This window comes from Muscardinus avellanarius (assembly GCF_963383645.1).
Source record: "Muscardinus avellanarius genome assembly, chromosome: 6".
Classification (NCBI taxonomy): domain Eukaryota; kingdom Metazoa; phylum Chordata; class Mammalia; order Rodentia; family Gliridae; genus Muscardinus; species Muscardinus avellanarius.
Genome location: NC_137791.1, coordinates 35,284,550 through 35,356,638, shown reverse-complemented (window position 1 = coordinate 35,356,638; position 72,089 = coordinate 35,284,550).

Below are 72,089 nucleotides of genomic sequence, written 5' to 3'. Positions count from 1 at the left end.
TTTCCTTTCTCAGTAAGATATGGTGGCGGACTAGGAGAGGGAGGGGGAGGAGCGGAAGGTTCAGGATGTTTCTTTTTTCTGTTATAAGACATTTAGAACCTGCGCCAAGATTCTAACAAGGCTTCTTCCTCCTTATCTCTTTCTGGTGGAACAGGTCATGTCTCTTGTTCCTCGGAGGAATCGGAGGAGTTGCTTTCAGAGGACTTCTCGTCCCTGTGAGAATCTGCCTGTTGACCTTGCTCTGAAATCTCTTCTTTTGCTTCCTCTAAAGCATTAGAGCCTTCAGCCAGAACTTGACTATACCTCCCTGTTTTATCTGTCAGGCATGCTTTAATTAAACTCCAGATAGCCAATGTCCCAGGTGGGAGAGCCCCTTCGGCATCGGCATTAAGAAGATCCTGACCAAGACGTTTCCACTGAGAAGTGTTAACATATCCTTCTTCTAAAAACCATGGAGCTACCGCTTTAACTGTGCTAAGAAAATTTTCTATAGTGGCTGCTTTCACTTTCACTCCTCCCTTAGACAGAATGTTACAAAGAGCCTCTTTGACCTTCATGGTAGCAACCTTAGACCCCATGATAAGTTTTACTTTGTCACAAACTCCTACAGCCCTATCGTCGTAATCTCCTGCGAACCTATCATCGCAATCTCCTGCGAACCTATCGTCGCAAATTCCTGCGAACCTTCACAGCTATCCCTCGCTTATCCGCGAGCCTTATCTTATTTGTCACTTACCTGAGAACTTTTTGCTACGTTGTTTTTTCCCGGGTTTCGGCACCACTTATCGTCCCCTAAGACTCCGACCCGCAGGGGCTTAGAGAACGACACAGACACCTCTTCAGCTGAAATATGAATTCTTTTTTAATGGATCCTTAATATGTCTCAATAATATGTCTCTTCTTCCTTCTCAATGCGTACAGCAAGCACAGTATATATCAGCATCATAATCCCTCCCTTTATTCCCTACCAACCCCAAGCTTTCCACAGCTAGGGCATGCACACTTCTGACTCTCTCATAGGCAGGCTGGTGATAGCATGAGGCTTTGCATCACTGATCATTCTGCAGGCACGTAGCATGGCACACTGCGCATGCTCAAGGAGACGTCCATTTTGTGAGTCTCATGACTTGGCTGCAAGCCTAGGCACCATCTTGAATCCACACTGGCAACAAGCCTGGGTGCCATCTCGGTCCAGCCGAGTGGGCCCCGACATTTGTGACTGACTAATCTCATGAAGCATAATGTTTTCCAGTTCTATCAAATTCCCTGTATATGACATAATTCTGTTCTTCTTTATTGCTGATTAAAATTTTATTTTTTACATATCCCATTGTTTTGTAATCCATTCATCTGTTGAACATCTTGGCTGTTTCTATAGTTTTTCAATTGTTTTAATTCTCTATTTGATTAATTTCTGCTCTGATTTAAATTATGTCCTGCTTCTACTGACTTGGAATCATATTGTTCCTGTTTTTCTAGGTCTTTAAGGTGTGTTACTGGGATGTTTATTTTGTGGCTTTCTGTTTTTGTTTTCTTGTGGGCACTCAGTGCTATAAATTTTTGTCATAACACTTCCTTAAAGTGTTACATTGATTTTGGTTGTGTCTATTTTTGTTTAAATTTTGAAAAAATATTTTTCCTTATTTCTTTTTGGCCTAGTCCTCATTAAAAACATATCATCCAGTCATCATGTATTTATTTAATTCCTTTTGATTTTTCTGTTGTTGATTCTACTTTTATTTTATTGTGATCTGAAAAAATTATGTTACATCTTTTGAATTTAGTGGTGCTTTTATGTGATCCAGAAAGTGGTCTATTTTGGAGAGGGTTTCACAGGCAGCTGAAAACAATGTGTATTCAGCTGTGGCTGTTTAAATTTTCTGTATTTATCTATTGGGTCCATTTTTTTATAGTGTTCTTTAGGTCTGAAAAATTTTTAAACACATCTTTTGAATGGAAGATCAATCTAATAACAAGAATGGTGTATTGAAGTCTCCCAATATTATTGCATTTGGTCCTATTTGAGAACTGATGTACCAAAGATTCTTTTTTTTTACAAACATGTGTATACTCACATTTTGCATATTTATATCTTCTTGTTGTATTATTTATTTTATTAATAAGTGCCTCACTATGTCTTTTCTGATATGTTTTAGCATGAAATCTGTTTTGTCTGATATGAGCATTGCTACCTATGCTTGTTTTTGTCTCCATTTGCATGGTATATCTTTTTTATTTTTTCACCCTTAGCATATAGATACCTTTATCTGTAGAGTAAGTCTTTTGCAAAGTAGTATATAGTTGGATTACATTTTTAATTCACTTTTTCCCCATCTCTGTTATTTAATTGGAGAAAGACCTTTGACATTTAGTGTTGCTTATTAAAATATATTTTTTTGTCATTTTGTGTTTTATTCCCTGTTTGATGTAGTGTTATTTCTCCTTTGCTTAAATGCTCATCTGGTGAAGTTTGACTCATATTTGGTTCTAGAATTTGCTTTTTTCTTCTTTGTGATTTATTTCTTTTAATACTCTCTCTAGTGATGCCTTGGCAGTTATAATTTTTATGTTACTACTTGCCTTGGATTTTTTAAATTTCTCCATCAACTTTAAATGATATATTTATAAAATACAGTAGTACTGGTTGGATTTTTTTTTACAGTCTCTGGAGTACTTCATATCAGACCCTCTTGGCTTTCCTAACTTGGGTTGAAAAGTCTGGAGTTATTTGTATTGTTCTGTTAATGAATGTCACCCATTCTTTTGTTCTTGATGTTTTTATGATTTTCACTATATATTTTGATTATTATGTAGCATTTGGAGGTCATTATTTGATCTTGTATTGATAGTGTTCTGAATGTCTCTTGTCCAAATAATTTTCTTTTTTTTTTTTTTTTGGTGGTACTGGGGTTCCTGGAAGCCCTTCTACTTCTGGGCTACACTCCCAGACCTATTTTTACATTTTTATTTGGAAACAGGGTCTCCTAAACCAGCGCGCGCGGCTGGCTTCGAACCTGCGAGATCCTCCTGTCTCAGCCTCCCAAGAGCGGGGATTACAAGCGTGCGCCACCACGCCAGGCTTCAAATAATTTTCTATATTAGGAAATTTCCATGAAATAATTTATTCTAAGAGGTTTTTGATTTTCTTGTTTTCTGCTACTAAACCTTTTTCAATGACTGTTATTCATAAGTTAGAATGTGTTTTATTGTTTCATATTTCTTGGATATTTAACTTCTGTTATTGTACTGTCTTCTGTATTGTGTTTACTGTGATTTTTGCTTTTGAATAAACTGTCTTGCAAGAGTGATAGCTTGTTTTCCATGTGGTTTAACCTGCCAGATTTGGTTTCTATTATGGTCTTCAATTTATTTATTGATTCCATTTCATTCAAAATCTCTTGCTAGATTTTTTCTTCAAACCTCAATTTTCTTCATATGTGTACACTTCTCTGATGCTTTACATCATATTGAAGAGCAAAATACAGAATTCTCCTTTTTCATTTTCTGCAAATCAGTTTTGGTAATCTCTCTTGTTGACTTATGGTGTTGCAAGATCTTCAGTTTCCTTGTGTTTAAAATGAAAGAATATCTGAAGGCAAGAATTAGAGACAGGTTTCTTAATTTAATTCTAAATGTTCTGGTTGACAATCTTCCTGGATATGAACATTGAACAAAAGGCTCAAATGATACTTATACCTTCAGTCTCCCACTTTGGAGAGGGGAAGGTAAGGGTAAGATTTATTATACCTTGCATAAGTAAGATACAAAAACAAATGGTTAGATACAATTCACCTGACCTCTATAGCCCTCTTCAGTGGCCCTGATAAGACTCTTTCTTATTTACATTAGACAATACTACTTCCCATGATATATGTTGCCTAAAAGAAAGCTTCTTAACTTTGGAGCCTAAAGTTTTTCTGCTTTCTCTAGCAACTATGGAAAGGGATTGGGAAACTCTTACCTTTTCCTTCTTAAGTCTAAACTTCTAACACTATTTCTAAGGCTCTGACTGGGTTTTCTATTTCAGTGGGTATTTATTCTTATCAGTTTTTCTTGTCCTCATTTTAATTGTTTTTAGTTTTGTGAGGATTTTTTGTCTCAGCATCTTCTTGTTTGTGTGTGAGAGTCATATGTTTATTAGTTTCCCCTTTATAGTAAAGGTAATAATAGGTTTATATATTTGCCTTTACCAATCTGACACATATAATCAAACTTTTGAGTCTGTCTCCCAAAGTCTTTTTAACTAGATATAGTTCTTAGTGTAGGCAAACCAGAGACTGATGGCTGTAGATAGTTTTGCTCTACAGGACCAAACTCAGCAAGGCCAGAGACTATGATGATTTGTTCATAGCCTGTAGCCTACTGGTTTGGACTTAGTGCACCTTAGATATCACCACTGCTCTGCTGATTGTGAATTTGTAATACTGCAGAGCTGTGACTTCAAGCCTCTGGCCAGTGGCCTTAGGCACAGCAAAGCTAGAGATTACAATGTTCCAAGCTTGTGAACCATTTTGCTGAGCCTTGATGGACCCTGGAATATCACTCCGGATCTGCTTGTTATGATCACGTGAAGTACTGTTAGTAGCTTACATGCATGCCAGGCACAAATTCAGCTGTCAGAGAGAATGTTGAATTCCACGTTTGTAGTATTTGATCCAGTAAAACCCTGATGGGCTCCAGTTCTCATGATGAAGCCTGACCAAGATGGTGCTGCTGCTGTTTTATGCCCAAGGCTCAATGTCTGGCAGGTATTTAGAGACTATCTTCTAATTCATGTTTCTGATGTATCTTATAGTGGCCCACACATCTGCAGGGGTGATTTGCAAAGTCTCAGACCCTTTGAATCTATTTCCTTGCCAAACAAGTTCCTATGGCTAATTAGGTCAGTCTCCCACTGTGACAGCTTGTTAACTTACAATCTTTATGGTGCTACTCTGGGAAACCATCAGAAGAAATAAATTTAGCCACAGCTGCGGGATATGAATAGGACATCTGAAAAGATGGATTTCTGTCAAGTATGGGGCAAAATGCTGACTGCTTCTGATGATGAACTGTAATCACTGGCCTCATAAATATAAACAGTTTCTGTATTGGTAGTCCCCTGAGAATTGTGATGCTAAAAGCCAATAACTTCAACATGGCACCACTATTAGTACTCTGGTTGTGATAGATAAGATGCACAGAGATCTTTATAGTCCTCTGCTTTCTTTTCTTGTTCGGAGTCTACTGTGGTTCAACTTTTTATTATTTTGTTGAGTTTTTCACTTATTTTCTTTACTTGTCAAAAAACAGTCTCTAGATAATTTAGTTCCAAGTCTCAGAGGACCTAAAACTTGTTCTTTTTTTTCTATTTTTCCACCTTTTGAACAACCTGTATGCATTTTTAGTAGTGAGGTTTAACTGACTTTATTTAATTTTTTAAAAAATATTTTCCAATTACTTTATTTTAACTAATATTTATAACAAAAATGTACATATTAATGAATAATGTCATATTAGAGGCAGACATGTATTATACATCCATCTTTGAATTTGGCTATTGATTTATATATTCATCCTATTACTTTAAATTAAAATTATTTCAATACTTTGTGTTAAAGCTATAATCCTAAAACCAAGACAGTTTTAATCAAATAATTATTCATAGATTACAAAATAACCGTTTGTCAAATAGCTTGCCAAGTAAGAGTAATCATATATTAATAAAATTTGGAAAAAAAGAGTAAAGGTGCATAATAAAAAAGAAAAAATTAGGAGAATAAAATTGGATCTTTTATATCAAAGGAATAGCTTGAGTTGAGCTCCATTTTGTAATACTGCCATTGTGTAAATTTACATGTGCATGCATTTCTGTAAAGAAACTTTCCCAGAAATTATGAGTGCCAGCCCCTCCCCAGGCATTCCCTTCAGCCAATTATATTTAAAGATGATAAAGCTATGTTTTCTCCAACAGGAGCACAACACAGAAGCTCCCATTGAAAATAAAAACAACCAGCAATGTTTTCTCCAAAAAAATAGAGAAAAAAAACAGTAACGAACATTAAAAAGACTGTGTTCTTAACCAGTTTTGCCAACACCATTTGTTGAAGAGACTATCTTATTTCCAGTGTATGTTTTTGGCCCCTTTGTCAAAAAACAATTGGCTGAAAGTGTGTGGATTTGTTTCTGGGTCTTCTATTCTACTCCATTGGTCTATGTATCTGTGTTTTTGCCAGTACCATGCTGTTTTTATTACAATGGCTTTGTAGTATAGCTTAAAGTCAGGTATTGTGATTCCTCCACCATGGTTTTTGTTGCTGAGAACTACCTTGGTTATTCTGGGCTTTTTGTTATTCCAGATAAATTTAAGGACTGATTTTTCTATGTCTGTGAAAAATAATCTTGGTAGTTTAATGGGCATTGGGTTAAATCTGTAGATCACTTTTGGAAGGATGGCTAATTTAATGATATTTATTCTGCCAATCCATGAACATGGAAGATCCTTCCATCTTCTAAGATCTTTTTTAATTTCTTTTTTCAGTGTTTTATAATTTTCTTTGTAGAAATCATTTACCTCCTTGGTCAAATTTATTCCTAACTATTTTATTTTTTGTGGGAGATCCTGAGTGGAAGCATTTTCTGAATTTCTTTTTCAGTGGATTTATGGTTGGTGTACAGGAAAGTTTCTGATTTTTTAAGTTTTATTTTGTATCCAGATACTTTGATGAATTTGTTGATCAGTTTTATAAGCCTTTTTGTTGAGTTTGTTGTATTTTCTAAATATAGTATCATGTCATCTGCAAATAGTGAAAGTTTGAGTTCTTCTTTTCCTATTTGTACTACTTTGATTTCCTTTTCTTGCCTTATTGCTCTGGCTAGAGTCTCCAAAACTATATTGAAGAGAAGTGGTGATAATGGACATCCTTGTCTCGTTCCTGTTTTTAGGGGGAATTCTTGAAGTTTTTCCCCATTTAATATGTTGGCGGTGGGCTTATTGTAGATTGCCTTAATAATGTTGAGATATGTTCCTTCTATTCCAATTCTCTGCAGTGTTTTTTTTATTATAAATGGATGTTGAATTTTATCAAATGCTTTTTCAGCATCTATTGAAATGATCATGTGATTTTTGTGTTTGATTCTGTTTATATGATGAATTACATGAATTGATTTTTATATATTGAACCAGCCTTGCATCCCTGGGATGAGCCCTACCTGGTCATGGTGTATGATTTTCTTTATGTGGTTTTGAATGTGTGTTGCTAGTATTTTGTTTAATAATGTTGCATCCAAGTTCATCAGAGATAGAGGCCTGTAGTTTTTCTTCCTTGAACTGTCTTTATTCAGTTTGGGTATTAGTGTGATGTTGGCTTCATAGAATGTATTTGGGAGAGTCCTGGTTTTTTCTATTTCACAAAATAGTTTGAGGAGTATTGGGGTTAGCTCTTCTATAAAGGTTTTATAGAATTCACTTGGGAAACCATCTGGTCATGGGCTTTTTTTGATGGTAAGCTCTTTATTGCTGTTTCAATCTCTTTGATTGTTATTGGTTCGTTTAAGTGTTTGATATCTTTTTGACTCAGTTTAGAAAGGTTGTATTTATCTAGAAAGTTGTCGATTTCCTTCAGATTTTCCATTTTGTTGGAGTATAGTTTTTCAAAGTATTTTCTGATAATCCTCTGGATTTCTACACTGTCAGTAGTAATTTCTCCTTTTTCATCCCTTATCTTCATAATTTGGGTTGATTCTCTCTCTTTTTTTTAGTTAGGTTGGCTAGTGGTTTATCTAGCTTGTTAATTTTTTCAAGAAACCAGCTTTTGATTTTGTTGATTTTCTGTATTTTTTTTATTCTGTATTTTGTTAATTTCTGCTCTAATTTTAATAATTTCCTGTCTTCTGCTGGCTTTGGGGTTCAATTGTTTCTACTTTTCAAGGGATTTGAGATGTGTCATTAGGTTATTTATTTGAAGATTTTCTGTTTTCCTTAATTTTTTATTTATTTATTTATTTATTTATTTTTTTGTGGGTCTGGGGGTGGAACCCAGGGGCATTCGACTTCCGAGCTACACCCCTGCCCTATTTTTTATTCTTTATTTTGAAACTGGATCTCACTGAGTTGCAGAGGGCCTCACTAAGTAGCTGAGGCTGTCCGTGAACCATGATCCTCCAGGTCTCAGCCTCCCGAATGCTGGGATTACAAGCATGCGCCACCACGCCCGGCTAATTTTCTGTTTTTCTTATGTGAGCACTCAGTGCTATAAATGTTCCTCTTAATACTGCCTTCAAAGTGTCCCAGAGGTTTTGTTATGTTTTTTCTTTATTATCATTTGTTTCTAAAAATTTCTTGGTTCCACCTCTTACATCTTCTATGATCCATTCTTTATTCAGAAGTGGGGTGTTCAGTCTCCACATGTTTATGCTATTTCTTTGGGTCTTCTTATAGTTGATTTCTAGTTTCATTCCATTATGGTCCAAAATGACACAGGGAAGTATGTAACATTTTTTAAATTTGCTAGTAATCATTTTGTGTCCTAGGATGTGATCTATTTTGGAGAAGGTTCTGTGAGCAGCTGAGAAAAATGTGAACTCCACTGTAGTTGGGTGAAATATTCTATATGTGTGCAACATGTCCATTTGGTTAATGGTGTTCTTTAGTTTTGAGGCATCTTTACTGACCCTTTGTCTGGAAGATCGGTCTAGTGTTGTGAGAGGTGTCTTGAAGTCTCCCAGTATTATTGTGTTGGGATTTATGTGTGACTTCATGTCACAAAGAGTTTGATTTATGAAAGTAGCTACAGCTATGTTTGGGGCATAGATGTTGATTATTGTTATTTCCTCTTGCTGTATTAGACCTTTTACCAGTAAAATATGACCTTCTTTGTCTCTTCTAATAAGTTTGGGTTTGAAGTCTAACTTGTCTGATATCATAGTTGCTACTCCTGCTTGTTTTTGAGTTCCATTAGCATGGATTGCCTTGCTCCAGGCCTTTACCTTGAGTTTGTTCCTATCTTTACTTGTAAGGTGTATTTCTTGTAAGCAGCAGATGCATGGATTCTGGTTTTTAATCCATTTTGCCATTTTATGTCTTTTTATTGGGGAGTTGAGGCCATTTACTGTTGGGGCTTGGCGAGATGATGAGTACTGATGACTCGAACACAAACCCACGAGTCGGGAGTCAAGTCAAGCAAGATCTCATTTATCTCTCTCCAAGCAATCATATATATGCCACCAATCCATGAGGGGAATTCCCATGAGAAATAGCCTAGCCTATCCGGAACAAAGATCACTAGCACATAGTTTACAGCCAATCCCAGGCCAGTACATGAGCCATTCATGTGTGCAGAAAGCTCTTTTTAAGGTAGAAAGGGAAAAACCGCTCAGTCTCCCCACCCATAATGAATGGGAAAACCACGCCTTTGTAGCTTCCTCAAGGCGCCATCTTTAGCCCATTTTCTGCTGAATCACTTTACTTAAAGTTTTGCCTTAGGCTGCAGGCCTCTCGGGCCAAGGGAGGCTGCATCTCCTTAGGCGCTATATGGACACACCCCATCATATCCCCCTTTTTCTTTTATTTTATTGGGACTGGGCCTGTCTTAGGTTGTCCCCATCGAGTACCAGGGATTACCCGTTATTGGATAGTACAGATAGATGCTGTACTTCCTGTCTTAGGTTTCCATGGCCCAAGGAATCTTACCCGTCATTGGCTACCAGCCCTTCAACATGCTGTGATTTTTCCCATCTGGAGAAATTGTAAGGCGGGAGAGGGGTGGTCATATTCAGAGCGCCAATCCTCAGATTTATTTTCTTTGCTGGCAAGCCTTTGGTAATGCACTTCTATTTGGTTGATTTTAACAGAAACTGGACTAATCTATTAAAATCACAGGGGTCTATGATGCACAAAACTATGATAAACAGCAAGGTGCCCAACAAAGAAAGAAAATAGGGCAAAAGTTCATGAAAGCCGGTCCAGAACGGATTCTCCTGAAGATCTCCTCGCCACCTTGCCAGATCATGTTGGAGCTGCTTAATCTTATCTTGGTCCTGCAAAAATAAGCAGATGCCTCCCTTTTTGGCTGTTAATAAATCCTATACCCATCTTTTTTGTGATACCACATAGGCTAGGGAATCTAATTTGGCTTGTAAGTCTCAGACAATTTCTGAAACAGACTTAACACCATCAATTATTTGAAGGGAATCTCCTATGTAACTCAAAGGCCATCCCAAGGCCAGCCACACCCATGGCAGTTCTGGCAGTAATCTCCAGGCCGATTAAGAGTGGAATGGCTTGTACTGCTCTCCTTTATCGCCCTCCCCAATCAAAATGGGGGGATAAGCATAGATTTCTCCCCAAGGATAATATTTATATTGGAGAGCGGGGATGCAAGGGTGCAAAGGCCTGCATTTAATATTTCCCTTGCCTTACCTGCTTCTCCAAAGCCTGTCATACTATACCGTATGTGCAGGGACAGGATGACGAACATTAGGGTTTTCATGACTGTCTTCTTTTAAAATAAAAAACAAAGGACTAATTTCAGGGATTTCCTCTTCCCTGGAATCATAATTACCAGTTATTGTAGGCAGGTGTTTGATATCTCTTGCTGGGACCCAAAGTGGTCTTTTATCATCATAGGGGAAGACACACCCAAAGCCCCTTCCTGCAGTTATGAGGGGATCTGGACCCCTCCACATCCCCATCAGGGGATCTCTCCATTTTACTTTGATGGAGAAAAAGGGAATCTCTGTGGTCCAATGCCTATGAAAAGGGGACAGTTTGGAGTCTTTTGAAAAATTTAGGGTTAATAATGCATTTCTTAATTGGTTATGTGAGGGTAGTAACTCCCCCTTTTGTTTTTGTAATTGAACCTTTAGGGTATGATTATATTTTTTTTATTAAAGCTTGTCCTTGTGGGTTATATGGAATGCCAGTAATGTGAATAATTTTCCATAATTGTAGGAAGGAGATGGAATGTTGACTAATAAAACAAGGGCCATTATCAGTTTTGATTTGTTTAGGAATATCAAGAATAGCAAAACAATGAAGAAAATAACTTATAGCATATTTTGTCTTTTCACCCGAATGAGCTGAGGCCCAATCAGCCCTGGAATATTTATCTATAAAAACAAAAATATACTTAAGTTTTCCAAATGGTTGAAAATGAATTACATCCACTTGCCATAATCCATTGGGGCGTAGGCCTCTCAGAATAACTCTGGACGATTGAAGGGGAGGTATTTGAAAGAAGGGTTGACATGACTTATAAGTAAGAACAATACTTTTTAAATCCTTAGTAGGGATTTGAGGATATTTGTGTTTTAATCCTCTCCCCATGGCCTCTTCTACAGATAGGGCTTGAATTTTTGTGCAGGCAATTAATTGCCTGTCCCTTTTGAATGCCCATCCCTTTTGAACGGCACTCGCCCATCTCTTTAGGACCTATTGTCCCATGTCTGACTGCTGTTGTTCCAGCATGCCAGAGGCTATTTACCTTGGAGACCTGCTGCAGCCCAGCGCGAAATTTACACCCTTTTCCCCTGATTTTCAAGGGCCAGTGAGAGCTCACTGGACGCCGCCAGAACCTCGACATTTTCCAAAGCACAGGCCCCTCTCTTGGGACGAACCCATTCCCTGGCACCCTGCCCTTTATAAAGAAAAGAGAACTCTCCCTGGGGCTCCCGCCAGTTTCTCCGGGGTCGGTTGCATTATAGCATTGGACGCCTCGTGGAGACCATCTCGGCCACTCCAGACTTGGGGATCTGAACCCGACTCCCTTTTGATCGGCTCTAGTATCAATTAAACATTTGAATTTTTATCTCCAATTGTGATCACCATTTTGGGTCTTAACCCAGTCACCAGAGGTACTGTCCAATGGATCTCAGTGGAACCATTCACCTTTTTTAACAGGGCTAGGGGAAGCTCCCTTGGGAGGTTAAAGGCTCCCCCTTTTAAGTTAAATTTGGACTGGCAGTCCCGGGCCCAATGAAATACCTTAAGGCATTTGGGGCAGGGTGTCCAGGGAGTTTCCCCTTTTTTTCTCCTCCCATAGGAGGCATGGCCTGGGATGCACATTTTTGGCAGAAATGGCCCTCCTTTCCGCATCTGAAACATGTGGGGGGGCAACCCTTGACTGTTGCATTGTCTGTATCAGAGTCTGTAGGCCCTCCTGTTGCCCTTCCTTTACTGCAGCTGTCATGGCTTGAAGTTGGTGGCTCATAGAGCCAATATCCCGAAAGGCCACAATCCATCTCTCTAAAGTATGCCCCTTTAATCCCGCGCAGGACAGTTTATGGTCGGCTGTCATCCTGTCCCACACTAGAATTTTGACAAAATTGTCTCCCAGTGAATCAGCTGGAAACCTCCTCCCAAGACTGTTATACACTCTCTCTATAAATGTAGGTAGATCCTCACCGGGCTTTTGAGTGATTGCCGCAATAGGGGCCTCAGTGGGCCCATCGTCTAATTTTCTCCATGCTGCCAGTGCACCCACCCTAACCTGATCCTGGTATGGGGGGGCAGGGCAAGGCTGCCTGTTGTAGGCCAGTGGTATGTGGCTCGGCCATTCCCATAAGCATGCCATAGGTTAAGTGGATGGCGGGATTGGCATCTAATTTAATATAAGCATCTATTAAAGTAGGTAACAAATTTACTATATATAAACTATCTGACAATAAATTTATAGACTCAAAAAATCCTTGTAGGGCTAGGGCTATGGAAAAAGGTTCTTTGAATTGGGAGGATCCTTTTACAGCCTGGAAGATGGTATCTGGGGGCTGAAGATCCATTCCTTTTACAAAAGTGGGATAAAGAATCACAGAGGCCCCTTCGTGCCCTCAGAGCAGGGCTGAGCTCAGAAGCAACAGCCAACAGGCGGAGCCCAGGGTCCGCAGCCACCAAGTGAGGGTGGCGGCAGGGCACGCAGCCCTGTTCTGAGCTGGGGCTGGGGCTGGCAGGGATGTACAGCCATGAGGCAGCCTGGGAGGCGCAGCCTGCTGGGCCAGCCCTTCCACTAGGGTTCCTCCGGCTACCACTTTGCCCGCAAATGGCGGTGGAGGGGAGGGTACGAATAATGAATTGGCCAGGGAAAGGGGCTGTGGGGAGTCCTTGGTGTCTCCAAAAGGATTGAGAGGTTTTTTAGGTGCTTCAGGACCAGAGGGGTGTGTATGCTTGGCGGCCACATTTTTTTTTCTGGCTTGGGGATACGGTCAGCAAGTTTATCCTGGGGTCACGGGGGGAAACAACTTTTAAGCATGGAGATGGTGGGGAGAACCACAAGGGGGAGGATCTCCCCTTGCTCTGTCTGGGCTCACCTAACCAGCCCCTCAACTTGATCCCAGGTATCCCAATCATAAAGATTACTATCAGGGAGCCATGGGGCAGTTTTTAGAAGGTACCCCCAGGCCTGGGTGGCTTGGTTATCAGCGAGATTAAGTCATCGGCTCTTGAGAAAGAGTCGAAGGGATTCTAGGGCAGGGTCAGGTTTAGAGCCAGCGATTTCTTTCATTAGGGGGTGAAGAGGGGTCCTCACATGGGGCACCAGACTGTCGGGATCCAGCCTGAAAGCTGGCGGGGCTTGGAAAGATGATGAGTACTGATGACTCGAACACAAACCCATGAGTCGGGAGTCAAGTCAAGCAAGATCTCATTTATCTCTCTCCAAGCAATCATATATATGCCACCAATCCATGAGGGGAATTCCCATGAGAAATAGCCTAGCCTATCTGGAACAAAGATCACTAGCACGTAGTTTACAGCCAATCCCAGGCCAGTACATGAGCCATTCATGTGTGCAGAAAGCTCCTTTTAAGGTAGAAAGGGAAAAACCGCTCAGTATCCCCACCCATAATGAATGGGAAAACCACACCTTTGTAGCTTCCTCCAGGCGCCATCTTTAGCCCATTTTCTACTGAATCACTATACTTAAAGTTTTGCCTTAGGCTGCAGGCCTCTCGGGCCAAGGGAGGCTGCATCTCCTTAGGCGCTATATGGACACACCCCATCAGTTTACATTCAGTGTGATTATAGAGAGATAATTTTTAATTCCTAATATGTTAAGATTTTATTTCTGTTTGAGATACTGTTTATTCTTCTTTGCTTAGTTGTCTGCTAGATGGGAAATCTTGTTTCTTTGGTCTAGCATGTATTACCTATTTCTTCTTTGCAGTTAATCTCCTTGAGTATTTTCTCTAATGCAGGTTTTGAAGACATATATTCCTTCAGTTTCTGTTTTTCACGGAAGCTTCTTATTTCCCCATCTAATTTGATAGATAGTTTTGCTGGGTAGGAAATTTTAGGCTGCAAGTTGTTTTCTTTCAGAGTTTGGAATATGTTACTCCATGCCCTTCTGGCTTTCATGATTTGGTTTGGGAAGTCTGGAGTGATTCTAATTGGTTTGCCTCTGAATGTCACTTGGCATTTTGTTTTTGTTGCCTTTAAGATTCTCTCCTTGGCTTCCACATTAGTCATTTTGACACTTATGTGGCTTGGGGATCCTCTTCGCTGATCCTGTCTAAAGGGAGTTCTATAAGTTTCCTGGACCTGTGTATCGACCTCTTGCTCTATGTTTGGAAAATTTTCTGCTATTATTTACTTGAAGAGATTATTGATCCCTTTGGTTTCACCTTCTTTTCCCTCCTCTATTCCAATTATTCTTAGGTTAGCTCTTTTAAAATGGGCCGATATTTCTTCAGTGTCAGATTCCTGCTGTCGGATTTTTTTCTTCTAAATTAGAAACTATGTGTTCATTTTTGGAGTTTTCCTCTTCTAGAAGTGAGATTCTATTCTCCATGTGGTCTACTCTGTTCTTTATACTTTGAACTTGAAGGGGTCTGGGGGTCTTTGGGACCATTGAATGGGGATCGGTGCAGGAAAAATCCAAGGCAGTCGTTGGAGATAAGCAATCAAGCAAGCAAGCAAAAGCTTTATTAAGACAGCCCAGCTCCCTTTTATATTAGGCAGCTGGGAGGAGGGAGCTTCTGCTCACAGCGGAGGATCACACTACGGAAGGGGCGTTTACTGATTGGGTAGCTCATACCACAGTGAGTGTGTTATCAGGGGACTGGTTGTTGGGCATTCCATGCCCTCTTTTGCTAGCTATGAGGTAATCAGCACAATCTGGAAGAGAAGCCTGAGAGGCGCCATCTTTGGCATGACTGGGTTGCTTATCCTAACAGAACTGAGGCCTTTATTTCAACAATTGCATCCTTTATCTCTTTTTGACTCTCTCTGAATTCTTTTCAAAAGTCCTCTATTATTTCTACAGTTATTTTCCTGACTTGATCTTCTAGAGATCTCTGAATTTCTGTGTTATCAGGTTCTGATGTTGTGGGGTTGTGGGCATCATTGCTCCATTGTTATTCCTCTTTCCCATAGTTTACAAAGTTTGTGCCTTCTCTGAGTTCTTCTTTAATTAGGGTGCTCTGGATTTTGAGTCTGTGGTATCTCAGTCATCACTACTCCTTTACTGAGTTGTATCATAAAGTCTCAGACCAAGAGAGTCAATGGAGGCTGCTTGTGACCATGGGGGTGGGTGCCAGGCTCGGTGTTCTCCCGCAGGGAGTTGGGACTATGGTGTGATACCTCTGCCACCACCACTCCTCAACTGGGTTGGATTGCAAAAATCTCAGACCCAGGAAGACTATCTGTTCAAGTTCCTGGGAATGCAGTAGTGGGATTTTTCCTCTAGGGGCCACAATTTGACTCACGTTTTGTTGAGTGCACTGATGGACCTGTAGTGGACTTGGTGAATTCGCTGCTTCTGCTGCTGCTGTCAATATGGCACCGCTGTCACGACCTTGGCCGTGAGGCTGGAGTATTTCTTCTCTGGTTTTGAGCTCCGCTCTGAGTCCCTGCCGGGTGTGCTCAGCTCGCTGTCCTCCCCTCCTCTGTGGAGCCTGGTGGGATGTTGAGTACATTGGTCTGAAGCTGTTTGGTGAACTCGCTGTTGCTGCTGGCATTAAGGTGCTGCTTCTGCATCCTCAGCCATGAGGCTGGTGTATCTCCTGTTGGATTCTGAGCTGTGTTCTGAGCTGAGAGGAGTCCCACTCCTCTCTGGAGCCTGGTGGCTTGTTGAGTGCATTGGTCTGGAGTGTCTGGTGAACTCGCTGCTGCCGCCGCGTCCTCAACCATGAGGCTGGAGTACCTCCTGTCAGGTTCGGAGCTCCGTTTTGAGTCCCCCTCCTCTCTGCAGCCTGGTGGGTTGATGCTGGAGCCAACCAGTGAAATCGCCGCTGCCACTGTCAGTAAGGCGCTGCTGCTGCATCCTCGGTCCTGAAGCCATCTTACCTCCTGTCAGATTCTGAGCTCCATTCTGAGCCCCCCCTCCCCCTCTGGAGCCTGGTGCTGTAGGAAAGATGGCATCCACGTGACTCTGTGCTGTGTCTCTGGCCACAGCACTGCTTCTAGTTTCTTTCTGGTGTCCCATTTTTCGAGCCCTCTTTTTTTCTGTCCCTTGTATTGACAGTTTTTGTTTCTCTGTTGATGGTGTTTTCTGGCTATGAAAGGTGCTGATTTTGTGGTAATAGAGATCAATTGTTAGTGGGACTCGTAAGGCATGTTTTTTCTAGTCTGTTGAGAGAAAAAAAAACTGAACTCACTCTGTTAATATTTTTATGATATATGCCCATATCTCCAGTATACAAATATAAATGTATTTTCCCATAAGATTTTATTTTGGCAATTTTCTTTCAAGTACTTCACAGTTTCTACTTACAGATAATCTAGATAAAATTTGTATTTCATCTTCTGTCAAACAAAATTCAGAAGAATCATCTTAATAGGATCTAAGAGAACAAATGTTCAGTGTATCTCCAGCACTCTTCTAGGAGGAGACAAGCACAAATTATTGAAGTCACTGTGGACTCCTTTCTCAAATCAGAACCATGGAAGGTGCTAAATAATTAGGTTGGATCCCATAAGTGCTTTTAGTTGGAATGATTATTATTCTCAGAATAAAAATCTTAAATATATAGTCCTATAAGTAAAGTTGAACAATTAAACAGAGGCTGACTAAAAAGCATGAAGTAGTCATATCTAATTTCTATGAAATCAGAAAGAGAAATATTTCATAATGCATAAAACTTAAAGCACCTCTCAAATTCAAATACTTTGCAAGGTTCAGGAACTCTTCTAACCTCATGTTTTACAGTAAGCCAATTTCAGTCACTGATAGTTCAATAAATAACAATAAAAATCTCCCTCTGTAAAAATATTACAAAAATATTTCTCTTTAATTTTTGAATACATAAATGTTATATTATATTGCTGTTTTTAAAAATCTTAGGGCAACACTAAAAAGAATGTGAAAAAATAAGTTCACATAACAACATCTTTGATATTTGCTTTTACAAGATACATTTTAAAAAACATTTAGAGTCAGTTGTCTATTTCTGCTCTGAATTTAGCTTTGAAAGTCGCTTTAGGGCAAGAATCTTCAAAACTATTTACTTAACATAGACTAATGCTATTTATAGTTACCATTTGGTTATTTGTGGTCAGCCAAAAAAAATGTTTTTAATAACACCTTCTTTTAAAAACAATCCTGACCTCCCTCACTAAAAGATTTTTAGAGTGCTGAAGGTAACATATATATATATATATATATATATATATATATATATATATATATATATTTAGCTGCATGAATATATATATATAGATACATTGATCTATATGTACTATATGTATATATATATATATTGAATATATATTGAATATATATGTGTATATATATATTCAACTTCATGTTTTACAAATCAAAACCAGAAACTATATTGAATAGTAACCTTTGAGCCTAGAGCTAGAAATGGAGATTTCTGCCTTCCAGTAAATGACATTGATATTTTTTCAAAGTGATTTGCCTCTTGGAGAAATTTGAAGTAACAGTTGGGTTTGTAATAAAACAAGCAAACAAAATACTACATGTATTTATACTCTTGTTTCAAGTCCTTAGTAGTATTGCCTTTCTATGCTGTTATCAGTTATCTACTTTCTCAAGACACATTATCTTAGAATAAAATTTTTGTATGCAGATAGTGGAATTGTGTAATTTTTGGTTTTAAATATTTTCTCTTATCAAGTCTTCTGCTCCTTTTAATCTTAGCATCAGGTTGCTGTATAGATTTAAGTTTATGGTGATTCAAGTAACATGAATTGTCAGTAAATTTGAGTTGTAGACCAAAAGCAGAGGAGCAATTCTTTTCAATACTTTCCTTTCCTCTGATTTGAATTGTATCCCCTCCAAAATTTACACTGAAAGGTATTCTTTGAGAAAATACTACTAAAAAGTAGAAGTTTTAGGAGATGATAATGTCATAAAAACGCCACCATCATGAACAGAATAAGACCCTTATACAAAAGGTTTTATGCAGTATTAGATTCTGTTTCTCTCCCACTCTCATGTTCTTCTAGATGCAATGATTATATGTGTGCATATCACAATGAATTATTTTATGATATGAGACCATCATGCACCAATTAAATTATAAGTTAAAAAGATGCAATTACAAAGGCCATTTCAGAAAACAGGGCCCTTACCAGACACATAACTTTCCAGAACCTTGATATGGACATCCCTTCATCACATCTATGGATACAAGTTCTTACTGTTTCTAAATTAACAAAGACTCTCCCCTTTGCAAAACAGGTTTTCTTATTTCTAGTGTTGAGATGCTAGAGTACTAACTCTTTTTAAATTACTACCCCTACTTTTCGAGTTTTGGTAAGCTCATGATCTGAGGTTCACAGTGCAAAAATAAATCATTTATCCATTGATTAGCAATTAAACAGTAACTATTCTTAATTTCTCACTTATCTCCTGAAAGAATTGAGGAAATTGAGGATTTAGAGTTTCCTATTTGTGAATTTCTAATATTGGTATCAAATAGTGTTTCAATTATATATTTTCACTGAAAAATAATCTTAAAAACAATACCAAACTAGCAAAAAGTACAAAGCAATTTATCCCACAAAATTGATAAATGTCAATAGTTTGTGTAAGGAATATATATATATATATATATATATATATATATATATATATATATATTTATATATATATATATATACACACACACATATATGGTGTGTGTGTGTGTGTGTGAGAGAGAGAGAGAGAGAGAGAGAGAGAGAGAGAGAGAATATCTTAATTTCATCTTTTTCATAAGTCACATAGTCACATTCTCAGATAAATATAGTAGCATTTTTAGGGTGTAATTTGCTTCCTAGAGAAATACTCTTTTAAAAATCTGTTATTAATGTCAGTATAAAAAAAAAAAACATTTGTTTTCCAAAAGGCTGCACAAAAGCATAGAAAGTGACATTTTTCATGTATTTTTCTAAATATGACATTACTTCTTTTGTCATGCAATTACTTTGTCATTAATTATTCCTCTTAAGAAAGATGTTTGATATAGTATGACTTAAATAACCCACACACATCACACACATATAACTCAGCTTCAATATTCAAGCCCAACTAAAATGAGTTGTTTTAAGATGAAGAATAATTTAAAAGAAAGAAAATACCTGAGCCATTTTGGGATTTTCCATGTGTATGTGTTTACATAACAAAGAATGTTTTGCAACAATCACAGTTTTGTAAACTTCAGATTCTTTTGCAAGAATCTACACTGCTAAATATTTGCATATCCTTAAAATTCTAAAATATATTAAGGTTTCATTATCATTAACTGTCTGATTATTTTTTAGTCTACAACTAAAATGATTAAAGTAAAAAAATCTAGTCTGTAATATAAAATTTTGCCAGATATTAATCTACACAGTAAAAAAAATCATGATTTCTCTTTATGAATCACTGTAGTTAATAAATACTAAGGTCTTTATAATTTTAACAGCATTTGATATATGTAAGTTTTACCAACTAAGAGATGTTCGGAGATGTGATAAGCTTATCTATATGTAAATATTTGAAAAAAGTAATATTATAATCATTATGCTTATATGTTTTATTTTATTTATTTATTACAAAACACTTACTAAAATAATTATTTTGCTTTATACTGTCAAACTATATCATAGTTTCAGAGATTTTTTTTTATTTTTATGTGGATCATATTAAAAATGACATACATTCAGACAGTGCTTGGTGCCCCCCCCCCACACTTTCCCTTTTTCCTTCCCAACAATGAGTGTACAGGTGACCATGCTACATTCATACTTTTACACATATTTTAATGTAGCTCCTCCATTAATCAACCTCAGCCTTATTCCTCTCCTAACCTTCCATTCTCACTTTGTTGAGGTTTTCCCTCCATTATATAGAGTCCTGGTATCCCCAATACTCCCTAGTTTGGGCATATTAGAGAAAACATATGTCTCTACTCTTTCTGTGCTTGGCTAATCTCACTTAACCCAGAGGTGTCTACCTCTCCTGAATACTGGCTACCTATGATGCCTTCTTTGTCTCTCCTAGACTATGTTGTTGTTAGGTATCCCTGTACATGTGTAGCAGGAGCAGTCTGCTTTCTGATCTCTTCTGGTATATCCCTCCAAAAATCACTTTTCTTGCAGTAGTGGTCACTGCATTGCAGTCTTGCCTCTAATTCTGCCATTTTCCACTCTCTCTCTCCTGTATTTCAGATAGGAAGTCATGACTGAAAATATTTCTGTGTGTTGTTCCAATCAGCTATTAAATAAAAATTTGTTGTTCAGTGTTTCTCAGCAAGACGCATCTCCTATTTGGCTGCTGCTAACTATCACCACTATGGCCATGATCACTGCTGTAGCTGCAACTGCAGCTGCCACCATCTTCCTCTCTCTTCAATATTTTTTAATAAAATAAAACAGTATGTGTCTATGCAGGAGTTTCAAGCCCAAGTACTTAGTAGCAATGTGTTTTATTTCCCCACCAAGAGCAGAGGCCCACAGTTTCACCACGGAGAGGGAGTTCTGCTGGTCCATTTAAATAACACATGATTCTCTAAAAAGATTTGTGCTTCTTTGTGTAGACAGGTAGAAAAAAAGAGTTAAAATAAACTGTATTTAAATTTTATGCCAAGTGATAATGTCATTCAGAAAGAATACAAGAAAAAAAGAGGGCTTTGTAAGTAAAATAAATTAGATGAGGTAAATTTGTACTTTTTAAATTCATTGATGCATTGAAACCATGTATCACTATGATTCACAGGATAGTAGAGGCATATTTGCACATATTGCTCATTTAGCCCTTCCTCATTTCCCACCCTATTTGTTCTCCTCTCCCTCCTTTTTGTGTTCAGCTTAGTGACTCAATTTGATATGTTTGTGAATGTGCATCTTTCTCATTAGGGTGCTTTCTTCTTCCCACCAGTCATCTTCCTCCAGTAGGTAACCTTCTTTAATCACTCAAGATTTCTCTCTCTTTGTCTAGAGTCTCATCTATGTTCTAATTTTTTCTTATCTTTCAAATAATAGGAAGAACTTTTTTAATTTTTACTTTTTGTGACTCCCTCTCACTTAGCATAATTTTCACTATTTCTCTACAAATGACATAATATTGTCCTTATTTGTGGAGAAGTAAAATTGCATTATGTACATGGCCCATAGTTTTTTTAATCTATTTATCTGTTTATAAACATCTTGACAATTGTGAATTGTGCAGCTATAAACAAGGATATGCATGCATTAATACAGTAGTTTGGTTTCCATTCTTTTGGGTAGATACCCAGAGCGGTATAGCTGGATCATATGGTAGGTTCATGTCCATTCTTCTTAGAATTCTCTGTACAGTTTTTCAAAATAGAATCACTAATTTGCATTTCTACCAACAACATTTCTGAGTTCCCAATTATCCATAATGTCACCACCATTTATTTTTGTTTGTGTTTTTAATTATTGCCATTCTAATTGGTGTTAGGTGAATCTTGGTAGTTTTGATTTGCATCCTTCTGATTGCTAATAATGTTGAAATTTATTATACATTTATTGACCATTTGAATTTCTTCTCTTATAAAGTATCTACTCAGTTCACTTGCCCATTTTTTGGTAAGGTTATTTATTTTCTTAGCATTGAGTTTCTTGAGTTCCCTGTATATTTTAAATATTAGTTCTCTATTGGAAGAGTAGTTGGTAAAATTTATTTCCCATTCTGTCAGCTCTCTGTTAAGGTTCTTGATAGTTTTCTTTGTGTAACAGAAGCTCTTCAGTTTAATGAAATACCATGTATTGATACTCTGTTTAATTTATTGTGCCTTTGGGATCTTGTTGAAAAAACTTTTACCTGTGTTTATGTGTTGAAGTATTGGACCTGTATCCTTTTCAAGCAGAAGCAAAATCTTTGGTCTAATCTTTAGGTCTTTGATCCATCTTGGACTGACTTTTTTAGAGTAAAAAAGTGAAATTTGTTCTCATTCTTTTCATATGGTTAACCAGTTTTGCCAACATTGTTTATTGAAGAGGTTATCTTTTTTCAATGTGTGCTTTTGTCCCCTTTGTCAAAAATCATATGGCTGTGTGAGAATTTTTCTGAGTCTTCTATTCTACCTTAGATGAGGTAATTTGAGACAGCCTTCAGAAACTAAAATATATATTACAATAATTAATTGTGTACATAAATCCTGTAAAGAAGAGAGGAACCCTGGATGTATATAATTATTGGAAGGTCATCATCAAACATTGAAGTTCAAATTGTTATGAAATATTTTAGAATGCATATATAAGGGGAAAAAAGATTAAAAAAAAACAAAAGAAAATAAATAAATAATATAAAAAAACAAAAGAAAAATGAACCCATTTGCATGGCAGATGGTATTTCTGACAAGGCAACGTCTTGATTAAGGAAATTAACAAAAAAGTTTATATTATGGGTGTTCTTTGCTCATGATTCTATGAACATGTTTCCAAATGGGAAAAGTGGATAGTCATTTGATTAAACAGACTTTACCTGAACCTTTATTTCATTTGTCCAGAGTGGTAGCTAGTAATTATTAAGATTATGAAACATTTTCTTCAAAGGCAGTTACTATGAAGAATTGAAAAAAAATTTTTCTTTAGCACTAATTCTATTGATGATGATAAAGTCAAGGGAATACAATATAGGAAAAGCTTACAGGAACCTACTGTAGAAGCTATAGAGATTTTAAGTTACCTTAAAATTCAAATTGATGAAAAAATGAAAGGCAAATTTCAAAAAAAAATGCATTTTTACTGAAATGAAAAAATCAGTCTCAAAATTTATTTCTAGCCGGGCATGGTGGTACACGCTTGTAATCCCCCTGCTTGGGAGGTGGAGACAGGAGGATCACATAAGTTCAAAGCCAGCCTTGCTGGCTTAAGAGACCCTGTTTCCAAATTAAAAATATATAAATAAAAATAGGTCTGGGAGTGTAACCCAGAGGTAGAGGGCTTCCAGGACCCTAGTACCACACACACACACACACACACACACACACACACACACACAAATCTATCTCTAACAAACTTTTCTAATTGTTGTCAATTGAATTGTTAAGGTATGTTTTATAAATTAAGAACTTTTGCTTAATAGAAGGGAGGTTTCTCTATTTTAATATTAGAATAAAATACAAAATATTAAAAATAAAATAGGTTTTCTGGTGTTCACATATTTAAACCATGATTATAGAAAATTAAGTTTTATTTATACAGTCTAAAAGAATGAAGTCATTAAGTGTGTAGCATATAAATCAGAATTTTTAACACATAACTAGTGTAACAACAGATATGTTGTGTTTAATGTACCTCTGAATTGAATACAAACATCCTCATGGTTTTCTCTAATATACAAAGATTTTAATTTGCTATGCTTCAAAGGATTGAAGAAATGCAAATACCACATTGTATAAACTTTGGCTTTCTAAAATTAATTGGCACACAATCTTAAATTTCTGTGAACATATGAAACTTCTTCCTAGGACAGCAGTGAGTCCCTCTTTCTGCAATGTTCATTTTCTAAATATATGAAAGGCTCACTCTCTTAATCTATGTATTAATGATGTATCACCTTTACTCAGAATTTTCTATGAACATATTGTTTATATTGAAAATATGCCTATGAACATTTTCTACATCATTCTCTGCTTTGATTTTTTAAATTCTTATCACTCTTCTAAATGTGATTAATTTTTTCTTTTTATATATTTATTATTTATATTTGTGTTAGAATAAAGCATCACTAGCACAGGGATCTTTTGGGGCTATTTTGATTAGATTTAAATTTCCAGTAATTAAAATAGTGGTTGGCATATAATAAGCACTCAACAGAGGCATAATTCTTAAATAAAATTAATTAAAAGCAATAAAGGAATCATGCTGTGAATATAGTAGATATAATAAATATCAGAAATCTTCCATTACTCCAAGACCAATAAATTACACACAGAATAAATAAAATCCATACTAAAAGAAGCAAAGTAGTCTCAGATAGAGATCTGTTGAGAAGGAAGTAATTAAAAGAACATGAAGAAAAGTGTGAGTACACCTAATATAATACTAATACTAGTAGAATATTGCAGGATAAAATACTATAATTATACAAAGTAATACTTGTATTTTATAAAAGAATAATATAATTAAAATAAGTATAACTAATAAAATAAACTAACAGTAAAGAATTATAGAGAAAAATATAAAAGTTAGCTTTATATTATAGCATAATAACATATTAAAATAATAACTAATGTACTAAGGGTAACCAGGTGTACTTGTACACACCTATAATCAGAGCACTTGAAAAACTGAGTCAGAAGAACTGCAGTCTTGAAACTAACCTCATTAACTTAGAGAGGCCTTCAGCAAATTAGTAAAATATTTCAAATTTTAAAAATAATAATATAATGGGGCTGGGCTCAATTCTAAGCATGACAAAAAATAATAATTAAAATAACATCTCAAATGAGTACAAAGAGTGATAAATGAATCAATATCTTATAATTTGTGGAAAGAAGACAAAATTACTCACTGTAGAATTTCATAACTTGAATATTTATATTGTAATTTAAAGAACCATCTAAAGTAAATATACACATTCAAAGTAGAAAAGTTAAAATAGTGAGGAAAGTAAAATCATTAATTTCTCCATAGAGGAAAGAAAAGAAAGGAGAAAAAAAGAGAATATGTATAAACCAAGTGAAGCAAATACAAATCAAAATTGGTTAATAAGTATATAAATCTTCTGGTAATTATACTACATGTAAATAGACTAAGTGCTCCAGTAGAAATCAAATATTAACAAACTGAATTTTAAAATATTTAATATTATATTATCTGAAGAGATGTGTAAGGACTTAGGAAAATTCAAAGAAAAGGACAGAAAAAAATAAACTCAGCAAATTCCAATGAAGAAACCTGATCTATTCACTACTATGGGAAATCAAGGGGTTTTAAGACAAAACTAGTACCTCAATATTGCCTTGGACACTTTATTATTGTCACCAAAGGATGCCTTCACACCATACTCTACAACATTTAGACTGCATGTCACTGTTTTTAGTTTCATACATGTTCTTTCTTCTCCATTTTTCTTTTTTTATTCTCTCTCTCTCTCTCTCTCTCTCTCTCTCTCTCTCTCTCTCTCTCTCTTCTTTTATCTAATTTTTCTTACAATAGACTAAAGAGCTTATTTATGGTTTCTCTTTGATTAGTGTATTGCACCTTCTCGCTAACAAACAAATACCTCTCATAACTACAAGACTGAATTGTTCTAAAGATTAAGAAAAAATCCATATATCTTTCCATCTACCATTTTTTAAGATGTGAAAGTTTTTAAACCAGGCATGGTGGTGCATACTTGTAATCTCAGTATTCAGGAGGTGGAGACCAGAGTAGTTGCGGACAACCTCAACTACTTAGCAAGTTCCTTTACGACTCAGTAAGACCTTGTTTCAAAAATAAAAAGACTAAAAAATAGGGCTGTGGGTGTAACTCAGAGGTACAGTCTCCCTGGGTTCCATCCCTGGCACAATAATAATAATAATAATAATAATAATAATAATAATAATAATAATACTTTAAAATATTGATATGGCAAATAAAATGAAAAACTATTTTAACTATGGCAATAGAAACTAGAATTTATGCTTTTTTCTATTAAGAATTTTATCTTTCATTTTACAGGCTTATAATTTGTTTTTTATTTTTAAAATTTATTATTAGTGCATTGTAATCATACATCTTAATGACATACAAGATGATAAAGACATACATTCACATATCACCCAATCAGTCCTTACCCAATTCTCAACCCAATCCCTCCCCCTTCTTCCTTCTCCTGCTTAGCTTAGTGATTGACTTTGATATTTTTGTTAAAGTACATCGTGTGCATTAAAGGAGTTCCCCCTTTTCCCCTCCAATCCCCTCATTTAGGTTACCTTATTTTCTCATCTATAGAAACTCCTTCTTCATCTACAGTTTTTATCATGACCAATTTTCCTCTAGCCTTGCATATTAGGGAGAACATTTGATTTCTTATTTTTTGTGACTAATCTCACTTAGCCTAATGTCCTTCATTTCCATCTATTTCCATGTAAATGACATAATTGTGTTTTTCTTTATGGCTGAGTAAAATTCCATTTTGTACCTATCCCATAGCTTTGTAATCCATTCATCTATTGATGGACATATTGGCTGGTTCCATAGTTTGGCAATAGTGAGTTTTGCAGTTATGAACATAGATATGCATGCATTAGTTTGGGAGTTTGGTTTCCTTTTTTTATGAAAGTTAGAAATAGTTTTATAAAAGTTACTGCATCTATGTTTGGGGCATACATATTGATTATCTTTATTTTTTCTTGCTGCATTGTTCCTTTTTCAGTAAAAAAAAAAAAATGACCTGATTTTTTCTCTTCTAATAAGCTTGGGGTTGAAGTCTAACTTGTCTGATATCATAGTTGCTACTCCTGTTTGTCTTTAAATTCTGTTGGCATAGATTACTTTGCTTCAGCCCTTTACCTTAAGTTTGATACTATCTTTGCTTTAAGTTGTGTTTCTTGCAGACAGCAGATATATGGATTCTGTTTTGTAATCCACTTTGCCACTTATCTCTTTTTGTTGGGGATATGAGGCTATTTACATTCAGTGTGATATTTTAGAGATGATTTTAAATTTCTAACTTACTGATATTTAACTTCTGTTTGAGGTAATATTTGTTCTTTTTTGCTTAGATGTTTGCTAAATGAAAATTATTGTTTCTCTGGTTCTGGCATCCATTTCTTATTTATTCTTTGTAGTTAATCTCTTTGAGCATTTTCTCTAGTACTGGTATGAAAGACATACATTCTTTCAGCTTCTGTTTGCCATTATTTCCCCATCTAATTTGAGAGATAGTTTTGCTGTATCGAAAATTTTTGGCTGCAATTTGTTTTCTTTCAGAGTTTGGATTATGCTACTTGTGGCTTTCGTGACGTGGTCTGGGAAGTCTGGAGTGATTCTAATCAGTTTGCCTCTGAATGTCACTTGGTCTTTTGTTTTTGTTGCATGTGAGATCTTTCTCTTTGGCTTCGACATTGGTCAGTTTGACTCTTATGTGGCACGGGGAACCTTTTCTCTAATCTTGTCTAAAGGGTTTTCTATAAGTTTTCTGTGCCTGTGTATTGACCTCTTGATCTATGTTTGGATTTTTTTCTGATATTATTCTTTGAAAGGATTGTTGATCTCTTTGTTTTCACTTTCTTTTACCTCCTTTATGGCAATTATTCTTAGATTAGCCCTTTTAAGATTGGCCCATATTTCTTCAATGTACAATTTCTGTTGTTAAATTGTTTTTTTCTAAGTTATAAACTATGTGTGCATTTTTGGACATTCATCTTTTAGGAGTGAAATTCTATTCTCCATATGTTCTAATAGATTTTTTATTATAGTTTGAATTGATGCCTTAACTTCAATTATTGCATCCATTATTTCTTTTAAATTCTCTAAATTATTTTCAGAAGTTTTGAATTATTTCTTTTTTATTTCTGAATTGACCGTCTCTAGATCTCTGCAATTCTTTGTTGTTGGGTTCTGTTTGTGGTGTTGTAGGAGTTCATTGCTTCCTTGTTATTTCTCCTTGTAATTATTTCAGAAGTTTTCTTTTGATAGATTTTCTCAGTCTCTAGGTGTCACCTGGTATATTCAAGGAAAAGATGTATTGTATTCAACTGTAAAAGTTGAGTGAGGAGTGAAGTGAATTTGTTAATGAAAGAATAGGATAAAGCCTCAAATAAGATCAGATAGAATGAGAGTATGAGTTTGGTAAGTTGGTATATACTAAAGATTAGAGATAGTGAATATGTAGTAGTATTCTAGTAACCAGTGTAGAGGTTCTGGTATAGTGATAGGAAGTGGATTTAATACTAGACCAGGAAGAAAGAAGAAGAGAGAAAAAATAAAAAGATAAAAAAGTGATAGAAGAGAGTAGGTACATACAAAGAAAAAAGACTGGGAAAGGCTTTTAAGAGAGTATTAAAAATACAGGCATACACACTCATATACAAAAATATAACAAAAAACACACAAAACTACCCCAACAACAAATTAATGCAACTCTACAAAAAATTACTATTCAGCAGAGAGTGTCTCTGCAGTCTCTGTGTAGATAGCAAGTGCCACCAGTACATTTTCTGCTGTAAGCCTTGTTCTCTGAGTCTTTCTCAGTCTATGCAGATGGTCCATATCAATGAAGTTGGATCTAGTGTTAAGCACAGGTCACTCTCCATTTTTTTCCACCAATTTGGAGTCTCAGTCTTCCCCTGCCTTTATAGTTATTGGATGCCTCTGACACCAAACCCAATGTAAGAGTCTCTGTTCTCCACAGATAGGGCTGGTCTGATCTTATTTCTCCCCATTCACCATGATTGGGTAGTCTGTGGTAATCCCAGAGATTCTACTACTTGGGTTTAGTGTTAAGTGTAAGTCTCCTCCAACACTTTCTACTGATCAGAGCCTGAGTCTGTTTGAGCTTTCGCTATGTCCAACAGCAAATTTCATCTGCACCTTCTCCAGGTTGAACCAAAAAGTCTCAGATTCAAGGAGTTTATCACAGTTGCACAAATCCCTGGCGCACCGTGCTGGGCATTCTCCGATGGAAACTGCCAATTCGCATAAGGTGTTATTAAGCACCGCTCTGGTTTTTGAAGAGTATAGTAATATCAGCCACCAGTGCTGCAAGTTGTAGATACCCTTCCTTTGCTGAGTTGAAATGCAAAGTCTCAGACCCAAGGAGTTTGACACAGTTGGGTGAGTCCCTGGGGGAACCATGCTGGGCACTCTTCTGCAGGAACAGTGGCTGCACTTATGGTTTTGGTATGTGCCAGTCTGGATCTCTGAAGGGCATGGTGGGCTCCACTGTCACTGCTGCAAGCTATAGCTGATGCTTGCACAGAAGGAACTGATGATTTACAATTCTAATAATTTGCAGCTACCTACTTCAGGTCCTTGTTTGTTTTCCTGATCATCCCTGGAATCAGTTGCAGTGAGGCAAGATGGTGCTACTACAGTGCCCTCAGCCAAGAGGCAGATTTTTTTTTTCTGGTGTTGAGCTCTTCTTTGGATCCCTGGAGGGCATGGTGAGTTTGGTTGCCACTGCTGGAAGTTTAGCCAATATTTGCACAGGAAGAACTGATAACTTACAACCCTGATGATCTTCAGCTGCTCACCTCAGTTTCTTGGGTGTTTTCTTTTTTGTTTCTGCAGTCAGGTGCTTTAAGGAAGATCTACATGCCTTATACTAAATAAAGTTTCTGATTTATTGTTATATATTTAAGAAAAATTTCTAAAATATTATTATTATTATTTTTCTGTCTAGTAAAAGAATATTTTTTTAAATTTTTTATTGGTACACTGTATTCATACATCATAGTGGGATACAAACTTTTGTAGACATACATGCACACATCGCCCAGTCAGCCCCCGCCCGATCCCCACCCCATTCCCTCCCGATCCCTCCTTCCCATGCTTGATTAGTGGTTGACATCTAGTATTATAGCAATGTATCCAAAATTAAAAAGGATAATCTCACATAACTGTTTCATTTGTCTGATACCAAGCTTTTGATAACTTAAAGATAACATTTCAATATTTCTTTTTGCTTTCTTTCTTACCAGAGAATATTTTTTCTTTTTTTTTTTTAGGTGAAACTATCATATATTTATATATTTATTTTTCAGAAAAAATCTATCCTAATATGGAATATGGACTATAGATACCCAAAACGATCTCCAAAAAGAACAAAGCTATAAGATATATATTTTATGATTTCAAACAATATAAAGCTACAATAATTAAAACAGTGTAGTACTGTTATAAAGGCAGATATATAAGCCATTTGAGTTAAATAAAAGCCTAGAGCTAAATTCTTCCGTTATTTTTGACAAGGTTTCCACGAACATTTGGTGGGGGAAATAATAATCTTTTAACTAAATATTGTTGAAAAATAATATTTTCATGAAAAAGAATATAATTGGACCCTTACCTAATCTCATATACAAATATTAACTCAAAATAGATAAAAGACCTAAATATAAATCTTACAGACAACTAAGATTAGTTATCTGTGGAGATTCATTATTTAGGTAAGTCTTTTACCTATCTCTAAATTGTATTGTTTGCTTTTATTGTTAATTTTTAGGATTTATAGTTGGAATATTAATATACCTTCAGATATAGCATTTGGAAATATTTTATCCCATTCTATCAGTAACTTTTAACTCTGTTTACATTGTCTTTGGATATACAATATTATTTTTATTTTTTAGGGAATGTGTATACTCTTCTGTTGCCTGTGCCATTGAAATACTATCCAAGAAATCACTGCCAATTTCAATGTTGTGAGGTTTTATGACCCAGATTTTCTTCTAAAAGTTTATAATCTTAAGATTAATATTATTAAATAATTAAAAATATAACATTCTGCCTCTCAAGACTAATAGGCTGTCTTTCATTTTTTCTCAAGTCATACAGCATTGAACTGTGATGTGAAGTTCTGACCATCAGTAATCTCTTAGAATAAATTAATTACTATGAGGCAGAGAGCAAATTGACAGGAAGAAACAGGCTGACAGTGTTTTCAGAAACATCAACCATGTACAAGGTTAGACTATGATTATTAAATGTTTTGTTGTTATAATTAATAATTTAGATAAAAGTAGCATTGGCTTCATCTATAAAGATATATTCATACATACATGCATACATAAATTTCTTATGAAAATATTTCAAGAAAAAGAAATGAGGCCAGGCGTGGTGGCACACTTGTAATAAACTTGTAATCCCCATGCTTGGGAGGCGGAGACAGAAGGATCTTGCAGGTTTGAATCCAGCCTCACTGGCTTAAGAGACCCTCTTTCCAAATAAAAAAATATAAAAAATAGGTGTCTGAGAGTGTAGCCCAGAGGTAGAAGGCTTTCTAGGAACCCCAGTACCATCAAAAACAAAAAAGAAAAAGAAATGAACCTTTAAATAGATTTTAGAAAAAAACAAATTTATGTATGCATTTTTATTATTTTTTAAATAAGCAAATTCAATAGTTTTATCATAATCTCAACCTACACAAATAAAAGTTTGACATCCTTAAATATGTTAAAATTATTTAAAAATATTGTTAAATAAATAAACTCTTTAAGGTTTGTGCTATTCTATGTCTTAGGCTTATTTATGTTGTGTTGTTTGTAGAATGAAAAACAACCTGGGTGTGTTGGCACGTACTTGTAATCCAAGCATTTGGGAGGCTGAGACCAGAGGATTGTGATTCACAGACACCTTGATTCAAAATAAAGAATAAAACACAGGGCAGGGGGTGTAGCTTGGAGGTCAAATGCCCCTGGGTTTCATCCACAGAACTACACACACACAAAAAAAGAAAAAAAGCGTCATATTCATTAACCATTAATTTATTCGAGTATTCTAAATATTTTTTATTTTTTATCAAAGAAAATACATTTTATTTGATTTTTGTTTATTTATTTTATTTTATTTTTTATAAGTGGAACATATTGAAAGTGGTGTACATTTAGATTGTGCTTCATGCTCTTCCCCCTCCATTTCCCTTCCCCTCTCCCAATAGAGAGTGTCCAGGTTAACCATGTTATATTTATACTATTACACATATTTGTATGTAGCTCCTCCATTAAGCAACCTCAGCTTTCTTTCTCTCCAGTCTTTCCATTCAAGCTTTGCTGAGATTTCTCTTCCATCATCTGGAATACCTCTTGTATTACCACTACTCCCTAGCTTGGGCATATTTGAGAAAACATATGTCCCTTCTCTTTCTGTACTTGACAAATCTCACTTAACATAATGTTCCCCACTTCCTTCCATCTTCTTGCAAATGCTATTATTTTGTTCTTCTTTATACATAAATAGAATTCCATTGTGTGCATAATTTTGCAATCCATTCATCTGTTGATGGAGATCTAGGTTGGTTCCATATTTTGGCTATTACAAACTATACTGCTATGAACATGGGTATGCATATGTAAATGTAGTTTTCTGATTTCAACCCCTTTGGAAAAAATACCCAGGGGTGGTATAGCCAGATCAAATGGTGGATCTATTCCCAGTTTTCTAAGAAATATCCATACTGATCTCCATAGTGGCTGAACTACTCTGCACTCCCACCAACAGTGTAAAAGTGTTCCTATTTCCCCACATCCTCGACAGCAATTGTTGTTTGATTTCTTTATATTTGACAATCTGATTGGGGTTAGATGTAATCTCAGTGTAGTTTTTATCTGCATCTCCCTGATGGCTAGTGATGTTGAACATCTTTTCATGTATCTATTGGCCATTTGTATCTCTTCTTTTGTGAAATGTCTATTCATTTCAGTTGCCCATTTCTTGATTGGGTTGTTTGTTTTGCTAGTGTAGAGTCTTTTGACCTCTTTGTATATTCTGGATATTAGCCCCCTATCAGAATGGGGGCTGGTAAATATCTTCTCCCATTCTGTAGGCTTCCTCTCTAGGTTCTTGATGGTTTCTATTGATGAGAAGAAACTTTTTAGTTTGATGCCCTCCCACTTGTTAATTCTTGCTTTAATTTCCTGAGCTTTGGAGGTTTTGTTGAGAAAGTTACTGCCTGTTCCAATATGTTGTAGTGTTGAGCCTATGCTATCCTCTAATAACTTCACATTCTAATTTCTAAGTTTTGATCCATCTCGAGTTGAATCCTGTGCATGGTGAGAAGTAAGGATTCAGATCCAACTTTCTACTAATGGATAGCCAGCTCTCCCAGCACCATTTGTTGAAAAGGCTGTCTTTTCATCAGCGTATGAGTTTGGTCCCTTTGTCAAAGATCAATTGACTATAGATGTGTGAGTTTGTTTCTGCATCTTCTATTCTGTTCCACTGGTCAGTCTGCCTATTGTGCCAATACCATGCTGTTTTTACTATTATTGCTTTATAGTATAATTTGAAGTCTGGGATTGTGATGCCTCCTGCCTGTTTCTTGTTGCTGAGAATTGCTTTGGCTATTCTGGGTCTTTTCTTCCTTCATACAAATCTGTAACTGATTTTTCCAGGTCTATGAGAAATGTTGTTGGAATTTTAATGGAGATTGCATTGAATCTATAGATCATTTTTGGCAGATTGGCCATTTTGATTATATTAATTCTGCCTATCCATGAGCAAGGGAGATCTTTCCATCTTCCAAGGTCTTCTCCAATTTCTTTCTTTAATGTTTTGTAGTTTTCTCCGTGGAGGTTTTTTATATCTTTGGTTTGGTTTATTCCTAGGCATTTTATTGGTTTAGAGGTTATAGTAAATGGAATAGTTTTATTTCTTTCATTTTGGATTCATTGTTGGCATATAGAAAAGCAACTGATGTCTTTAGGTTGGTTTTGTATCCTGCAACTTTGCTGAATTGGTTAATAAGCTCCAGAAATCTTTTGGTTGAGTTCATTGGATCTTCTAGATAAAGAATCGTATCATCTGTGAATAAGGATTGTTTTAGGTCCTCTCTTCCTATTTGAATTCTTTTGATTTCTTTCTCTTGTCTTATTGCTGTGGCAAGAGTCTCAAGGACTATATTGAAAAAGAGAGGTGATAATGGGCATCCTTGTCTTGTGCCTGATGTTAATGGAAATTCTTGCAGTTTTTCTACATTCAATATGATGTTGGCTTTGGGTTTATTGTATATAGCCTTAATGATGTTGAAATATGGTCCTTCTATTCCAATTTTCTGCAGTGTTTTTTAACATAAATGGGTGTTGGATTTTGTCAAATGCTTTTTCAGCATCTATTGAAATGATCATGTAGTTTTTGTTCTTAGTTCTATTTATGTGGTGAAAAACATGTATTGATTTCCATATATTGAACCAGTCTTGCTTTTCTGAGATGAAACCAACTTGGTCATGGTGTACAATTCTCTTGATATGATTTTGAATGTGTATAGCTAGTATTTTGTTTAGAATTTTTGCATCTATGTTCATTAAGGATATTGGTCTGTAGTTTTCCTTTGTTGAAGTATCTTTATTTGGTTTGGGGATTAATATGATACTGGCCTCATAGAAGGAATTACGGAGAATTCCATCTCTTTCAATTTCCCAGAACAAGTTGTGAAGTACTGGTATTCGTTATTTACTGAAAGTTTTGTAGAATTCAGCTGGGAACCCATCAGAGTCTGGGCTTTTCTTTGTTGGCAGACTTTTGATTGCTGTTTCTAATTTTTTGTTTGCTATTGGTTGGTTTAGGTTTGTTATGTCTTCTTGGTTCAGTTTAGGTAGGTTATATGTGCTTAGAAATCTATCGATTTCTTCCATGTTTTACAGTCTGTTGGAGTACAAATTCTCTAAATTGTTTCTGATAATCCTTTGAATTTCCCCTCTGTCTGTGGTGATGTCTCCTTTTTAATTTATGCTTTTAATTATTTGAGTTGATTCTCTCTTTCTTTTGGTTAGGTTGCCCAGGGGGTTGTCAATCTAATTAATCTTCTCAAAAAAACAGCTTTTTCTTTTGTTGATTCCTTGAATTTTTTTTGTATTTCATTTATTTCTTCTCTGATTTTAATAATGTCTTGCCTTCTGCTGGCTTTGGGATTAGACTGTTGTAGTCTTTCTAGGTCTTTGAGTTGTGTCATTAGGTTGTTTGCTTGGTGGCTTTCTGTTCCTCTTATGTGGGCACTCAATGCTATGAACTTTCCTCTCAACACTGCCTTCAACATGTCCCATAGATTTTGGTAAATTGTTTCTCTATTTTTATTTAATTCCATAAATTTCTTTATTTCTCCCCTAATTTTTGGTCTTACCTACTCATCATTCAAGAATGTATCATTCAATCTCCATATATTTAAATAGTTTATTTTGGATTTCATGTTGTTGATTTCTACTTTCACTCCATTATGGTCTGAAAAGATGCAGGGAATTATATTACATGTTTTGAATTTGCTCGTGCTTGCTTTGTGTCCCAGAATGTGATCTATTTTGGAGAAGGTGCGATGGGCTGCTGAGAAGAATGTGTTTTTCCTGGTTAAAATATTCTATATGTGTCTACTAAGACCATTTGGTTTATAGTTTTCATTAGTTTTGAAGAGTCTTTACTCATCTTTTGCCTTGAAGGTCTATCCAGTGTTGTGAAAACTGTATTGAAGTCTCCCACTATTATTGTATTTGGGTCTATTTGAGACCTTATGTCCAAGAGGGTTTGTTTTACAAATGTGGCTGCACCCACATTTGGGGCATAAAAATTTACTATTATTATATCTTCTTGGTGGATTGTTCCTTTTAATAAAAGAAAGTGCCCTTCTTTGTCTCTTCTGATGTGTTTTAGCTTAAAGTCTTTTTTGTTGGATAACAGTGTTGATACTCCTGCCTGTTTTTGGTCCCCATTGGCATGATATATCTTTTGCCATCCTTTCACTTTCAGTCTCTGAATGTCTTTTGCTGTAAGGTGTGTTTCTTGCAAACAGCATATATTTGGATTACATTTTTTAATGCACAATATCAGTCTGTGTCTTTTGATTGGAGAATTAAGTCCTTTGACATTCAGTGTCACTCAGGATCAGAAAATGCAGTTTGGACCAGCAACCTGCGCTGTCTGCAGCAGGTTCAAAGCTCGATCTTCTCCTTCTTCTTCTTCTTCTTCTTCTTCTTCTTCTTCTTCTTCTTCTTCTTCTTCTTCTTCTTCTTCTTCTTTTTGCAATGGGTCTCGAGTTCAGGGGTTTCTGGATCCTTCTGCCGAGGTCCCTGGATCTGTTTTGGTTCCTGAGATATATTTATTTTGTTGATTAAGACACTGCCTTCTAAGTAATTGAACTTTATTTATTTCAGCTACTGAAAAGTGCTGTGTGCCTCAGTTGCCATTTTGAATCTCCACATATTCTGAATATTTAAAGAAACTAGGCTAAATTTCTCAAAGTAAAATTTCATTTGCTATAACATAAATATCTCTCTTAACATGTTTCTCTCTGCCTGCCTATTTAAGTGGTAGGTACCACTAGACAAAGTCCCAATATATATGTGGGTGTTGGCATTCTCCACTAATAGGACTGGGTAGGTCTGACTTTCCCCCAGACACCATGACTGGATGGCCTGTGAAAATATACAGAGTTTCTATTAGGCCATTTGGCCCTATGCACTATATACTTCCTTGCCCAAATGGTCCTGGGGATCTGATAATCTGTGTGTCTCTTGTGCCCCACAGTAGACTCCACATCCACCTTTTATCCAGGTGAAGCACAGTCTCAGATTCCAAGAATCTGTCTCTTGTTCTTTGAGTTCCTGCAGCCATAATAGGTGGTTTTCTTCAGAAATGGGTAGTTGACTTATGGTGTTGTTAAGCACCACTCTGAATCTCTGGTGGCTTGGCCACCATTACCTCAGGTTTTAGCTATATTTATGGGCAGTCAAATCTTTGTAAATTGAGGTGCTAACTGCTTAGAATTTTGGCTTCTTTGCTGGGTAATGTTTGGAGTCTGCAGTGCCAAGTAGTCCTGGTGCAGTTAGGCAAGAATCATAAAGTCATGGCCATCACAGCTAAAATCATTTCCCAGAGGAGCCACACAGGGTATTTTGCTGTTATTTGTTTTGTCTTCTGGCTCTTTGTATGCTGATTTTTAATTTTTGTTGTTTTATTCCATTTTTTGCTGCTTTTATTTTCAATATACTGCTTTTCATGTTGATTGAGTTCCCAGTCTTAGGTTAATTGAGATGTGCTGTTTTCCTCAGTTGCCATCTTGCCTCTCTCCTTATTAATACTTTTAAAGCATGGAATAAACAACTTTTTACATATGAATTGTAGAAGGAATTCATTCTGTATTAATTTGGTTGGCTTAAATGTATCAAAAACCACAGAACTATATAAAGAAGCAAACAGGAGAAACTTATTTCTTCTTTACAAGAATATTTAAATTTTCTAAAGAGCTGGATACTTTCAGATAGTTTAGATTCAGAAAAAAGTATCTGTTCATATTCAATCCCTTCCCTTTACTAAACATATTTCACTACATAAACATAAGCAAAACAATATTGAAATAACTTGGAGATTCATTTTTTTCTTAAATATCTTGATGTTTTGAAGAGCAGTCATCATATCCACTCAGATTCCACCATTTAAAATTCAATTTAACTTCATCTATCTACAGATCTGTCTGAGAATTAAACTACTTGTGACTCTGAGCAAAGAGAAAGCCAATGTTTTTCTGAGAAGTTGGCAGCTACTTTGGTCAGCCATTATCATTTTATTTAGCTTGGGTTTCTGTTGATATTTGATGGGAATTGAATTGATTCTATAGATAAATTTTGGTATAATAGCCATTTTGAAGATATTTATTTAGCTTATCCAAGAGCAAGAAAGAGCTTTCCATCTTGTTTCACAACATTCATTTTATTATTTCACACACAAAAAAGCCTCACATTTTTTTTTACAGTACTGGGGATAAAGCAGAGGGGTATTTTACCTCTTAGCTACACCATTATCCCTAATTTTATTCTTTATTTTGAAACATGTTCTCACTAAGTTGTAGAGAGCCTCACTAAGTAGCTGAGTATTTCCCGAACTGTAATCCTCCTGTCTCAGCCTCACAAATGCTCATAAAAGTAACACTCTAGTTATACCTACAGAGATATCTAACTCAAGTTGAATTTAAAAGAGATATAAAAGTTTATTTGCTCAGCTAAACTGCCACATTAAAAAATGAGCTTACAGCCATACATAGTGGCACACCTTGTAACTTTAAGAGAAAAGACAGTGTTTGGTTTTATAAGTACAAATAACCAAATTATGAAAATTAGCTTGGCTAAAAGTATACGGATTTGTATCTGTGTCCTCTATTCTGTTCCACTGGTATGTATGTCATTTTTGTGCCGACACCATATTGTTTTTATTATTATAGTTCTGTGGTATAATTTGAATTAAAAAATGTTGATGTCTCTTCCATGGTTCTTATTGATGAGAATTGCTTTAGCTATTTTGGGTCTTTTGTTTCTTCATATAAAATATATAACTAATTTTTCTAGGCTTATGAAGAATAAAATTGGTATTTGATGGGAATTGCATTGATTCTATAGATAAATTTTAGTATAATAGCCATTTTGGAGATATTTATTTAGCTTATCCAAGAGCAAGAAAGAGCTTTCCATCTTCCATGATCTTTTTCACTTTATTTGGTTTTGGCCTTAGTGTGATACTGGCCTCATAGAAGGAGTTTGGAAGAATTTTATCTCTTTTTATTTCATTGAGTCACCTCACCTGTGGGGTATAGGGTTTTTTTCTTTTCTAAATGTTTTTTAGATTGCACTTCGAAATCTGTCTGAACCTGGGCTTTTCTTTGATGGCAGAATTTTTATTACTTCATCTATTTATTTGCTTAATATTGGTCATAATAGGTTTTCTATGTTTTCTTTCTTCAATTTAAATAGGTTTTATATATTTATAAATTTGATTATTTCTTCCATGCTTTCAAGGATATTGTAATATAAATTTTCAATTTTCAAAATAGTTTTTAATGAGTTTCCCCACTATTTGTAATGATAAGTTTATTTTAATTTCTGATTATAATAATTTGGGTTAATTTTCTTTTTCTCTTAGGTTGGTTACAGTTTTGCCAACCTTATTCATCTTTTTTATTTGTTGGTCCTTTACATTTTTTTCTCTATTTCATTTATTTTTTGCTCCCATTTTAATTATTTCCATCCTGTTGCTGTCTATGTCATTAGATGTTCCTATTTTACTAGGTCTTTGAGGTATCTCATTATGTTGCTTATTTGGTAACTTTGTTATTTTTTTATGTGAGCATTGAGTGATATAAACTTTTCCCTTAACACTGCATTCAAAGTGTCTTATAGACTTTGGTATGTTCTATCTCTATTTTTATTTTAATTCAAAGAATTTTTTATTTCACTAATTTTCTTGAACAGTCTTCATTCAAAAATGTTATTCAGTTTCCACATATTTATGTATTTTAGTCATCCTTTTATTTAAAATTTCTTTCTATTGTGATCTGAAAAGATGCAGAAAATTCTATTACATCGTTTGAATTTGCTACTGCTTGCTTTATGGTCCAGGATGTGGTTTATTTTGGAGGAAGTTTTATAAACAGCTGAGAAATCAGCTGTTGCTGTTGAAATATTCTGTGTATTTTTATTAGTTCCATTTGATTTACAGTGTTCTTTAGGTCTGAAGAATCTTTACTTATTTTTTTTCTTAAAGATCTATCTAATGGCATGAGTGGTGTGTTGAAGTCTCCCAAAGTTACTGTGTTTGGGTCTATTTGAGACTGTATGTTCCTAAGAGTTTGTTTTACAAATGTGAGTGCACCCACATTTTGGGCATAAATGTTTACTGTCATTATATCTTCTTTCTAGATTGCTCCTTTTATTAATCAGTAGTGCCCTGCTTTGTCCCTTCTGATGTGTTTTAGCTTAAAGTATGTTTCATTATAGAGCACCATTGCTACCCCTGCTTGTTTTAAGTCTCCATTTGCATAGCATATCTTTTTCTGTTCTTTTACCTTTGTTCTGTGGATATCACTGGCAGTAAGATGAGTTTCTTGCAAACAGTATATATTTGGTTTATGCTTTTTAATCTACTTTTTCAGTCTATGTCTTCTAATTGGGGGTTTAGGTTCTGTTGTAATGTATTCTGTATATTGTTGACTTTGCTTTGGGTTTTGAATGAACTATCTTCTAAGAGTGATGTTCTGTTTTCTATGTAGTCTAGTCTGTGAGAGTTGTTCTTTCCAGCTGTTTTTAATTCATTTATTGGCTCCTTCATTTCATTTCAGTGTCTCTTTCTGGTTTTTCCTTAAAGTCTCAATTTTCAATTTTATTTTCTGTAAACTTTATGTGAGGTCTTTCATCATACTGAAGAGATACATTTGAAAATCTGCTTCTTGTATTTCTTGCCAATCAATATTAATATCTCCTTTGTAGATGAGTTGTTTTAGTTGTTTTCTCACTGTTCCTCATTGTTATATTTTCTTATTTCTTTAGGTTGTATTTTATTATCTTGGCATTTTCTTCCTCTTTGTGTGTGAGTCTTGTATTTATTTGCTATCCCTTAATAATAAGGTCTATGCTATATATTCACCCCTTCTGATTTGACTCAAATATTTAAAATACTGAGATATAGGTCTTAGTGCAGGTAAGCAGGATCCTCTGATTAGATGCAGGTCATTTTGCTGTCCTGGTCCAGACTCAGCTGGGCCAGAAACTACAATGCTTTATTCAGGACCTGCTGCCTGTTGGTTGGTACTTAAAGTACCCCAGAGACCACTGCTGTTCCACTGATTGTGAGCCAATAATAATATAATGTTCTGATTTCCAGTGTCTCTGACAAGTGTTCTTAGGCCTATCAAAGGAAGCAATTGCTATGTTCTGAAAATATTGTTCATTTTACTGAGATTTGATGGCTCTTGGGACACTATCCAAGATCTTATTATGGCCACATGAAGTACTTTCAATCACTAACTTACATGTACAACAGGTTCAAACTCTGCTAGCAGAGAAAGTATTGAATTTTTAGATTTAGGCTGTGATCAAATGATACTCTGGCCTTTTGTTGCAATAAGGTTGATAAGACACTGCTGCAGCTAACTACCCAAGACCCAAGTTATGGCAGAATGAGAATGAATTGTTCTAAGCCAGGTATTTGGGTGGCTCAGTTCTGTAGCTTCTGAAAACCAGCCATGTGTTGTGCAGCTACACTCCTGTGGGCCCTTCTCGCCTCTGATATTGGTGCTTTGTGAAACCAAATATAGCCAGGCACAAGTTTGCTTTTATTTATTTATTTATTTATTTATTTATTTATTTATTTATTTATTTTGAGTTTGAAACTTGGTAGGCTGAGATATTTCTCTCTGACATCAGTAGTTGGTGTCCCAGGGTTATCTTTGTAGACCCTATGAAGGCTCCACAAACTGTGGATTGTAGCTCTACCTTCCATTTTCATTGGGGTGGACTGAAAGATCTCAGGCCCCTTTTAGGTTTATTTCCTTGCCATGTAAGACCCTATGGCCAGGCACAGCCAACTTTCCTCAATGGAGCAGTTTGTTAACTTAATTTGTTGATGAGTGTTGCTCTGGATTGCTTCCTGAAGGGACAAATTCAGCCTCAGCAATGCTGGGCTTAATCATCTATTGTGTTGGGTTCCTTTCAATCTGGGACTAAGTACCAATTGCTTTCACTAATGATCTGTTGTTGTTAACCTCGCAGCAATTTGCAGGGTTTTTCTAGGGTTTCTGGTAGCTCCTTCAGCATGACTGGACCCAGGATGGCATGAGTCATCAGTCTTTGTCCTCACATGGGATGCATGGAGTGATATACAAGTCTCTGCTCTTTCACATGTTTCTGGTTCTGTGCTTTTTAACTTTATTATTATTTATTTATTCTTTTCATTTTACTGCTTTTCTTTGCTTGTGGAGAAGCAGTCTCCCAGGTGGTTGAATTGTGACTTCAGTATACTTGATTCCTGCTACCTCTTTATAAGTCACCTTCTTAGTTCTTTCTAAATATATTAATTTTTTTTTTTTAGTGGTACTGGGGTTCCTGGAAATCCTTCTACCTCCGGGTTACACTCTCAGACACCTATTTTTTAGGGTCTCTTAAGTCAAGGAGGCTGTCTTCAAACCTTCGCAATCCTCCTATCCCTGCCTCCTAAGTGTGGGGATTACAAGTGTGCACCACCACGCCCAGCCCTAAATATATTTCTAAATTAGAAAATGCTCTAATAGCTAAGGGCTGATTTATTTCAAAAGAAAAGTAGAAAATTTTAATAAATAGAAATTATTTAAATAAAATTATATATGAATATAATATAAATATGATATATATGAAATATATATGATAATTATATAAAAATATTATATGTGTATATGATATATATGTAATACATATGATAAATATATAAATACATATAATATATATGATATATATAAGTTGACAGGTTTTAAAGTAAATTATACATATGACTGAGAAGTTTTAAAGCAAAATAAACATTAGAGAATAAAGATTAGTAGTATTGAAGATAATTGCTAATTAAACACTTAAACATTCAGAAACAAAACAAAAGATGAATGTTAAATCTGAGAATCTGAGAGATATTGCCATAGGCTTACCCTACATGTACTTGAAATTTCAAAAGATGAAAATAAATATAACAGAGGAAATAATCTAAAAAAATATAGTTATCATTCTGGATAGATATATTCTTAGCCATACGACAGTACTCACATCACTCTGTAAAAGAAATAATAAGCCGAGTGTGGTGGCACACACGTATAATCTCGGCATTCGGGAGGCTGAGACTGGAGGACTGAGGTTCACAGACAGTCTCACCTACTTTGTGAGGCCCTCTGCAACTCAGTGAGACCCATTTTCAAATTTAAAGAATGAAAACTAGGGCAGGAGGTGTAGCTCGGAGGTCTAATGTCCCTGGGTTTCATTCCCAGACTGGCAACAAACAAACAAACAACAACAAAAAAGAAATAATAAACACTGATGTAATCTATATTTCTCAGTCACCTTTCCTTAACTTCTAGCTTTTGCTTTTTCTTTTTCCCCCTTTTCCCAAATCTGATATTTCATCATATAAAGCCAGATTCCTTTCTGAGAAAATAGACTAGGCCATTTCTTGACACTTAAAAAAATTCTTCAGACTTCCGGGAAGATGGCAACTGAGAAAAGCAGCGTTTATGAGCCCTGCTAAAACTTGATTTCTATAGCTACAAAATCAGCGCTTTTCATAACCAGAAAACACCATCAGCAGAGAAATAAAAAATGTAAACACAAGGGACTGAGAAAAAAAATGATTAGAAGAACAACCAGCAACCAGAAATCAAGCCTGCAATCCAGCAGCAGGGCTGTGCTGGCACCATCTTCCCTCACAGCACCAGGATCCAGAGAAGAAAGGTAAACAAGGAGCCGAAGTGAGCAGCTGCGGATCATTTGGGTGTAATTCAGCAGTTCTTTCAGCGCAAAGAAGGTCTAAAACTCCCAGTGGTCAAGCTCATTGTGCCTTCCAGGGACTCAGAAGAGAGGTCAAAACCAGAAAAGAAATACGCCAGCCTCACAGCCCAGGGTGTTGCAGTGGCACCATATTCCCAGCAGCTCCAGCCTCAGTGCTAAGGGCGTGGCAGTGGTGCCATATTGCCAGCAGTGACAGCGAGTTCACTGCACCCTTGACAGCTCCTGATCAACGTGCACAATAACCGCGAGTGAAATTATGGCACCTAAAGGAGAAATCCCTGTACTGCACGCACAGGGACTTTGATAATCTCCCTGGGTCTGAGATTTTGAAGTCTAACTCAGTAAAGGAGTAGCAGTGGCAGAGATACCACACCTTAGTAGCAGCTCCCTGAAGGAAAATGCCCAGCCCAGCACCCCCACGATCTTGCGGAGCCTCGATTAACTCCCTGGATCTGATACTGCAATACAACCCAGTAAAGGAGTAGTGGCAGCTGAGATTACCACAGACGCGAGATACAGAACACCCTAAGTGAAGTCGTAGTGATCCAGGGAAGGCAAAAACTTGTGAAATCATGGGAAAGAGGAAAAATAATAAAGCAATGAATGTCCACAACCCCATATTATCAGAACCTGATAACACAGAAATTCAGAGATCTCCAGAAGATCAAATCAGGAATATAACTGTAGAAATAATACAGGACCTTCAAAAAGAATTTAGAGAGTCTAAAAGACACAAAGGGTGCAATCATTGAGGTAAAGGCCTCAATTCAAACTATAAACAATCGATTAGACCACATGGAGAATAGAATCTCCCTCCTTGAAGAGGATCACTCCAAAAATGAACATATAATTTGTAACTTAGAAAAGAAAATCAGACAGCAGGAATCTAATACTGAAGAAATATGGGCCCATTTTAAGAGAGCTAACCTAAGAATAATCGGATTAGAGGAGGGAAAAGAAGGTGAAACCAAAGAGATCAATAATCTCTTCAAGGAAGTAATAGCAGAAAATTTTCCAAACATAGAGCAAGAGATCAATACACAGGTCCAGGAAACTTATAGAACTCCCTTTAGACAGGATCAGAGAAAGGTTCCCCAGGCCACTTAATTGTCAAAATGACCAATGTGGAAGCCAAGCAGAGAATCTTAAAGGCAACAAAAACAAAAGGCCAAGTGACATTCAGAGGCAAACCAATTAGAATCACTCCAGACTTCCCAAACTAAGTCATGAAAGCCAGAAGGGCTTGGAGTAACATAGTCTAAACTCTGAAAGAAAACAACTTCCAGCCAAAAATTTCCTACCCAGCACAACTACTATCAAATTAGATGGGGAAATAAGAAGCTTCCATGACAAACAGAAACTGAAGGAATTTATGTCTTCAAAACCAGCGCTAGAGAAAATACTCAAAGAGATTAACTACAAAGAAGAAATAGGTAATACACACCAGAACCAGAGAAACAAGATTTTCCATCCAGCAGACAACTAAGCAAAGAAGAATATATTAATGTGTTTATTGGTTAAAATCTTTGGAGATTCATTATTTATTTCAGTCTTTTACCTATTTCTAATTTGTACTGTTTGCTTTTATTATTGCTAATTTTTAGGATTTCTATTTGGAATATTAATATACCTTCAGATACAGCATTTGAAATATTATACCCCATTCTATCAGTAACTTTTAATTCTGTTTTGATTGTTTTTGGATGTATAATATTTTTAATTTTTTACATTTAGGTCTTTTATCTATTTTGAGTTAATATTTGTATATGATGTTAGGTAAGGATCCAACCTTATTCTTTTTCATGTAATTATTATGTTCAACAATATTTAGTGAAAGGATCATTACTTCCTTCACCAAATGTTCTTGGAAACCTTGTCAAAAATAACTTGATCATATATGGAAGAATTAATTTCTAGGCTTTTTATTTTACTCCACTGGTTTATATATCTGCCTATATAGCAGTACTACACTGTTTCAATTAATGTAACTTTATAAGGTTTGAAATCATAAAATGTACATATTCTAGCTTTGTTCTTTTTTGAGATTGTTTTGGGTATTTAGAGTTCATATTTCATGTTAGAATAGATTTTTTTCTGGAAAAAAATGTATGATAGTTCACATTAAAAAAATAAAAGAAAGCCAGGCGTGGTGGCCCACACTTGTAATCCCTGCACTTGGGAGGCGGAGACAGGAGGATCACGCTGGTTCAGAGCCAGGCTCACTGGCTTAAGAGACCCTGTTTCCAAATTTAAAAAAAATAGAAAATAGTAGAAGGGCTTCCAGGAACTCCAGTACCACAAAAAAAGAAGAAAGAAAGAAAGAAAGAAAGAAAGAAAGAAAGAAAGAAAGAAAGAAAGAAAGAAAGAAGAAAGAAAGAAAAGAAAAATATATTCTCTGGTAAGAAAGAATGTCGAAGGCCAGCTAGTCCAATGGGGTGCGAGTCCACTTGCGATCGAGAATCTCAGTAAAGATGGGGAAGGATAAAGTGAAATACTGCAGCCTCTTATCTGCAGTGATTTTTTCCCTTTTAGGGACTAAATTTCTTTAAGTCCCTAATGACGGCGCTCTTGGGAAGAATCTGGTATGGACAAGAGCCTTTTGAGCTAATGACACTTTATTACAAGAACCACGGAAAATTTATACCCTTCACCAGTAAAGTTAATAATAAGAGAAAAGGAAGTGAATGCAATCACTGTGAAACAATAGTGAATGACATGTAAACAAAGGTAAAAAAACTAGTCCGGCTTTCAGCTGGCTTTTGGCTTTCAAGAGATTAACTCCAGATCCTCTCCCAGATCTTGCAGACAAGCAGTTCCAAAGGGCAATCTTCCAGAAGAAACGGGCATGCCCAAGGCTTGGAGGCTTCTCGGGGAATCCTCTTTAACTTTCTTGGAACTTTCCATCTTTTGGGCTCAGTCCATATGGCAGGCATGGGGGGATGTGGCAATTCAGGTGGATGTAATAAAAAGTTCTTCCAGGTGTTGCCGCCTTGCCCTCTAAAATCTGAAATCTTAAGCAAACTCACAACACAGTTTGGCAGACAAACACCAGAAATACCATGTAATATTTAGATTTAGTTGTCAGATATACTTCCTTAGCTGTGAAACACTTTTCTCCAAATGATAGTCTTACTAGAAAACTATTCATCCTATAAATAATCCATATTCCTGTCCCAGACCCTTTGCAATATCCTTTCCTGGGCCACGTGGCGCCCCTCCCATTTCAGGCAGGGCTCATACTGGGTGTAAAGGTCAAGAATCTTCCTAGCCTTCAGCTCCATTGTATTGGGCAGTATTAGTTGCTCATAAACTGGGTTGCTTTGATGTTACACCCAACGTTTGTCTTCCCATATCTGGGCAGGATCACAAAGAGAGGTAAATGGAGGCATCAGTTCGCCTCCCCCTCTAGGTTAGTTATTGATTAGGTTGAGGGTCAAAGATTGAGAGGAAATCTGCGTTTGTCATTACTGACATGCTACTATTGCATCTAATCTTTAACTAAGTTCTTTTCTGAACAAAGCCAAAGGCATTTAGAGGTTTGGACAAGTTACTAGAAATTTTATTCTCCATGGACTCAGTTTCTCTCACAGTCCTGATCTTACACCACCGGAGCAATTCATGTGGGGAGTTAAAAGAATACTAGAAGAATAATAGTTATGAAAGAATATCTAAAAGTGGAGAGTACTTTTGGCCAGCGACCCCACCTTCTCTCAGGGCTGTTTCTTACTTTGAGATTCTGCCTATGGACTGCATGAATAATAATAATGCAGATGCCGAGAGGGCGTGGCTTTTGCTGGTATCTGCAAAAGAAAGCAAAAAGAAATATTGAAATGTTATATCTAAGTGATCAAAAGTTTGATACCAGACAAATTAATCTGTTATGTGAGATTATATTGTTAATTTTGGATAAAAAGCTATAATATTAGATGTCAACCACTAAGCCAAGCATGGGAAGGAGGGAGGGGGAGGGAAGGGTGTAGGGTAGGGGCTAACTGGGTGATGTGTGCACATATGTCTACACAAATTTTTTGCATTATGATATATTAATACAGTACATTAATAAAAAAATTTAAAAAACAAAGTACAAAAAATAGAGGATAAAATAAATTTCAAAAAGAAAATATAAGTATATTAGATGCATGTACATTTCATATATATCTTTAATAAAAAAACTATAATGGTGACCCCCCAAATAAATAAATAAATAACAAAATTAAAAAAAATCTTCAATATTAAAATTTTGGTGGGTCAACTTTCCTATGCTATTTTAAAATATTTTTCAGCCTAAATCATATATATATATATATATATATATATATATATATATATATATATATATATATATATATATTTGGTGGTACTGGGGTTGCTGGAAAACCTTCTTTCTCTGGGCTACACTCCTATTCAGACCATTATGGTCTAAAAAGATGCAAGGAATTATATTACATCTTTTGAATTTCCTGGTGCTTTATTTGTGTCCCAGAATGTGATCTATTTTGTAGAAGGTTCCATGGGCTGCTGAGAAAAATGGGTATTCTGTAGTTCCTGGCTGAAATATTCTGTAAATATCTATTAGTTCCATTTGGTTTATAGTTTTCTTTAGTTCTAAAGAGTCTTTAGTCATCTTTTGCTTTGAAGATCATGAGAGGCATATTAAAGTGGCGTGAGAGGCATATTAAAGTCTCCCAAAGTTATTGTATTTGGGTCTATTTGAGATCTGATGTCCAGAAGGGTTTGTTTTACAAATGTGGTTGCATCCACCTTTGGGGCATTAATATTTACTATCATTATATCTTCTTGGTGTATTGTTACTTTTAATGAAAGGAAGTGCCCTGTTTTGTCTCTTCTGATATATTTTAGTTTGAAGTCTGTTTGGTTCGATATCAGGGATGCTACCCCTGCTCTTTTTTGGTCTTCATTAGCATGGTATATCTTTTTCCATCCTTTAACTTTCTGTCTTTTAATGTCTTTGGCTGTAAATTGAGTTTCTTGCATACAGCATATATTTGGATTGTTTTCTTTTTAATCCACATTGTCAGTCTATATCTTTTGATTAGTGAGTTAAGTCCTTTGAAATTAAGGGATATTATTTTAATATGATTTTTGTTTTCTGTCCATTTTTGTGTTCTGTCTTCTGTTTGGTAGTTTGGTCTTTCTTCTTTATTTAATGGCCCACTTATTAACTTCCACTCTTCTCTGGTTCTAAAAACAGAAGTCTGCTTCTTTTTTCTTCTTTATGGTTTATTTCTTTAAGAATTTTCTCTAGTGGTGGCTTTGAATTCATAAATTTTTTGAGAGTCTGTTTATTTTGGAACACTTTTGTTTCTACATCAATTTTGAATAGTAGTTTTGCTGGATATAGTAGTTTTGGTTGGAAGTTATTTTCTTTCAGGGTCTGAATCATGTCATACCTGTCTCTCCTAGCATTTATAACCTGAGTTATATAGTCTTGGATGATTATTATTGTTTTGCCTCTATATGTTACCATCCTTCTGTTCTCACTGAGGTTAAAATTTCTTCCTTGGCCTCTATGCTGCTCATTTTGACTATTATGTAGTGTGCGGAGGTCCTTCTTTATCTTAATTGTGTTTTTTATGTCTCCTGGACATGAAGATCCAAGTGTCTTTCTATGTTTGGAAAATTCTCTGAAATTATTTCTCTGAAGAGATTACAGATGCCCTTGATCTGTACCTCTGTCCCTTCTTCAATGATTTTTATCCGTAAGTTAAGATGCTCCATGTTTTCTCAAATTTGTTTGATGTTTAGGTTTTGTTGTTATAATGACTTCTGTATACTGTTTACTATGTTGTTGGTTTTGGAAGAACTGTGTTCAAACAGTGATATTCTACTTTCCATTTCACTAATCTTCCACAATTTCTTTCTATTACTGCCTTCATTTAATTTATTGACTCATTTTATTCTAGATCTCTTTCTGATTCTTACTTACTGTTTCTAATTTGTCTTTTATCTCCTCTAGATTTGTTTTAAATTCTTTCATTATATTGTAGATCAAGATTAGGAACTCCCATTCTTACATTTCTTGTAGGTCAGTATTCTTGACTTCTGGTATTTCTCCACTAATATGGTTCTTATATTTTCAAAGTTCTCAGGTCTGTTTTTCTGATGTCTTCCAATCGTTTGTGGGTATTATGTTTAGTCCAGTCTTAGTAGTAGGGATTTAGAAAAGTCAACAGATAAGCAATACTTTTTCAATAGGTGAGGGTTGAGTGATGGTGGAGTAGCTAGAGTGATGGCTGCAGGAGTCAGGTAAGGTAGAGGATATAATTAGGTTGGGGAATATTTTAAGTATAATAAGATTGTATCAGGTTGATAATGGGAGAAGGTTAGATAGTAGGACTCTTGTATTTATTAGAATATTTAAGTATGGACATGTGAGAAAGTTTGTGTGTTAAACAAAGAGATACAGTTAGGGGACAAAGAAATTTTGAGAGAAGATAAATGATAGTCTAAGTTGAAGACTTTTGTCGGGGGAGTGGGAGGAAGGAGCATACACAAACAAATAAAGTAACAAAATAAGGTAGAAAGACTATTTTACATCAAATATAAACAACAACATCGAAAAAAAAAGTGGACTGCCAAGAGAGAACAACAAGGGTAAAGATAATAAACAGGATAAACATAAAATAAAACGAACTAACAACCATGTGATATGAAGTGAAAGATCCAAACAAACAAAAAACCCACATAAAAGTAAACGGAAGAAGAAAAAATAACCCCCCAGAAAAACCAAAAACCAAATAAAACAAAAAATAAACAAAAAAATAAACAAAATTTTAAAAATCAGCAAATAAAAAAAAAAAAGAAAAACAGTCCTACTATTTTACTAATATACGGTGTATATGCCAATGTCTTATATTTGCTTGGAGCGAACCCTTGTGGCCCGGTGCCAGTATCACACCTTAAATGCCCTTTCTGTGTCAATGGAGTTGAAGATGTTCCCCTGGGCACAAACTGGCGCCCTCAGTCATCGCCGTGCTAAGTGGCACTCACTGTGTTCCTGCTGAATCCCGTGGCTTAACTGAGCTCACGCTGTTACCTAGCAGCCCAGTCAGGGGCACGGAAGGGCTGGCAGCTCTTCCATATATGATTTTCTAGAAGTATGGCAGGTCCCATCTAGGTCCCTGAAGGTATCCCCATGCCTCTGCGGGTGCCTCCTCTTGTGCGCCAACAGTGCCACTCAGGCGCTCGAGTGAACTCGAAGCTTAAGATGTTAGAGCTCTATGGCCACTTCCAGACTATTGGACAGTTATTAGGACTGCCAGGATTGCAGTGCCCCCAAATACTTTTGGGACTGTTGGCTCGATATGGTGCCAGTGGCTGCCACATCTGCAGCACAGTTGTGCTTCTTTTGTGTGTGTTGCGGTGACTCTCGCAGGTCAGAATTACTGGATCTCTTCCACCATAGTCTCAGAGTCTGTTTTGGGTCATAAGCTGGGCTGGGCCGCACTCTCTCCTGGCCCTGCCTCAGGCCACCTGGGTGGGACCATGCAGGCTCGGGCTCGGGCTGGGGCCAGAGGTTGCGGCGGCTGGGGTGGCACCAGGCAGAGTGGAGCCCAAGCCTCCTCAGGCACCTGGCAGCTTACCAGCGGTGAGTGGCCTGGCACAGCGGTGGCTCGGGTCCCTGGCACCCTGGGTCCCCGAAAGACTTTTTTTCTTGGTTTATTTTGCCACATTGGTGTAAGTCAGGTCCAGGAACTGCAGTTTGAGCTGGCAACCCATGCTTGCGCTGGCGCTGGTGCTGGCGCTGGCTGTGGCTGCAGCAGATCCAATGTTCAAGCTTTTTTTTTTTTTTTTTTTTTTTGCAGTAGATCTCACAGTTCAGGGTTTCTGGATTCCTTCTGCCAAGGTTCCTGAATCTGTTTTTGCTTCTGAGATATATTTATTTTGTTGTTTAAGATGCTGCCTTCTTGGTAGTTGAACTTTATTTATTTCAGCTACTGAAAAGTGTTGTGTTCTGCAGTTGCCATTTTTAATCCCCTGAAAGGAAACTTTATTATAATAAGTAATGTAAGCAGTGCAAAAGTGAAGCGGATTTAGGAGGTGAGGAAGAAAAAAGGAGGCTTGAGACAAAAACAGAGAAAATAATGTTATGTCCATACATGAAGGTGTCACAGCCTTACTAGCATATATGCAGAAGGAAAAGGGGTTAGCAGAATAAGTTTAGGAGGTGACTCCAAAAAAATTGATTTGGGGTGTATATATGAAAGTGTACCTTTGAATCTCAATGTGATATATAATCATATTTCACAAATAAAATCTTAAAAAAGTCAAATATTAAGCCGGGCATGGTGTTGCATACTTGTAATCCCCACGCTTGGGAGGCAAAGATAGGAGGACCACACAGGTTTGAAGCCAGCCTCATAGGCTTAAGAGACCCTGTTTATAAATAAGATAAAAAATAGGTCTGGGAGTTTAGCCCTGAATTAGAAGGTTTCCATCCTCAGTACTATCCAAAAAAAAAAAAAAAAAAAAAGTCAAATGTTACCAAATTGCTCCTATTAATATCTTAATGTTTTTTTGTATTTCATTATAGTAAATTTATTTATTTACATAGAAACTGCAAATATGGTAATATGGTTAGTTATTTGTAAATAGTTATAAATCATGCATATAATGCCAGGCGTGCTGGCTCACCAGTAATACTAGTGCTTGGGAAGCTGAGACAGGATTGCACAGATTTGAAGCCAATCTCAGATACTTAGACTGTCCGCAACTTAATGAGACCCTATTTCCAAATAAAATATAAAATATATCTGGGAGTATAGCCCGGAGGTAGAAAGCCTCTGGGTCCCACCCCAGTACCACAAAAAAAAAAAAAAAAAAAAAAAAAAACAGCCAGCAACTGTCCTGTTGCACTGGTCCAAACAGGGACTCTTGGCGCAGCAGAACCAAAAATTTCAGAAAAAATTCCAAGCATATGAAAGCAGCCATAGAGCTCCAATATCTTAAGCTGTGAGCTCATGCGAGCACCTGAGCAGCAATGTTTGCCCTCCAGATGTGGCACCCGCTAAGGCACAGGGACCCAGAACCAGACCTGATAACCATGTGTACACAGAGAATTAGCAGGATCCAGAAGAGCAGCCAGCCCACCAGAGCCCCAGACTGGGATGCCAGGTAACAGTGTGAGTTCAGATGAGCCACGGGACCTGGCATCTACCCACTGAGTGACACTGGACATGGCAATAACTGTATGCTTCCATTGTATGCTGAGGGACCAGGAGGGCTAGTCCAATTCCTGAGACACAGGAAAGGTGCTTAAGGCACGATACCTGCACAGGGCCACAAGGGGTCACTCCAAGACTATATTAGTGTGGACTATAGGCTGGAATTGCACAGAAACTGGGACTTGAATAGAATTCACATAAAGTGACTCTTCAATACAAAATTATCAGAGGCAAGAACAGGGCCCAAACAGTCAGGAAGTGGGTTCAGAGGCTTTCAATAGGCTAGAGAGCAAATAAGAGATATTGGAATATACTCCAGAACCTATCACAGCGATTAGAAATTCAGATATTATACCAGCCAGATCCATCATAAAGTAATAGGACTTTTTTTTGCCTTTTTTGTTTTTTGTTTTTATTTTTATTTGTTGTTGTTGTTTGTTGTTTTTTGGATTTTTTAAATTTTATTTGGGTTTCTTATTTGTTTGGTTGTTTCAATTTGTTTTCTCACATGGTTGCTATTTCATTTTATTTTATTTTACTTTTATCCTTTTTTCTCTTAATCCTTCTTTTCTCCTTTGGTTGTTTATTTTTGTTTTTGTTGAATTTGTTTATCTTTGATGTATAATAGTTAGCCTTTGTATCTTGTTTCATTACTTTATTCATATTTGTTTGCTCTTCCCCATCACTCCTTCTAAAATATTCTTCCCATAACTATCTCTTTGTTTAATTCTCAGTTTGTCATGTCTCCATACTTAAATATTCTACTAACTACAAGAGTCCTACTATCTAAACTTCTCCCATTCTCAACTTGATACACCCTTATTATTATTAAATTCTTCCCCAACCTTATTATATCCTCTACCTTATCCGACTCCTGCACCCATCACTTTAGCTAGTCCACCATCACCCAAACCTCACCACTGGAAAAAGTACTGCTTACCTGCTAACACTTCTAAATTCCTACTACTAAGACTGGATTAAACATATTACCCACAAAGGATGAAAAGATGTCAGAAAAACAGGCCTGAGAACCTTGAAAATAAAAGAACTAGGAACAGTGAAGAAACATTGGATATCATTAGTACTGACCTACAAAATATGCAAGAAAGGAAATTCCAGCTCCTGATCTACTATGATGAAAGGCTTTAAAACAAGTTTACACTAAATGAAAGAGGAGATAGAAACACTCAGAAAGAATCAGAAAGATGTCTGGAATGAAATGAAAGAGAATTTTCCAAACATGGAAAGAGACTTGGATCTTCATGTCCAGGAGACACACAGAACACCATTAAGACAAGATAAAAAATGGGCACTTCCTTTTATTAAAAGATACAATCCACCAATAAGATATAATGATAGTAAAAGTTTATGCTCCAAATGTGGGTGCAACCACATTTGTGAAACAAACCCTCCTGGACATCAGATCTCAAATAGACCCAAATACAATAATTCTGGGAGACTTTAACAAACTTCTCACACCACTGGATTGATCTTCAAGGCAAAAAATGACTAAAGATTCTTTAGAACTAAAGAAAACTATAAACCAAATTGACCTTATAGACATATATAGAATATTTCAACCAGGAACTACAGAATACACATTCTTCTCAACAGGTCATGGAACATTCTCCAAAATTCATCACATGTTGGGACACAAAGCAAGAACCAAGCAAACTATTTGTGTAACATATATTAATTTGATAGATGCTTTGAATTCTACCAGCACCATTAATAATGGAGTATAAAATGCAAAGATGTAATAGAATTTTATGTGATTTCAAAAATTAAATACAGCTAATCAAATGCTGTGTGCATGTATGGCACTGTCACTATGAGCTACATCATTTTAATTTTATTTAATTTTTATTTATTTTATTTTTTAAAAAATTAAATAAACCTAAATTAGATTAGTGAGTTAAACAATAAAAAGCAGGACAATATGATTCGCATGATTGTATATTAGCACATATGTTACATGTTTTGATAAACTTTTGAAAATTGTATTGAAATAAAGAAATTATAATGTAGGAATATATTTATAGTAGATTTAAATGTGAAAACTTCTATAATTCTTTAGTAGTTTGATAGTTTTAAGATTTTAAGACTTGTGTGATTTGGCAGCAATTTGACCAATCACACAAAACAGTTTGAGAACATGTCTACAGGAAAGAAGTAGGACCAATTTTAGAAATTCGTAAATTGCATAACTAGACACAAAATTTACATTCATAGTTTATAAAGGAGTATATAGAGACTTTGTGTAATGATAATAAATATTTCTAGTTTTTAAGAACCCAACAAAGTTGTTCAGTGAGCTGGGCTTCTTCTGTCACTAGAATGAAACATGCAAAATTGAAGTTATTCTACTTTTTATTTTTAAAAAGTTACAAAAACAAGGGAATCTTTAAGACTATTTTAGTAGAAAAGAAAGCCATAACTTAAATCTACTGAAACAAAATTGGAAGTCTTTAAAATGTGGTGGAGCTTGTCAAAATGTATAATAATGTTAGAGAGTAAGTCAATCTCTGTAATGTGTTAGACACATAAAATTACTTTAAATTAGCAAATTTTTTCTCTTTCGTTAATACATTTGTGCTTGCTAATTAGTGCCCATCAAAGTTAAGTCCTAAATTCCCAGAAATATAGGAGTACTATTTATCTTAATGATTACATTTCAAAGGGATCAATCCTAGGTGATGTTAAGTTTGAAAACACATGGATTTTTATTTATTTATTTATTTATTTTTGGTGGTATTGGGGTTTCTGGAAGCCCTTCTACCTGCAGGCTACACTCCCAGACCTATATTTTATATTTTTATTTGGAAACAGGGTCTCCGAAGTCCACACAGCTGGCTTCAAACATGCGCAATTCTCCTGTGTCTGCCTTCCAAGCACGGAGATTACAAATGTGCACCACCACACCCAGCATTTTTTTTTTTTTTTTTTTTTTTTTGGTGGTACTGGGATTCCTGGAAACCCTTATCCAGGCTACATTCCCAGACCTATTCTTTTTCTTATATATTTTTATTTGCAAACAGGGTCTCTTAAGCCAGAATGGCTGGCTTCAAACCTGCACAATCCTCCTGTCTCCACCTCCCAAGCACGAGGATTACAAGTGTGCTCCACCACATGTGGCCACATTGATGGATTTTAAAACTGACAAGAAGCTATTAAAAGGACAGGAAAAATAACAATTATGGGGGTATTTTTTAAATGCTGTGATAAAGATAAAATGTCTATGGTCAGAAAAACAGCTATCTTTAAAGTTTAGGCAAGCTTAGAGAAATTTCAAGATTGTCATGGTCTTTTCTGTAAATATTCATTTTTTAAAGTCATAGTTACTTCACTTTACAAAAAATAAAAAAAATTCCTATAAAAATGAATGAAGGAAATCATATTCATTGGTTGGAAATATTAATATTATTAAAATATTCATAGTATGTAATGTAATCTAAAGAGTAAATGTATTTTTCTATTTTTCACATTATTTTTACAAAAAATTGAAATAAAACAATTGTAAATTATATATGTAACTACAAAAATGTCCAAATAGTAAAAGCAATCTTAAGCCAAAGTAAAAATTTATCACACTATTTAATTTCAAAATATTCTGCAAAGATATGGTAATCAAAATAACATAATACTAGCACAAAAATAAATCTAAAGCAATAGAACAGTACAGATTGTCCAGCAGTAAAACAACACATTTGACAAGGAAGCAAGTCACACATAATAATAATAAAAAAAAACATACAGTCTTCACTATATGGTCCTGGAAAAACTTGACATAAAAAAAAAATAATTAGACCCTCATCTCACACCATATACAACTCAACTCAAAATGGCTTGGATACTTACCCCAAACATAAAATTACTTAATTTTTTTTAAAAAGCTTAAACAGGTATATATTGACAATAATATTTTGAGAAATATAGCTTTCAAAGCTAAAAACCTAAGCTAAAAATAGATAAATGTGATTTCATCATACTAAAAATTGTAAAAAAAAAAAAAAAAAAAAAAAAGATCAGTAAAAGCTGGGCATGATGGTGCACACTTGCAATCTTAGTACTTTGGAGGCAAGGACAGAAGAACCACAGGTTTGTGGTCAGATGCAGCTATTTAGTGAAGTTTTCTCCAATTTAGTGAGATTCTGTTTTAAAAATAAAAAATAAAAAGCAGGCCTTGGGTGTAGCTATAAAGTAAAATGCCACTGGATTCAACCTCAGTGCTGTAAAAATAAATAAATAAATAATTACAAGTAAAAAGATAGGCTATTGAATAGGATAAAATATTTACAAACCATATAATCAGTTAATATTCAAAGAACACCTTCAATGGTATTAAAAGTAATAACTCAATTTAGAATTTAGCAAAGGACTTCTGGGAAGATGGCAACAGATAAAAGCACTCTTTATGAGTCCCACTAACAATTGATCTTTATTACTACAAAATCAGTGCCTTTCATAGCGAGAAAACACCATCAACAGAGAAATAAAAACTCTAAATACAATGGACAGAGCAAAAGAGGGCTGGAAGAACCCAGACATCAGAAAGAAACCAGCCCACAGTGCCATGGCCAGAGCCGCAGCGCGGATCCACACTGCCATGAGCGCTATCTTCCCTTGCAGTACCAGGCTCCAGAGAGGACGGGGACTCAGAATGAAGCTCAAAACCAGAGAGGAGATATGCCCGCCTCACAGCTGAGGACGTGGCAGCAGCACCATACTGCCGATGGCAGCGGTGAGTTCACCAGATGGCTCCAGATCAGCACACTTAACAACCCACCAGGCTTCAGAGAGAAGGAGTAGACAGTGAGCTGAGGCGAGCAGCTGCAGAATAGCCAGGTGGAATTCAACAGTTTTTTTCAGCGCAAGAAGTGTCTGAAGCACCCATGGTCTGGCTAAGCACACCCTTCTGGGACTTAGAGCGGAGCTCTAAACCAAAGAAGAAATATACCAGCCTCACGGCCGAGGGCGTGGCAGTGGTGCCATATTGCCAGAGGCAGCAAAAGCGAGTTCACCGAGTCCACAACAGCTACATATAAGCGCACTCAACAACCGTGAGTCAAATAGCGGCCCCTAGAGGATAAATCTCAGTACTGCACCCCCAGGAACTTTAGCAGCTTTGATAGTCTGAGATTTTCCAGTCCAAACCAGTGGGGGAGAAGCAGGGGCAGAGATATCACACCATAGTCACAGCTCCCCAGGGGAGAATGCCCAGCCAGGCACCTCCCATGGTCTCAAGCAGCCTCAATTGACTCCCTGGGTCTGAGACTTTGTGATACACACCAGTAAAGGAGTAGTGGTGATGAAGATACCACAGAATTGAGATCCAGAGCACCTTAAGTGAAGTTGTAATGACCCAGGGAAGAAACCAGAGAAGGCAAAAACTTCCAAAATCATCAGAAAGAGGAATACTAATGGAGCAATGAATGAATCCCCCAAACCCCAAAACATCAGAACCTGATAACACAGAAATTCAAAGATCTCTAGAAGATCAAATCAGGAAAATAACTGTAGAAATAATACAGGAGGACCTTTGAAAAGAATTCAGAGAGAGTATAAAAGAGATAAAGGATGCAATCATTGAAGTAAAGGCCTCAGTTCAAAGTATAAACAACCACTTAAACCACATAGAGAATAGAATCTCACCCCTAGATGATGATCACTCCAAAAATGAAGGTATAGTTTCTAATTTAGAAAAAAAATCTGACAGCAGGAATCGTAAATTGAAAAAATATGGGGCTATTTTAAGAGAGCTAACCTAAGAATAATTGGAATAGAGGAGGAAAAATAAGGTGAAACCAAAGGGATCAATAATCTCTTCAGGAAGTAATAGCAGAAAATTTTCCAAACATAGAGCAAGAGGTTGATACACAGGTCCAGGAAACTTATAGAACTCCCTTTAGACAGGATCAATGACTACTGTGGAAGCCAAAGGGATAATCTTAAAGGCAACAAAAACAAAAGGCCAAGTGACTTTCAGAGGCAAACCAATTAGAATCACTCCAGCCTTCCCAAACCAAGTCCTGAAAGCCAGAAGGTTGTGGAGTAACATATCCAAATTCTAAAAGCAAACAACTTCCAGTCAAAAATTCCCTACCCAGCAAAACTATCTATCAAATTAGATAGGGAAATAAAAAGCTTCCATGACAAACAGAAACTGAAGGAATTTATGTCTTTAAAACCAGCGCTAGAGAAAATACTCAAGCAGATTAAATGCAAAGAAGAAATAGGTAATACACACCAGAACCAAAGAAACAAGATTTCCCATTCAGCAGAGAACTAAGCAAAGAAGAATAAACAGTATCTCAAACAGACATAAATATCAACATGTTAGGAATTAAAAATTAACTCTATATAATCACACTGAATGTAAATGGCCTCAACTCCCCAATAAAAAGACATAAATTGGCAAAATGGATTAAAAACCCAAATCCATGCATCTGCTGCTTACAAGAAATACACCTTACAAGTAAAGATAGGAACAAACTCAAGGTAAAGGGCTGGAGCAACGTAATCCATGCTAATCGAACTTGAAGACAAGCAGGAGTAGCAACTATGATATCAGACAAGTTAGACTTCAAACCCAAACTTATTTGAAGAGACAAAGAAGGTCATATTTTACTGGTAAAAGGACTAATCCAGCAAGAGGAAATAACAATAATCAACATCCATGCCCCAAACATAGGTGCAGCTACTTTCATAAATCAAACTCTTTGTGACATGAAGTCACACATAAATCTCAATACAGTAATACTGGGAGACTTCAACACACCTCTCAAAACACTAGACCATTCTTCTAGACAAAGGGTCAGCAAAGATGCATCAGAACTGAAGAACACCATTAACCAAATGGACATGTTGCACACATATAGAATATTTCACCCAACTACAGCGGAGTTTACATTTTTCTCAGCTGATCACAGAAACTTCTCCAAAATATATCACATCTGGGACACAAAATGATTACTAGCAAATTTAAAATATGTTACATACTTCCCTGTGTCATTTCAGACCATAATGGAATGAAACTAGAAATCAACTATAAGGAGACCAGGGACACAACATAAAAATATGGAGACTGAACACTACACTTCTGCATGAAGAATGTGTAATAGAAGATGTAAGAGGTGAAACCAATAAATTTCTAGAAATAAATGAACATAAAGATACAACATATCAAAACTTCTGGGACACTTTGAAGGCAGTATTAAGAAGAACATTTATCGCACTGAGTGCTCACATAAGAAAAATAGAAAATCTTCAAATAAATAACCTAACAACACATCTCAAAACCCTTGAAAATCAGGAACAATTGAACCCCAAAGTTAGCAGAAGACAGGAAATTATTAAAATTAAAGCAGAAGTTAATGAAATAGAGAATAAAAAAATACAAAAATCAACAAAACCAAAAGCTGGTTTCATGAAAAATTTAACAAGATTGATACACCACTAGCCAACCTAACTAAAAAAAAGAGAATCAACCCAAATTATAAAGATGAAAAAAGAGACATTACTACTGACAGTGTAGAAATCCAGAGGATTATCAGAAAATACTTTGAAAAACTATACTCCAACAAAATGGAAAATCTAGAGGAAATCGACAACTTCCTAGATAAATACAACCTGCCTAAACTGAGTTAAGGAGATACAGAACACTTAAACAAACCAATAACAATCAAAGAGATGGAAACAGTAATAAAGAGCTTACCATCAAAGAAAAGCCCAGGACCAGATGGTTTCCTAAGTGAATTCTATAAAAACTTTATAGAAGCGCTAACCCCAATACTCCTGAAACTATTTTGCAAAATAGAAAAAACTGGGACTCTCCCAAATACATTCTATGAAGCCAACATCACACTAATACCCAAACCGAATAAAGACAGTACAAGAAAGGAAAACTACAGACCTATATCTCTGATGAACTTGGATGCAAAACGATTAAACAAAATACTAGCAACACGCATTCAAAACCACATCAAGAATATCATACACCATGACCAGGTAGGGTTCATCCCAGGGATGCAATGCTGGTTCAACATACAAAAATCAATACATGTTATTCACCATATGAACAGAATCAAAGACAAAAATCACATGATCATTTCAATAGATGCTGAAAAAGCATTTGATAATATTCAACATCAATTTATGATAAAAACACTGCAGAGAATTGGAATAGAAGGAACGTATCTCAACATCATTGAGGAAATCTACAATAAGCCCACTGCCAACATCATATTAAATGGGGAAAAACTTTGAGAATTTCCCCTAAAAACAGGAGCAAGACAAGGATGTCCATTATCACGACTTCTCTTCAATATAGTACTAGAGACTCTAGCCAGAGCAATAAGGCAAGAAAAGGAAATCAAAGGAGTACAAATAGGAAAAGAACTAAAACTTTGACTATTTGCAGATGACATGATACTATATTTAGAAAACCCAACAAACTTAACCAAAAAGCTTATAGAACTGATCAACAAATTCAGCAAAGTATCTGGATACAAAATCAATCTTAAAAAATCAGAAGCTGGTCTGGGCCTCTGGCCCCGACCCTGGGCGGGTGGGCAGGCATTGGTGGGGCAACCCTAGGTAACCCCCTTTCCACCCGGAAGGACTCTGTGGACCGGGCTCTGGGCGGGTGGCAGGCACTGGCAAGGCACCCCTAGGTGACCACCTTTTCACCCAGAAGGACCCTGTGGTCTGGGCCTCTGGCCCCAACCCTGAGCGGGTGGGCAGGCGCTGGCAGGGCACCTTTCGGTGACACCCTCCCCACCTGAAAGGACCCTGTTGTCCGGGCCTCTGGCCCTAACCCTGGAAGGTGCTGGCGGGCAACCTTTGGCGACCCCCTCCCCACCCAGAAGGACCCTGTGGTCCGGGCCTCTGGCCCCAACCCTGGGCGGGTGAGCAGGCACTGGCGGGGCACCCCTAAGTGACCCCCTTTCCAACCAGAAGGACCCTCTGGTCAGCCTCTTGCCCCAACCCCAGGTGGGTGGGCAGGCACTGGCGGGGCACCCTTCGGAGACCCCCTTTCCACCCAGAAGGACCCTGTGGTCTGGGTCCCTGGCCCTGCCCCTGGGCGTGTGGGCAGGCACTGGCAGGGCACACTTCGGCGAACCTCTCTCCACCCAGCAGGACCCTGTGGTCTGGGCCTCTGGCCCCAACCCTGGGTGGGTGGGCAGGCACTGGCGGGGCACCCCTAGCTGATACCCTTTCCACCTGGAAGGACCGTGTGGTCAGAGCCTCTGGCCCCGACCCTTAGCAGGTGGGCAGGTGCTGGCAGGGTACCCCTAGGCGACCCCCTCCCCACCCGGAAGGACCCTGTGGTCCAGGCTTCTGGCCCCGACCCTGGGCGAATGGGCAGGCACTGGCAGAGCACCCCTAGGCAACCCCCTCTTTACCCAGAAAGACCCTGTAAAAAAGGACAAGAAAAAGAAAAAAGGAAAATATCAGAGAGGGGTCAAGGAGGCTGTGGTGGATGCCAGGATACTGGAGATGCAGACAAAACTTATCCAAATAAACTATAATTATTGAAAAAATTCCCTGCTAAGGAGGACTGCTTCTTCTCTACATTGTTAAGAATCTTGGACATCACCTGTAAGAAGAGAGACTTTAGCGGAGACCCAGGAGAAAGGCGGTACTGAAAGCAGTCTCCGCGTTGGTGGTGGAGTCTTGTATTCAGGAGAAGCAGAAATCAGAGCATACCAACCTTACTTTTTTTTTGGAGAAATTACACCAAATGTCGATTGCTACTGTCATTCATGCTTAGGAACACTGGACAATATTCAGAGTGGAAAAAGAGCTTGGGAAAGATTTGAAAAGGTGGAGGCAGTGGCAATGGCAGTGACCAGTACTCAGGGGAGGCAGAGATCTGATACATTACACCTGGAACCTTTGAAGTAATGACCCCAGAGGCAGAATGCTACCACCACCCACCCTCAAAAACGTGAGACAAATGGTTGGGCAAAGAGGGTGCTCGGATTAGAGCCTGCCGAGGGGTGAGGCTGGCGATGGACACAGCAAAGCTGGGATTGGAGCCTGTCATGAGGCAAGGCCAGTGCTGGAGCCTCCGCGGCTGGGATCGGAGCCTGCCGAGTGGTTAGGCCAGTGCTGGGGCCAGTGAAGCCGGGATTGGATCATGCCATGAGGCAAGGCCGGTGCTGGGGCCTTGAGGCCAGGATCGGAGCCTGCCGAGGGATTAGGCTGGTGCCAGGGCCAGCGGCTGGCATCGGAGCCTTCTGTGAGGCAAGGCCGCTATTGAGGCCTCCAGAGCCGGGATCGGAGCCTGCAGAGGGGTTAGGCCGGTGCCGCGGCCAATGGACGGCATCAGGGCTTGCTGTGAGGCAAGGCCGCTACTGGGGCCTCTGAGGCTGGGATTAGAGCCTGCTGGGGGGTTAGGCCGGTGCTGGGGCCAGTGAGGCCAGAATTGGAGCCTGCCATGAGGCAAGGCCGGTACTGGGGCCTCCAAGGCCAGGATCAGAGCCTGCTGAGGGGTTAGGCCGGTGCCGGGGACAACGGCCAGCATCGGAACCTTCTGTGAGGCAAGGCCACTATTGAGGCCTCTGAGGCCAGGATTGGAGCCTGCTGGGGGTTAGGCCGGTGCAGGGGCCAGCGAGGCCAGGATTGGAGCCTGCCATGAGACAAGGCCGGTGCTGTGGCCTCCGAGGCCGGGATCGGAGCCTGCAGAGGGGTCAGGCCGGTGCCGGGGCCAGTGTCGCTGGGATCGGAACCTGCCTTGAGGCAAGGTCAGTGTTGGGGCATCCAAGGCCTGGATCAGAGCCTGCTGAAGGGTTAGGCCGGTGCTGGGGCGAGCGGCTGGCATCGGAGCCTTCTGTGAGGCAAGGCCGCTACTGATGCCTCCGAGGCTGGGTTCGGGGCCTGCCTAGGGATTAGGCCAGTGCTGGGGTCAGCAAGGCTGGGATCAGAGCCTGCTGTGAGGCAAGGCCGGTGTTAGGGCCTCTGAGGCTGGGATCAGAGGCTGCCAAGGGGTTAGGCCGGTGCCGGGATCAGTGGCCTGCATTGGAGCCTGCTATGAGGCAAGGCCGGTGCCAGAGCCTCTGAGGCTGGGATCAGAGCCTGCTGAGGGGTCAGGCTGATGCCTGAGTCATCGGCTAGCATTGGAGCCTGCCGTGAGGAAGGTTGGTGCTGGGGCCTCCGAGGGCAGGATCAGAGCCAGCTGAGGGGTTAGGCCAGTGTCGAGGACAGCGAGACCAGAATCCGAGCCTCCCATGAGGCAAGGCCGCTGCTTGAGCCAGCAAGGTCTGGATCAGTCCACTGGGTAGCCAGGCCACAACTGGGGCCATCAAGAGAGGGATCGGTATTTGCAACGCGGCATGCACAGAGAAATATTGCAGAAAATTAAAATCAGATGCTTCCCCTAATCAGCAATAACTAGGAGAAAAGGGGCAACAGGAAGTGGTTGAGATATAGAAAGGGCCCTATAGTCAAGCAATTAAGGTGACCATGGAGCATGGAGCCTCTTTAAAAAGCAGGAGGTAAACATATGTATCAAAGTTAATCACCAAACAAGCATGGGATCGAGGGAGGGTGAGGGAATGGGATGGGGACTGGATGAGGGCTAATTGGACGATGTGTGCTTGTATATCCTCTCAAGTCTTGTATTCCAATGTAATGTATCATTACAATGCACCAATAAAAATAAGTTAAAAAAATAAAAAATAAATAAATAAAATAAAATAAAATGTATTTGTTGTTAAAAAAAATCAAAAGCTCTTCTGTACTCCAACCATAAAGCCACTGAAATAGAAATTAAAAAAAAAAAACACTTCCACTCAGGATTTTCCACAAAAAAAATAAAATACTTAAGAATAAACTTGACAAAGGAGGTAAAAGATCTCTACAAAAAAATTATAAAACACTGAAAAAAGATATCAAAGAAGATCTTAGAAGATGGAAGGATCTTCCATGTTCCTGGATTGGCAGAATAAATATCATTAAAATGGCCATTCTTTCAAAAGTGACCTACAGATTTAATGTGATGCCCATTAAACTGCCAATCATTCCTCATAGACATAGAAAAATCATTCCTTAAATTTATCTGGAATAACAAATAGCCCAGAATAGCCAGGTAGTTCTCAGCAACAAAAACCATGCAGGAGGAATCACAATACCTGATTTTAAACTATATACAAAGCCATTGTAATAAAAATAGCATGGTATTGGCAAAAAAAAAAGATACATAGACCAAAGTAGCAGAATAGAAGACCCAGAAACAAGTCTAAAGACTTTCAGCCAATTAATTTTTGACAAAATGGCCAAAAACTTGCACTGGAATAAAGATAGCCTCTTCAACAAATGGTGTTGGCAAAACTGGTTAACAATATGCAGAAAATTGAAAATTAATCCAACTTTCTCACCCTGTACAAAAGTCAATTCAAGATGGGTCAAAGACTTGGAAATCAAACCAGAGACCTTGAAGCTCCTTGAAGAGGGCATAGGTCCAACACTGCAGCACATAGGCACAAATAAACACTTCTTCAACAAGACCCCAAAGGCACAACAAATCAAAAGGCGAATAAATACATAGGATTGCATGAAGCTGAAAAGCTTCTGTTCAGCAAAGGAAACTGTCAAGAACCTCAATTGAGAGCAAACAGAATGGGAGAAGATTTTTGCCACCTACACCTCCAATAGGGAACTAATATCTAGAATATACAGAGAACTCAATAAACTCAACACTAAGAAAACAAAGCATTCAATAACAAAATGGGCAAGCAAACTAAATAAACAATTCACAGAAGAAGAAATTCAAATGGCCAATAAATGCATAAAATTGTTCAACATCACTGGCAATCAGAGATATCTCAATCAAAACTACCCTGAGATTTCACCTACCTCCCACTAGAATGGCAATCATTCAAAACACAAACAACAACAGATGCTGGTGAGGATGTAGAGAAGTGGGAGCTCTAAGACATTGTTGGTGGGATTGCAAATTAGTGCAACCACTTTGGAAAACAGTATGGATAATCCTCAGAAGAATGGGGAAAATCTACCATTTGATCCAGCAATACCACTTTTGGGTATCTACTCAAAAGAAAGGAAACCTAACTACCAAACTAATGCATGTATATCTATGTTCATAGCTGCACAATTCACCATAGCCAAACTATGGAACCAGCCAAGATGTCCATCAACAGATGAATGGATTACAAAACTGTGGGATATGTACACAATAGAATTTTACCCAGCCATTAAAATAAGCTCAATTACATTATTTTCAGGGAAATGGATGGAACTGGAGGACATTATGGTAAGTGAGATTAGTCAGTTACAAAAAATAAGGAATCAGATGCTTTCCCTAATATGTGAGAGTTAGGGAGAAATGGGTCATAGGAGGAACTCCACATGAAAAAGGAAATCCTATAGAGGAGCCAACAAGACTACTTAAAGGAAGAGAAAGGAGGGGGGAAGAGGAAAATCTCTAAAACACACAATGTACTTAAACATATCGAAGTCATCCACTTAGCCTAGCAAGGGAAGAAAGGACAGGGAGGGAATGAGGTGGGAATTGGGTAGGGGTTAAATCAGTGATGTGTCCATGTATGTACACACAAGTTCTTTACCCCAATATGATGTGTGAATATAATTCACCAACAAAAATAATTGAAAAAGAAAAAAAATTAGCAAAGGGTTTAGATAATTCTCAGAAAATAAAAATGGGCATGAAAAGTTACTAAAAATTTGCTCAACTTATTAAATTAATCATTATAAAGATAAACTTTACCTCACACCTGTTAGAAATTGTCATTATTAAAAAGATAATCCAGGCATGGTAGTGCATGCTTGTAATCCCAGTAATTGGAAGCCTGAAACTGGAGGATCACACAGGTTCGAATCCACCCTCTGCTACTTAGTGAGGCTCTCAGCTACTTAGTGTTTCTAAATAAAGTATAAAATATCAGTCTGGGAGTATAGCCCATAGTTAGAAAAATCCCCAGTACCACAGAAAAAAAGTGAAAGATAATTTTTGACATGGATGTTTAAAAGACAATGGAATTTCCTCAAAATAAAAATAAAGCTATAAAAATCTAGCAATATCACTTTTAATTATATAAAGAAACAGAAATCAATATGTCAAGGAGATTTCTCTATTTTCATCAAAGTTCACTGTAATAGAAGCCAAGCTATGGAATCTAAGTACTTGTTCATCATTGATTTAATAGATAAAGGTTTATATGCTCAATATACTAGTTTTCTGTTTTTTTTTTTAAAACAAGGTAACAACATGGTTAGCAATCAGAGAGATAAAAATGAAAACTACACTGATATTTTTCCTAACCCCAATCAAAATGGCAAGCATAAAGAAGTCAAATAACAGTAAATGTTGACAAGAATATGGGGAAATAGGAACTCTTCTACCCTGCCTATGGGATTGCAAACTAGTTCAGCTGCTATGTAGATAAGTGTGGAGATTTCTTAGAGAACTGGGAATGGATCCCCTATATGATCTGGAAATAGTTCTACTGGGTATTTTAAAAGTAGTTGAAACAAGAGAAGTGCAGTAATGTGTGCAGAACCATGTTTATAGCAGCACAGTGCACAATAAATTTATTACAAAACCAAGCTAGATATACATGAAAAAAACAAATGTATTACAAAATTATAAAAAATACATACAATGGAATTCTACTTAGCAATAAATAGGAACAAAATTATATCATTTTCAAAAACATGGAAGGGCCTGAAAACATGTTCACAGCCAATCACAGAAAGTAAACAGTAATATGTTTTTTATAATATATGCAGGACAGGGAATAAACCTCAGTGGAGCCATGGAGGATATCTAAGCATAAGTAAGGAGGAATATTGAGAGCCATTAGTGGAAATACTACAATCAACTATGTACAAAAATGTGAATATATGTCAAACGTGGTACTCTGTATTAGAAGGGAGAAAAATGGGGAAGCAGGAGGCATCAAATGCTATGTGCAGGTATGTCACTGTCAACATGATTTACATTATGATGTGGGACTAAATTCATCAATAAAAGCAAATAGGAAAGGTTATATTATAGTTTGAAACAATGACAGTAAACTTAGAGAATTATGTGTTGAATGATATATATCAGATGAGAGACAAATACTACATAAAATTTTTTATATGTGAACTCTGAAAAAAATAAATTTACAAAAGTATAAAGTGGAATGGTCATAATCAGAGGCTACCAAAGGAGTTGGGGAGATATTGCATAAAAGACAAAACATCAATTAGCCTAAACTACTAAAATCAAGAGATCTACATACAGTTTATTAGCTTGTATGTGATATATTTTCTACGAATTTATGTCTCAGAAGGTTGGTCCTCAATGTGACAGACAGTGTTGAAGTGGTACAACCTTTAAGTTAGGAGGGAGAACAGAAAAGGGATAAAGAGATTAGATCACTGAAAATATTGCTTTTGAAAGATTTTAGCCGGGCATGGTGGTGCACGCTTGTAATCCCCACTTGGGAGGTGGAGATAGGAGGATCACGCAGGTTTGAAGCCAGCCACTCTGGTTTAAGAGACCCTGTTTCCAAAAATAAAATATGTCTGGGGTGCAGCCCAGAGGCAGAAAGGCTTCCAGGAACCTCAGTACCACCAAAAAAAAAAAAAAAAAAAAAGAAAGATTAATGTTGTTCTAGTGGATTGAAATATTTATTGAGAGTGAGTTTTAGTAAAAAGTAAAAGTTAAAAATATTCTGGCTGAGTATAATGTTCCATGGCTGTAAGCTCAGCTACTTAGAAGGCTGAGGCAATAGTACTAGAAGGTAGAGGCCATACTAGGATACTAAGTAAGGCTCTGTCTCAAACTAAAAATTGTAATAGGGCTAGTGATATAACTCAGAGGCAGAATGCTTTTGAGTTTAGTGTGCAGTACAATACACACACACACACACACACACACACACACACACACAAAGTATGGTCACTAAATTTCTCTTTGGCTTTCATTCTTACCATGAGAATTTTGATAGAGTTTCCACTATTGTAAAGGAAGCCACAATTAAATCTTCTTTAGAGATTCACAGAGCCAGTGTCATACTCTTGGATCTCTGGACTGGGCACTAGATACAATTGTTATCTTTTGACATCACCCAGTGATAGGCATTTTTATAGCAATAGAAAGTAACCTAAGATCTACAGTACAATGATAACATTTGATAACAATATATTGTATGTATATAGGATTAGAAAATTGCAAAAACAGTATATGTTAAGGCTTCTAACCACATATAGTCATAAAATAAATAAATAAATATAAATAAGCAACTCTCTATGTGATAATTTGATTTATTTCAAAAGAGATTAATCCAAGCATTGTGCTCCTTATATTATTAAAAAAAACACACACAATTGATTTAAAGAATATACCTGACTTTTAGGATGTATTTTATTGGTCAAATACGTCACAGTTTTTATCAAAATATATAAATTTGATAACCTTAAATATTAGAAACATAGCTTGGCATATGCTTGTAATCTCAGTACTTGGGAGGCTAAAACAGAAGATTTTCAAGTTTTCAGTCAGCCTCAGTAACTTAGTGAGATCTTCAACAACTTATTAAGACCCTTATTTAAAAATAAAGAATAAAAAATAGAGATAGGAGTATATCTTAGAGGTAGAATGCCCCATGGTTTAATAATGAGTACCAAAAAAAAAAAAAAAAAAGAAAGGAAGAAACAGGAAAAACATATGCCAATAACTTAAAAGGTTTAAATAAAAAACAAAAAGAGATGCCAGGCATGGTGGCTCATGCTTGTAATCCCTGTGCTTGGGATGTGGAGACAGGGGGATCATGCTTGTTCGAAGCCAGCCTCACTGGCTTAAGAGACCCTGTTTCCAAATAAAAACAAAAATTAAAAAAAAAGTACAGAGAAACTATTATAATTTAATAATTATACGAAAAATCTCTTCCAAATTGTGATGGCCAGGTTTTTTGGCCACAGCAATGAAAATGTTAACAAATGGTAACATTCTGACATAAAAGATAAAAAGATAGATCCATCAAGCTACCTGACAAAACAAATTACTCTTTAACAAAGAAAATTAAAGAAAGCTGATGTTAAACATAAATTCTATTTGCTATATACCCTTCATATGGAGGGAATATATACCCAAAACATCTTACATCTTATATGATTTGGATGATAGTATTCAAAGTGTTCTTAACATTAAAAGCTTGGTCCCTGGCAACAGAGTAGCTATTGAGAATCTCGGTGAACCTTTAAAATGTAGGGTCTATAGTGAAGTCACCAGGGACAGGATTTCAAAGGAGTTTGTGTTTCCCTGGTTTCTATTTCCAAGCTCTATATGGGAGCAATAGCTCATAATAATTCCCCTTTAAGGATTGGTTGTGCTCACCAGAGGCCCAAATAAATGGGGTTGCTCAAACTTTTAATGGACCTCCAAAACTGTGAAATAAATAATTTTATTTTTTATTTTTTTTATTTTTTATTTTTTGCTGCTAATCATTTTTATTTTTTTAATTAATTTATTTTTTAAATTGGTGCATTGTAGTCATATATCAATCACATTGGAGTACAAGACTTGAGAGGATATACAAGCACACATCATCCAATTAGCCCTCCTCCAGCCCCCATCCCATTCCCTCCCCCTCCCTCCATCCCACACTTCTTTGGTGATTTACTTTGATACATTTGTTTATGTACCTCCTGCGTTTTAAAGAGGCTCTGTCCTCCAGTATTACATACCCTCTGATTGGTCACATTAGTTGCTTCACTATAGGGCCCTTTCTATAGCTCAACCTCTTCCTGTTGCCCTTTTCCTCCTAGTTATTGCTGATTAAGAGAAGAGTCTGATTTATATTTTCTGCGATATTTCTCTGTGCATGCTGCATTGCAAGTACCAATCCCACTCTTGATGGTCCCAGTAGTGGCCTGGCTACTCAGTGGACTGATCCAGACCTCGCTGGCTCAAGCAGCGGCCTTGCCTCATGGGAGGCCCCAGTTCTGGTCTCGCTGGCCCCTGAACCGGTCTAACCCCTAAGCTGGCTTTGGTCCCGACCTTGGAGGCCGCAGGAGTGAACTTGCCTCACGCCAGAATCCGATGCTGGCCATTGGCCCCTGCACCGGTCTAACCCCTTGGCAGGATTCCAATCCCGGTCTCGGAGGCCCCAGCACCGGCCTAGCCTCATGGCAGGCTCCAATGCCGGCCTCGTTGGCCCCAGCACCAGCCTAACCCCTCGGCAGGCTCCGATCCCGGCCTCGGAGGCCCCAGCACTGGTCATGCCTCAAGGCAGGCTCCGATGCCGGCCTCGCTGGCCCCAGCACCGGCCTAACCCCGCGGCAGGCTCTTATCCTGGCCTCAGAGCCCCAGTACCGGCCTTGCCTCACGACAGGCTCCGATGCCGGCCTCGCTGGCCCCAGCACCGGCCTAACCCCTTGGCAGGCTCCGATCACGGATTTGGAGGCCCCAGTACCGGCCTTGCCTCAAGGCAGGCTCCGATGCGGGCCTGACTGGCCCCAGCACCAGCCTAACTCCTCGGCAGGCTCCGATCCCAGCCTCGGAGGCCCCAGCACTGGTCATGCCTCAAGGCAGGCCCTGATGCTGGCCTCGCTGGCCCCAGCACCGGCCTAACCCCTCGGCAGGCTCTTATCCTGGCCTCGGAGGCCCCAGTACCGGCCTTGCCTCATGGAAGGTTCCGATGCCGGCCTTGCTGGCCCCAGCACCGGCCTAACCCCTCGGCATGCTCCGATCCCGGCCTCGGAGGCCCCAGCACTGGTCATGCCTCAAGGCAGGATCCGATGCCGGCCTCGTTGGCCCCAGCACCGGCCTAACCCCTCGGCAGGCTCTTATCCTGGCCTCGGAGGCCCCAGTACCGGCCTTGCCTCACGGCAGGCTCCGATGCCGGCCTCGCTGGCCCCAGCACCGGCCTAACCCCTCGGCAGGCTCTTATCCTGGCCTCGAGGCCCCAGTACCGGCCTTGCCTCATGGCAGGCTCCGATGCCGGCCTTGCTGGCCCCAGCCCCGGCCTAACCCCTCGGCAGGCTCTTATCCTGGCCTCGGAGGCCCCAGTACCGGCCTTGCCTCACAGCAGGCTCCGATGCCGGCCTCACTGGCCCCAGCACTAGCCTAAGCCCTCGGCAGGCTCCGATCCCGGCCTCGGAGGCCCCAGCACTGGTCATGACTCAAGGCAGGCTCCGATGCCGGCCTCACCAGCCCCAGCACCGGCCTAACCCCTCGGCAGGCTCTTATCCTGGCCTCGGAGGTCCAAGTACCGGCCTTGCCACATGGCAGGCTCTGATGCCGGCCTTGCTGGCCCCAGCACCGGCCTAACCCCTCAGCAGGCTCCGGTCCCGTCCTCAGGGGCCCCAACACTGGCCTTGCCTCACGGCAGGCTCCGATGCCAGCCTCGCTGACCCCAGCACTGGCCTAACCCCTCAGCAAGTTCCGGACCCGACCTCGGAGGCCCTAGCACAAGCCTTGTATCATGGCAGGCTCCAATGCCGGCCTCGCTGGCCCCAGCATCGGTCTAACCCCTCTGCAGTTTCCAATCCTGGCCACGGAGGCCTCAGTAGTGGCCTTGCCTCACAGCAAGCTCCGATGTCGGCCACTGGCCCCGGCGCCCGCCTGACCCCTCAGCA